This window comes from Vipera ursinii (assembly GCF_947247035.1).
Source record: "Vipera ursinii genome assembly, chromosome: Z".
Taxonomy (NCBI): Eukaryota; Metazoa; Chordata; class Lepidosauria; order Squamata; family Viperidae; genus Vipera; species Vipera ursinii.
This window is the reverse complement of record NC_139517.1, coordinates 29,527,148-29,599,236: the sequence shown is the minus strand read 5'-3', so window position 1 is coordinate 29,599,236 and position 72,089 is coordinate 29,527,148. Positions and strand designations below refer to the sequence as shown.

Genomic DNA, 72,089 nt, shown 5'->3' with positions numbered 1-72,089 from the left:
AGCCCCCCCTTCCTGCCCCCCTTACCACCAAAACTGCTCTATTCTGGACAAGCTGAAGATCAAATGGTTTTCAAGGATACCTTTATGTAGAGCACACTGTAGTAGCTGAACCTTGAGGTTGTTGTCTGAAGGGCTTCCCAATCTAGGAAAGTGTACAACTGATGTATGAGAGGAGCTGAGGAAAGTTCCCCAGGGCCACAGCTGCTGCCTGCTTTTCAAGAAGTGCGTATCCAGGAAATTTCCAGATTGCACGTACTCTTGGAACAGGAAAGTGCCCTCCTATCCGGTAAGAGTATGTATGGAAAGTCCTAGGACTTTTCCCAACCTTTCCAGTTTGGCAGCCTGGCATGGGAGGATGATGGTTTTGTGTGAGGTGCAAGCGCGCACAGCTTTACTTCTGTAAAGTGAAGCTGTGAGCACCCACCACTCACACGGCCCGGTTGCAAATAGGCCACAGCCCGATAGTGGGCCATGGCCCATAGACTGGGAACCCCTGCTCTAATATCTCTAATATCCATAGGCTTGGTAGAATCAGAATAGAGCTGGAAGGGACCTTGGAGGACTTCTAGTCAAGCCCCCTGCTCAAGCAAGAGCCCGTATACCATTTCAGACAAGTGGCTGTCCAGTCTCTTCTTAAAAACCTCCACTGATGAAGCACCCACAATGTTTGAAGGCAAGCTGTTCCCCTGGGTTAATTGTTCTCGTGTTGCTTCTCTCCTTGATTAAGTTCCATCCATTGTTTCTTGTCTTGCCTTCTGGTGCTTTGGAAAATAAATTGAGCCCCTCCTCCTTGTGGCTACCTCTCAAATACTGGAATACTGCTATCACATTCCCTCCCTAGTCCTTCTTTCTCTAGACTGGCCAAACCCAAATCCTGCAGCCATTCTTCATATGTTTTAATCTCCAGGCCTTTAATCATTGATTAAACTGAATCATAGTTTAATATGATCATCCAGATATTGGACTCAATAGGGCGAGATCCTTAAGCCGCCAAATATTGTCAGAGGAAAAGTTATGTGTTCATTTTTTTCACTGATTGATAGAGAGAGGTAATCCAATTTGAGATGTTTTCACCTCTATAAAATGAAAAATTATTCCAGCATAAAATATATGCTGTCTGTCTCTATCTAGCTATCTAGGTATCTATCGAATTTAGAAACCACCAACCATACTTACAGAGCAACTTAACTACACAGTTATATTTTTGAAGATCCTCTTTTGCTAACACTGAAAGGTGCTAGACATAAAACATCAGAATCTAATTAAAGGAAAAAATGCCAATATAGACAAACCATTCAACTTGAGCCCAAGTTAATTTTGTGATAAAGCAGATCTATGACCAGACTTTGAATGCCAAAAATGGAGCAGATAATTTTTTCACCTTCAGCCAGTCTCCATAATGTGCATAGCCTCCAACATATGCTGCATAGGTGCTGATAGCCAACTGGAGAGCAGCCCCCAGAGCAAACCATCGGCGTTTCACACCAAAGGACATAAAGCTGGCACATAAAACTGCTGCACCCATGTCAAAGTAGAGAAATGGGACAGGGATGTCTGGTTTCCTATATAAGGAAATAAAAGTAAAAAATTATTCCATGAAAACTGAAAGAAATGAACACGGCACAAGAGAGGGTGGTACACACATACATGCACAACTTGGCCTTAATTTCCAAAGAATACAACCCCATTTGGAATTTACAACATTTCTGTACTTTTTTCTTAAAAGCCAAAAGCTTTTAAGCTAATAGTCACTAGACCCTAAATATGTTTGAAAACTACAGTACTGGAAATTCAGCATTAAGCCTTGGAGAGCACAGGCAATTACAAAGGTTAAGAAATTCATTATTAAAAACTACTACCATGAACCCCTTGACATGAACTTTAAGAAGAGAGAAAATAATATTCTAACCATGAGCTGAATATTTCTGAACCACATACCTCATCTTTCTTTTACATAACTTTTCTTTGATATTATTTTATCAACATTCTATCATTCCTTGCTTTCTTTTCAATTTTATTTCATATTCCTCTGTAATTCAGTGGAATACTGATAAGAGATGCATATATTTAGCAGTATATTTTGGGAGCTACTTAATTGTTTAAGGATGCCTCATGTAGGCATGTAAACAAATGCAGGTGTGATCACCTGTGGCAACCAGGAATCATCTCTAAGCAACCTAAGGTAAGTACTAATACCACTTTACAATGCTTTGGTAAGGCCACACCTGGAATACTGCATCCAGTTTTGGTCACCACGATGTAAAAAAAGATGTTGAGACTCTAGAAAGGGTACAGAGAAGAGCAACAAAGTTGATTAGGGGGCTGGAGGCTAAAACATATAGGGAACAGTTGCTGGAATTGGGTATGTGTAGTTTAACGAAGAGAAGAGTGAGGGGTGACATGATAGCAGTGTTCCAATATCTAAGGGGCTGCCACAAAGAAAAGGGAGTCAAGCTATTCTCCAAAGCACCTGAAAGCAGGACAAGAAGCAATGGATGGAAACTAGTCAAGGAGAGAAGCAACCTAGAACTAAGAAGAAACTTCCTGACAGTTAGAACAATTAACCAGTGGAACAACCTGCCTCCAGAGGTGGTGAATGCTCCAACACTGGAGGTTTTTAAGAAGAGACTGGACAGCCATTTGCCTGAAATGGTATAAGGTTTCCTGCCTGAGCAGGAGGTTGGACTAGATGACCTCCAAGGTCCCTTCCAAATAATAATAATAATAATAATAATAATAATAATTATTATTATTATTATTATTATTATTATTATTATTATTATTATTATTATTATTATTATTAACTTTGGAAGTACAAGAAACAAAGTGCCCTTTTTCCCTTCTGACTAGCAAATATAAGTTGATATAATTTATATTTATTTTTGTTTATACTGCTTCGCATTTCACCTATTCTCACAAGGCAGCTGAAGTACAGATAACCAGCCTTTGTAAGTCAATCTGCAAGGCTACCATGAAAGACAGATTACAATGAGCATTAATTACAAAGGCATTAATAATCTATTCAAAACAATAGTCTACCCCAAAACATAGTTGGCAGGAAATTTACTATAAAGCTGAGAGAACAAAGTAGCCTTCAGATGGCAGTTAACAGATAACAAAAGTGGCATCATGATTTGTAGAGCCACTAAAAAGATCCATTTATATTATTATGATTAGTCGAACAGTTAGCCAAATGTTTACACTAGATATGGCATTTTGGTCCACCTATTGAGTTGTTCCCAAGGACCTGGGGTAGGTCGTTTGGTGTTAAAAGTAATATCACAACATATAAGCTGTTCCAAGTAATGCTGCCTTTGCAATTGGCTGATGGTGGATTTGTCAATACAAATGATGTTCAAATCATTTTCCTGTTAGGCACCGAAGGTGCCTATTACTATTGCTATTATCTTTATTTTCTATATCATCATCACCATCAGCACCACCACCATGCCCCATTCCTGATGGGCTAGATCAGGTACAGCAAAGTCAAAAGATAATAAAACTAAATACAAATTGTTACAATAATATTAATAATTATCTACACAGCATCATGAGTGTGCAGTAAAACTCATTTAACTATAGAAATGTGTCCTGGAATGCAACTCATTTACAAAAATGCCAGGAAAGTGAAAGCCATTCACAGCTCCATGGGAAAGGTATTCTATAAAATAGCAGCTATCACTGAAGTGGTCTGATACTTGGTCACATTCTACATATTACTCAAGAAGCAAGACCTGCAACAGAATCCCCTCATGGCAATCAGTCCAAACAATTTTAGCCAGTTGTTGACTGATTTATGGATGTCTCCAGCCTCACTTCCAAAACAACAGGCTCTCCACTGATCAGTGCTCACAACAAATTTAGGGGACATGGTGGCTCAGTGGGTTAGGACGCTGAGCTTGTCGATCAGAAGGTCAGCATTTTGGTGGGTCGAATCCCGAGTGCCATGTAACAGAGTGAGCGCCTGTTACTCGTCCCAGCTTTTGCCAACCTAGCAGTTCGAAAGCACATAAAAATGCAAGTAGAAAAATAGGGACCACTACGGTGGGAAGGTAACAGTGTTCCGTGTGCCTTTGGCGTCTAGTCATGCCGGCCACATAACCACGGAGACGTCCTCGGACAAGCGCTGGCTCTTTGGCTTTGAAACGGAGATGAGCACCGGCCCCTAGAGTCAGAAACGACTAGCACGCATGTGCGGGGGAACCTTTACCTAGCTGGATAAAGTTGTTCTAGATCAATTTTCTCAAAGCAAGCTCTGAGAACTCTCAAGAGTCCCTCAAGAATCTCAGGAGTCTGTGAAATCAAAATTATTTGATAGCTTATGTTGAAAATAATACAATATTAAAATCCCATCAAACAATTGTGAGATGCAGTAGCACCAACAAATGCATCAAGGTTAATTGTTAATACTGTTATGTATAACCCATACTAACAGAAGTTCTTTTAGGGTCCTCCCAGAAAGGAAGGAGAGTCCTGAGAGAAAAACGTCTAAGAAATACTATTCTAAACTTGTAATTGCCTCCGTTTTCCTCTCCAGCGCTCAGATCCAATCATTCCCCTGCGTGATCCACCGATGCCCATCATGAAATCCCGCCACCATTTCCGGCTACCGTCCTGATCCCCTTCTATCCCAGCATACACTCAGCTTTATTTAACGATGCCCACTCTGTCACTGTCCGCCAGAGACTTCCACCCCTCCGTTTCCCCCCCCGCCCCAGTATGAAAGCCCAAGCCACTCTCCCACTCCATTCATTCTCACGAACACCTTCTCGCCCACCTGAGCATTATTTTTCTTTCCCATGTTACATCCATAGACTCCCACCACTTCTCCACGTGAGATGATTCGGGACTCCTGACTTCCCCGACCTTAGAATTTGCCTCTTGATTGTAAATGGACGGAGACGGCTGGCATCAATTACCCTCTGCACACGCTCAGAGGCATAGTAACTTTCAAGAAGAGTTTTACTCACCGGCGAACCTCGGCGCGCTCGGCATTGAGGAGAAGGCCGCTGAGACAGTGCCAGAACGGGAAACGCGTGAGCAGTACCGACCCGATCCGCATCAGCAGCCGCAGCACTCCCCGCCGCCTCCCGCTACCCGCCGCCATCTTGCGATAGGGCGGAATTACTGGCGTATCCCGTTCCTACCAGAAGGTCCTCCTTGGTCCGTTAGAGCATCGCTTTAAAGTCCCTGTACAAAACGTTCCGTACAGGAACTGATGCCACAGTTCAAAGGTTCCCCTCTTCCTGCTATAAAGATTAAAAGTCGTTCGCTTAGATTTTGTGATTGCCACTTCACCTGTGCTATTTAATCTGCTTCTTCTGGGCAAATTAGAAACAGAAATAGCACACAATAGTTCCGACTAGGGAAGCTGCGCTATATTATTTTATTTCTATGTCACCATCAGCCTTGTTCTCATCTCACCAACAACTTGCGATTTGCTGTAGTGTATCAGATTACAAAATTCTGGGGCTATGCCTCGAGAAACTCGTGAGGCAATAGTGAAGACAGATGATATGAAAATCGGTTAAAGAGAGGGAACGAATGCGAAATAAGGATTGTGACACGTTTTATAAAACTATAGGAGACTTCTGCACGAAGTGGAAGTTTGGGAATGCGTCCAGTTTGGTCTATAGTTATATTCTATATTCTATAGTTATATTCTATATTCTATAGTTATATTCCCGGATTATGCATGAAAGAAAACTAGGTGACCTTGGGTCGGTTACTCTCAGTCCAACTCACCTCACAGAGTTGTTGTGAGGAAAACAGGAGGAGAAAGGAATATTACGTATGTTCACCACCTTGAGATATTCATAAAAATAATAAATGGGGAGAGTGAAGAGAACAGGAGGGATGAATAACCTCAAAGACAATTATGGGCCAACATCCCAATAAGACTGTGATTAAAACATGAATTTCTCTTCAGATTTAAGACAAAAACAGATCATAGAGACAACCATGGAGCACACTTCCCAAAACTATGTTTTCTATATTGGTTAATATGGGTTGCTTACTATACTTGCTCAGCTTGAGCTAATTTATATCAATAAATAGTGATTTTCAGTTAGCATAAAAATAAACATTAAGCATAATGTTAAGTCATGGGCTCTGGTGAGCAGGAATGAAGACACAAAGCTGAGTACACAGAAACTCATTCTTTTATTCTTGCTGGAACTGTACTTGAGCTTGGGCCGCACCCAGCCACAATATATAGCCTAGCCCTAGCCCTAAGGTAGCAGCCAGTAGGATTGAACCTGCACTTGCCGCCTGGGGCTGACCAATTGCAGGACCAGAGACTGCTTGTCTAAGGCTCTCTAGCAACGCACGTGGTTTAGTACCACAAGCCCAATACATAACACCCCTCCCTCCTAAGATCAGGCTATAATTCCCTTAATAAGCTTGACAACAGTCAAGACTTATGAATCACTCCCAACAGCCATAATAACATAATAACAAAATAATAAATAATAATGCTTATAAATTCAAGGTAGCTAGAATGACATTATATAGCCTAGCCCTAAGGTAGCAGCCAATAGGATTGAACCCGCGCTTGCCGCCTGGGGCTGACCAATTGCAGGACCAGAGACAGCCTGTCTGGGTTGCTGGAGAGCCATTAGCTCTCCAGCAACACACGTGGTGAAGTACCACAAGCCCAATACATAACACATAAATAATGAGCTTTACTTGCAGGAACATTTAACATTTCAGGATCTTTAGAATTTATTTCATTTATGTCTTACACTGAATATTCTGTTTTGTTGCCTAAGTAGAATATCAAATTAAAAGCTCTAACTCAGAGTATGAGGGTTGCATACAGCAGAGGATGTCAAGCGTTTTGGTCTAAGGACCCTTTTATATTCTTAAAAATCAGGATCTCAAAAAGCTTTGTTTAGGTGGGTTATAGCTACTGATAATTTATGAATTAAAACTAAGACATTTAAAAATACTTGTCTTCGCAGACCCATGAAAGGCTCTGAACTCTCAGGAGTTTGCAGGCCACACTTTGAAAACCATTGGTATAGAAAAGCTAATCATCATAAAACAGGGACCAAATTGTCCATTTTAATTCCAAGGGCCAATTATTATATTTGACAGCCTTCCCATTTTGCAATCTTCCAGAAATGCTGGAGTATAATTTGCATGTTTTCCAATCAGCAAGTATATTATCTGCATTGACAGGAAATTAGAAGAACCATAAACTGCCACAATTGGAGAGAAGAATTAGATTTCATTCTCTTTTCCTTTCTTTGAGTTGATTATCTGTATTTATTTGCCACAAAATATTCCATATGGTACTCATTTGGGTTAATAAACTCATAAATAATAAATGAAAATTAAGGCCACACACAGAAAGTAAAATACAGATCATGTAATAATGTAATGTTCACATTCCAGATCAATTCTCTAAATTACTTACACATTATGTTTGCTATTTCCTGATATCACCCGATTAAATTATCTTGTGGAACTATTCAAAATAAATGATAGGATTACCAAAGACTTTGTATTTTTATCTTCTTTCAATAAACAGATAAGAAAAGGAATTCAAAATGCTTCCAAATAAGGCATCTGCATTATTTATATTGATGTATCTCACCAAAGCCAAAGAAAAGTCATGCAGTTAAGGATGAATGTCTACCACATATGTTATGTATTGGGCTTAATTGTAACACTATGTGGTAAGCTGGAGCTAGCTAACTCAGACACCCCGTCTCCGGTGCTGCTATTGGCTGCCCCTAGGCAGCAATGGGTTGCTTTAAACCTATTGGCTGCCGCCTAGGGGCCAGGCTATAAATTGCTGCAGGCTGCAGCTCAGTTCCTCAGTTCAGATCCTGCAAGCAAATAAACATGACCATTGCTGAACTCACTCGCCTCGTCTTCATTCCTGTGCAATGAACTCAATACACAACACTGGCGACGAAGGTGGGATCCTGCTTCTCTGAGAGGCAGCGCACACCTGGTGGGATAGGCATTTCACCCCCGCTAGGGTTGGCTAGCCAGAGACACTAGCGACCACGCGCTCAGTGGATCAGTCCCTGGACATCGGAGAAGCAGGATCAGAAGACACAGGAATCAACCCAGAAGACCAGAAGAATGCCCAAGGTTGGGTGGCTGCGAGAGTTCGACATCAAGCGACCAGAAGGATGGCCATCATACCTGTCCCAGGTTGAAAACTACCTCCGGGTGAACCAGGTTGCAGTAGATGGACTGAAGGCCGCCATGCTGCTCTGTGTGTGCAGCCCAGCAACATTCGATCTGGCTGAAAACCTGTTTGCGCCAACGCCGCTGGAATCACTCTCCTACGCTGATCTAAAGAAGCAGCTCAGAGAACATTTCCAACTGAAGATGTCGGTGATTGCCTGGCGCTACGCCTTGGAACAACGAATACAGCAGCCCGGTGAGACCGCGTCAGAGTACATTGTAGCCTTGAGGCAGGCCGCATGCCTGTGTAAATTTTCTGATGTCGAAGAGCGACTAGCAAAACTGAAGCCCAGGATGAAGTCATGGCAGATGAAGCCGCTGGGGGAGCCGTCCGAACAATCCGACCTTGCAAAACAACGTAGCGCAAAGAAACCATCCACCACGAGGATGCCAAACGCACCAAAGAATCAGATGAAGAAGATGCCAAAGTCAACAAGCTGCACAAACAACCCGACACTCAACACCGCAGCAGCAAGCAACAAGAGACTCCTTACAAGGTAGATCTCTTACCTAGATATAAAGGTTGTGGCAGCCACCACCAATGCGCAGACTGCAGATTCTGGTCAGCCACGTGCCGGGCCTGTGGCAAAACCGACCACATTGCAGCAGTATGCAGAGCTTGCCAGAGGGACCGACCATCGAAGCGCCAGTCGGAAGATCCGATCAGGAGAGGTACTGGGGTCCAGGGGCAGTTTAGCATGGGGTTTTGTGCAAGCCACAGAAGTGTATGCTGCACCGGGGCCCGACACCCCCTCAGACCCAAATTTAAACTTCAGGTGGAGCTACAAGGCGTCCCCTGTAAAATGGAGTTGGACACAGGCTCAGCCGTTTCCATCATTTTTCTGGACACATTTAATTTTGTGTGCAGTCGCAGTAGAAAATGGGCCAAGCTAAGGCCCTCTGACATGATTTTAACAGATTTTCAAAACGCGAAAGTCACAGTCAAGGGTGAAGCTACCTTGGCCGTTAAATTTAAGGGATTTTTTGGGCACCTGGATGTCGTAGTAGTAGGGGGCCAGAGAACGACACAAGCCACGAATCTAACGTCAGTTTGCGAGGACTTTGCAGACGTATTTGATTCAGCCCTAGGAACATACATAGGCCCGGCTATATCATTCAAGCTACATCCCAATGTGGTCCCCATTAGGATTAAGCCTCAAAGGGTTCCCTTTGCCCTCAAACATAAAATTGACACAGAAATAGACAAGCTTGTAGAACAGGGCATTTTGCAACCAGTTGATGGTGGGGAGTGGGAAACTCCTATAGTAACACCGCTTAAGGCCAATGGAGAAATTAGAATATGTGCAGACTACAAATGCACAATTAACAAAGCCCTTAAGCAACACGCATACCCTGTCCCAGTGGAGAACCACATCTTGGCATCTTTGCAAGGGGGCACCAATTTTGCAAAGTTAGATTTGGCAGAGGCCTATCAGCAACTGCCAGTTGATGAGGCCACAGCCACAGCTCAGATGATCGTGACTCACAGGGGGGCTTTTAAAGTGAACCATTTACAATTTGGGGTTAGTGTTGCACCAGGCATTTTCCAGGGAATCATGGAACGCATGCTTAAAGGCATTTAGGGTGTTTGCCCTTATTTTGATGATGTGCTTATTGCAGGGGAATCCACAGAGGTGTTAGCCAGCAGGCTCAGAGCCGTCCTACAGAGGCTGCTTGAAGCAGGCCTCAAATTAAAAAGAGTAAATGAAGTATTGGGGTTTGTTCAACTGAATTTTTGGGATTTCGCATTGATGCTAACAGCTGAGTCCAAAGTGAAGGCCATTCAAATGGCACCTAGACCTAGATCAAAAGGAGAGCTACAAGCATTCTTGGGCCTCCTCAACTTCTACCATGCATTCCTGCCTAACAAGGCCACATTGGCAGAGCCACTTCAAAGGCTTTTAGATAAAAATGCTTCATGGAAATGAACCAGCATTCACGAGAAAAGTTTCCAACTCCTAAAGGCACTTTTGTCGGTTAAATCTACTGTCACTCATTTTAGGGAGTATAAACCAGTCTGTTTAGCATGTGATATCCCCTTATGGGGTGGGGGCAGTCTTGAGTCATTTAGAGAAGAATGGAACACAAGTTCCTATTGCATTTTATTCAAGGACACTGTCCTCTGCTGAGCGTAAGTACACTCAAATTGACAAAGAGGCCTTAGCCATTGTAGCAGGAATTTAAAAATTCCATGAGTATTTATATGGCAGGGACTTCACGGTCTTCACAGACCACAAACCACTACTGGGACTCTTTACAACAGACAAACAAACACTCCACATACTTTCCCCAAGAATGTTGAGATGGTCTATTTTTCTATCAGCCTACATGTTTAAACTGGTTCACAAACCCAGCAAAGAAATGGGCCATGTTGATCGCCTGAGCGGACTCCCACTGCCACTAATTGAACCAGATCTGGCCCCAGCGGCCAGAATCCTGTCCATTCAGGATTTGCCAGAATTTCCCCTCCACACAGGCGACATAGCTGCAGAAACAGCTACTGATAAAACACTTAGTAGAGTGCTTTCATGGGTGCACACAGGGTGGCTAGATAAAAGCCCATGCTCTGAATTCCAGAGTTATTTTGTTAGAAGACATGAGCTATCAGCTCACAAGGGTTGTATCCTATGGGGAAACAGGGTCAAAGTTCCCACTTCACTGAGAGATAGAGTTTTACAGTCACTACATGAAGGCATTGTCCATATGAAAGCTTTAGCAAGAAGCTACCTATGGTGGCCAGGCCTAGTCAAGGCCATCGAGGCACAGGTGCATGGATGTTATACATGCCAACAATCAAGGCCTGAAATGCCACAGGCTCCAGTTCACAGGTGGGAGGAAACGCACACTCCCTGGTCTAGAATTCACATAGACTTCACTGGGCCCTTTCAGGGACAGCTCTTCCTCATAGTGGTAGACAGCCATTCTAAATGGCTTGAAGTAATCCCGGTTGCAAACATAACTATTGCTAGGACCATCCAGGTGCTGAGAAAACTTTGCCACACATGGGTTGCCAGATGTCTTAGTATCAAACAATGGGGCCCAATTCACTGCTGCTGAATTTCAGGCTTTCCTGAGAGCAAATCTCATCAGACACAATGTTGTCACTAAAATGCATAGTAACTGGGTACTGGCATCACAGATTGGCAGATTTTTTACTTTGCCAGCATTCCACGCCCTGCACTGCTACTGGGAAAAGCCCAGCAGAACTACGTTGGGGAAGACGCCTGATCACAAAACTGGACAGGTTGCATCCAGATAGAGTGGCAGCAGAAGCCTCTTGACCAAAACCCCTGAGGGGGCTGCAAGTGGGTGATGGGGTGTGGGCTAGAAGCTATGGGCATGGGAATCTGTGGGTTCCTAGAAAAATCACTAAATCATCTGGTCCCCTCTCTTACGAAGTGGGGCTGGAGGGAGGGCGAGTTGTCAGATGCCACATTGACCAACTCAGAAAGCAGTTTCCAGAACTGCCACTAAGGGAGGACAGCGTCATAAGTCCCTCCCAAGGTCCCCAAACTGGCAACCAAGCCAGCCCTTGCATAGACTCTGAAGACTCTCACAGCACAAGCAATGAGGAGTTGGCCATAGAGGAGGGGAGTCCGGAAGTGCAACATGGATCCCCTGATGGAGCAAGCCAACCTGACTTTCACAACTGCTGTGCCAACTCTGCTGAACAGTCTGACTCTGGGGTGGGCCAACCTGGAGAGGCCAGCTAGAGAGCACCAAATCCTTCTGGCTCAAGTGCATCAAAGGACCCTGGTCTGCCCGGCCTGGTGGGTAAGCTGGTAGACCAGAAAGTGACTGAACCCCTGAGGCATTCCACAAGGGTACGCAATCCTCCTGCTTATTTAGCAGATTATATAGTAAAATAAAGGAACTATAATGTTGTATGTATTTGTGATAATTGTTGACTATGAGACTGTAATAAAACAATGATGGAGCTATAAGGTCATTAACTGTCTTATTGTATTGTTAATGGAAACCTATTCATACTATTGTTAAATCTTGTAATTTGTTATTTTCACGCTTATTGTTGCTATGATGTTGTTCATTCTAAGAGGGGAGGGGTGTTATGTATTGGCCTTAATTGTAACACTATGTGGTAAGCTGGAGCTAGCTAACAGCTCCCAGCAACTCAGACACCCCATCTCTGGTGCTGCTATTGGCTGCCCCTAGGCGGCAATGGGTTGCTTTAAATGTATTGGCTGCCTAGGGGCCAGGCTATAAATTGCTGCAGGCTGCAGCTCAGTTCCTCAGTTCAGATCCTGCAAGCAAATAAACATGACCATTGCTAAACTCACTCGCCTTGTCTCCATTCCTGCGCAACGAACTCACTACACAACAACATACAATTTCAAGGCCCTGTAGTAATTTAAGCTACTTTTTGCAGTAGGCTAAAGGAGGGGAAACCATCTTAAATGTTCTAGGAATTTTCTGAACATCTGTTAAAAGATCTGAAAAACTCCAGAGAGGCAAATAAACTCTCTTTCCTCAGGATTTCAAAACAAAATCAGAGGAATCTTTAAAAAAAAAGAAGTCAGAGAGAAGGTTGTAAATTTACTAGATTTATTATTCCAGGAAACTCTGGCTTCATTGAACTTGGTATGCACACCAATTAACATGCAAGACAAAAATCTCTTTAAAAGCTTTATTTAAAAGCTTTATTTATTTATTTAGAAGAGGGCACTTGTGATTAAAGTTTTCAAAGGATTTGTTGTAAGGCATTGGATTTTAAAAGGTTACAATCAGAAGAATCATGACTCCATTAATAATTAGTTTCATTGGCAAACAATTCCAAAGGTGCCAGGCACTATTGGTCAAAAGTTGGGCACTATTGTTGCTAGGGTAATATGAACTGGTTGATGGATGGTCCATCCATTGCTAGCATAGGTAATGGCTGCATCATTCCATTCTGAGGGAAATTTCTAAGGCTTTCTACAGTCCAAACTTGTTTTGCTTATAATTTTAATTTGATAAGATATGCTGTTTTCATAACAGATCCTTTGTTTTAATTTTACATCCCCATTCCTTCAAATTCAGGATTCCTCTAAAGCCCAGATACATTCCATATTATTGGAAGACTTTAGTTAGACTTGGAGCTCTGCAAATAATATCCTTCCTGATAAGAGTGAAAAGGAAATTTCAGAAATCTTGGAAAAAATAACCCAAATAAATGTTCCACATAACTAATGTAAAGGAATTTTTAAACACGACTAAAGCACGTAAATGAGAAAATTCTGTAAATGATTATATTGTTGGCTGGAAATGTTTAATTACCTACTAAGCCCCCCCTTTTTTGCTGAGACAATTTAGTGTCAATATCTTGTTTTTATGTGATGGCAGCTTGATACTGCAACCATATTTATAGTTAGCAATATTTGCTGAAATGAAATAGGTTTCTGTTTGCTTCAGTGCGCTAATTTGTGACCTCTTGGCCAATGCAAACAAGCTGTTCTGAGTTCCAGCAAGACAAAAAAAATCAAATATTAACTCTGTATACATTCTATATCCTGTTGCTATAAAACAAGTGCTATAAAACAAGTTTATCTAAATTCCTGTGAGCTATGGGAGAGAAATAACAGCTATAGGTCATAGGTTCCCTGGGCCAAAAAGATGTTCCCCTCCAAATAGAAATGTGTGTCTTCAATCACAACTGCAGAAACAATATATATACATACCAATATAGTCCTAAATTCTAGGGCTTTCAGATCTTTGCAGGCCAGAGGATGGGATGGAGAAGTCCACATGACAATGTGGGGCTGATAGTTGTGAAAATCTATCTCCTTGTCACCTTTTTTTACAGTAACAAAGCAACGTTTCCCCATTTTCCACACTTCCTTGGATTTTGTGAAACCAGGCAGATTAGTCCAGCCCATCTTTATTCTGAGGTCAAACTGACTCTTAGATGGAAAAATTATTTATATCCAGGGATATCCTGTCTTCCCATGGTTTTCCCTGTCCCGGCATTGCATGAGTATTGGTGTACATAATAATTAGAGAGAAAACAAGGTAGAATATACGTTTTCCAAATATGTTGAATCTAACTATATGCTGGAAATTTGAAATAATTAAATTGAGCTTTAGCTCTAGTTCATAGATAACATAGAAATAAGGAAAATTAAGAGTCATTTCATGTACCATTATGGCCATCAAATAATTTAAATAATTGAAGCACTTTTTGTCTTTCACATTCTAAAACAATTCAAACAATGCTTGTTAGCCTAAACATACAAAAACCAGATTGCATGGACAGAGATCAAAGACAGGTTATCCAGAGCAGCCAACATGAGTGAAAACAAGTTGCCATTAAAAAAAATCAGATCTGAATATTCAGCTGTATGCACACACAAAAAATAATCTATAGTCAATTGAATACATCATCTTGAATTCTTACAAGAAATTTGACTGATGGTGGTTTTTTGGGACAAAAGTCCTGGAAATGTTCAGAGAGCCTACAATAACTTTTCACTTAAAATTCATCCTGAGGACAAGGGAGCTGCTAGTTTCTTGATAGAGACTGGAATTTGTATCCTTGCAGAATTATTCAGGCATAGTAGATTCCAGTAGGGCTTCTTCCCAATTCTGCCTTGTTCTTGGCTGACACAAGTGTTCAGGTGGGCAGCAAGCAGAACATTCTTGACCACTTTCACATCAACAGTGGTTTAGTACATAATCTTTCTGAGCTTGACATTTATAAATAGGCATCATTTTTCCCACATTACTGATCAAATTCATTCATTTTACATTGTCATGATATAGTGTAGTTTGTTTTAGTTTTGGCTTTGCTTTTTTTATGACCCCAGTCACTTTGATTAGTAATTCATTCTCCACTTATAGTTTATATAAATCGTGGTTAAAGAAAGCATGGATTAGCACATGACACCAGGCATCAGATGAGCAGGATGGCATCAATACTAACATGTCTTGGAAACCATTAGACAGAGATGGAAGTGCTAGAACAGAAATGTAAAGCAAATTCAAGAAAATAAATCTGCAGGGAGGCCTCAAGAAAATCTAGTTGCATGCGAGGCTTACATACTTCCTGTCTCAGTGGATATTCTGCACAAATTAACCATTCAGAACAATAAGACACAATACCTAGGGTCTACTCTTTTAAAAAAAAGAAAAGAAAAATAATAGTAAAATTAAAATATATTATAAAATTAATTTAAGCCATTATTACTATGATAGCCATAGCAATAGTACTTAGACTTGTATACCACTTCATAGTGCTTTACAGCCCTCCAGCTTATTGACCCCGACATTTACCAACCTTGGAAGGATGGAAGGCTGAGTCAACCTTGAACCAGTCAGGATTGAACTGCTGAATTAGCAGAATTACCCTGCAATACTGCATTCTAACCACTGCACCACCATAGCTCAGGCACTATGATCCTTATTTACTTACTCACTTACCTTATAAGACTTATGGTGGCCACTATCTTATATAGCACAATTCTGGGTTATTCACAACAAATAATAAAAACAGAAAAGTGCCCTGTAAATCAAAACCTAATATCTCAACCACACTCTCCAGTGCATCTACAATGCCCAGTCTTCAGTCTCATCCTACCTATCCCAAACGTTTGTGGGGAGAACCAGCTCTTTTGGCTATTGAAAAGGCTAAAAGGTTGGGGCCTTGCTGGATCCCGGGGGGGGGGGGGAAGGATATTCCCCAGGGCAGAGGCTTCTATGGAAAAGGCATGCTTGTCTAGATCTCACTAGAGGGCAAGTGGAGTGAGCAGCAATGTTAAATCTAAATAACAAGAACAACAGCATTTGAAGGACCTTCCCTGTATTACTTAGCATTGCATGAAGCAGCAGTGAATTTTCTTTTTCTGAGCTGTTAGTGATGGTAAACTGGAGTTAGTACTTCTGAAGGCTATGAAGTCGCAGGAGGCTGATCTAGATAAAAATCTCTCTTGACTCGAATCAATTATGTTATAGATAGTATTCCTTTCTGTTGGAATGAGGCTACACAAGCTAAGCTGCAGCAATTGTTTTATGGTTCTTGCAGGACATTAAAAGCTTAACTTCTTTGCTAACTCTTCTCTCTTGAGCTCTTGGCATCATGATGGGTAAGGCTCTCTCTCTCTGTTGCATATATTATTTATCCTCTGCAAGAATAGAACAATCAATCATCCAGCTGCCAAGAAATTATTTTGAGCTTGGAGTATACATACTCCATCTCCCCCAAACAAGGGAAAAACTATTTAAAACTAGAAAGACCTTGCCTTTCCTTGTTTAGGTTTCGTTTAATTATTTTTGAACCAAGATATCCCTTAAAATAAAAAGGCAAATATACAAAGCACTTCACAATTTTTATCTTATTTGTCCTCACAACATCCCTGTGAGGTAGGTTGCCCCTCCTTGAGAAAAAGCCTGAAAGAATTACCCCACATTCATTTAAGGAGTCTATGACTAAGTCAGGATTTGAACCCAAATCCAAACTTTGCTCTCGAAGTGGCAGACCCCGCTGCCTTTCTTCCAAGGTTTCTGATTTTGTTTCCAAGAGCCAAGGCAACATTCTATATTGGTAACTGAGAAAAAAAATCTGTAATCCCTTAATTCAGGGTAGTGTCAAGGCAACTGGATGGAGCTAAGCATTTACTGTCCGGATGCCTTTCTTGACGCCATGCAGAGTTCACAGCAGATTTTATATATATATATATATATACAGATACACACATACAACTCGCCCCTATGTGATTTGTCCATTCTACTGTCGTCTAGTATGTGCAGCTTTTCCCATAAGGTTGGGCACCTCCCAGATCTGGCAGGTAGGCAGCATTTTCATCCAAGTGGGACAGAGGCACTGTGTCTTCCTCGCTGACATGCCACTCCAATTCAACCTTCAGAGATGGACGCTGATTGTCAGGAAAAGCAAGGGAGAACAGCACTTCAGGCTCACAGACAAACTTGTACACGTAACGCTCACCTGCCACCTATGTCAAAGGAGGGAGAAAAACACAAGCACTACAGTAGTTGTTCTTGGCAAGTCTTTTCCCCACTCCCCACCCCTGCACACAGATGTCCCCAGAAGTGATAAGCATCCCGTGTTGCTTCTTTGTTTAACCTCTATTGTGCCATTTCCCAGAAGCTTAATTTGGCTTGATAGCAATCCAGGTGTTTTCCAAAACAGTGGCCTGAAATCCTGGGAAGAAATGCTGAAAATACACATTTAAAATATGTGGGTTTTTTTTTACTTTGACTTTCTATATACATTTTAATATTCATCTTACAGGACCTGTAAGTCATTCCAGTCAATTTTTCCCCCAACTCTGAAACTTTGATTAAAACAGAAGAAAAACACTGAAACTATTTATGTTCATAAAATAACATATAAGAACTGTGAATACACAGTCACTTCAATTAAAATCAAAATATGCATGTACTGGAGGTTCAGCGTACTAGGCATGAAGCCAACTGGATTACTTCACTCCAGTTACACTCTCTCAGCTCTAGGAAGAAAGCAATGGCAAACCAGTTCTGAAATCTTGTCGGAAAAACTGTAGCAACTTGTACCGCCAATTCTAAGAATCAACATTGACTCAAAGATGCATGTGCATTTATAATTAATATAATAATATTATAATATAATATAATATAATATAATATAATATAATATAATATAATATAATATAATATAATATAATATAATATAATATAATATAATATAATATAATATAATAATATAATATAATATAATAATATTATAATATAATATAATATAATATAATATAATATAATAATATAATATAATATAATATAATATAATATAATATAATATAATATAATATAATATAATATAATATAATATAATATAATATAATATAATATAATATAATATAATATACATAATTACTGTCAGCATTTGTAATAATTAAAGAAATAATCAAGATGGGAAGATCTCAACCAAGTTTTTTTAAGGCAGATTTATAACCTTCATTAAACAAAAAATTTTTAATGGAACAAAATTCAAGAGCATTAAGTGCTCAACAAAATTATTAAAACAAATACCCCAATATAAAAAAGGGCAATGCATTATATCTTCCTGTACCCTTGAGACAATTATTGATGGAGCCCCAGTTCATGGTGCTACTTGAGACAGATATCTTGACCTTACTACATATCAAGACCTAGCATAATTGTTATTAAAGTGTTAGAATTCTGCACTGCCAGTGGCCCTTCCCTTCAGATTACAAAGCTTATGTCAAACTAGATTGTAAGATGTGCCATTCTCACTTTCTCTTATACTTTTAATCCAACTAATAGCCAGTGTTGTTCTCTTGGCACAAAATACATAGCCCTACCCAAAATATTGAATAAAAATGGTGAATAGATGCTTAACCTAAGATCATCTGTGTTCAAAGTGCCCCAGATATTGTTAGAAATTGTTAATGAGAATTAACAATTCTGTCAGCTCTTTATCAGATGAGTGCCCACCTTCCCAAGTTTAAATGGCATGTGCCAAGCAATCAAACTCCAGACCAACCTTTTGCATAATGCCTTTTTCATAATAGTAGCGAAGAGAGCGACTCAACTTGTCATAGTTCATAGCTGGACGATTCTTCTGAATGCCCCAAAGTCGCGCCACCTGCAGGGCCAATTCAGAGTGAGGAAATCAGATTTACATGCAAAGCAATTGGGACCAGGTCTTGGAGAGACAAACTAAAACTTTCTATTCACAATTGGGCACTTTCTCTTAAAAAATCCAAATGACAATTGATAGACAATCCAATATATCCACTTTTTATATACTTTCCCCAATATTAGCACTTTTGTCTATGGAGATTTTTAATTATCCAGGTCATGGTTGTCCCAAAGGTGTTTTTTTCCAAAAGCCAACTGGATTTTCTTGGTGTTTTCTTTGAAAACATTTTGCTTCTCATCCAAGAATCTTCTCCAATATAATGATTTTTGGTTATATACTTTGATCCCATATAAAGACTTGACTTGTGAACTGAAGTTTGAGAAAATATAGGTTCATTGGTTTATAACTGGCTTCGTATTTATATATACATTTGGAAAGAACATTTGCACTAAAGGGTTAAAAAAATCTACTTTTTTAGTACATAAAACACTCCCCTTTTCAACAATGGAAACTGCATTTTTGTGGTGGTCTGAAGCTGGTTTTGTTCAGTTATTAAAAAGTTAGATATGTGCAACTTTTTCTGAGACTATAGCCCATATGTGGCCATTGACCACGTATTGGGCATTCTTTCCTAAAGGAAAGTGGGGCACGGATAAAGAAGTAAGTTGGCCAGCACAAAAGCTCCATTTAACTTATGGATTATCAATATAAATTGAGAGTGCTGATTGATATTGCAATCAGCAAATAAAACTATACTCTTTTTCCATAGCAGTATAATTTGACAATTTTAGGAGGACACCCGCTCAATATTCCAATATCAGATATGGTTTTAACTAGATTCCTGTAATCCAGAATCAATGAAGGGTAATATAAGATGGCTTTCAGTTAAAAGAAGTAACAGAAAATCTCACCTCTTCTGGTTCAATGAGTTTGAATTCCATCCCTCGACCTGTCCAGGCAATAAAATGGGAGTTGCTTGGATCATCCAGCAAAGTCACCAGGAACTGCCAAAGCTGCAGAGATCCACGCCGTTGATATGGTGGGCCCTCACGGTATCCACTTCCTTCTTGCTTAATATCCCCTATCAAAGACAACATATACAATACAATAAAAGGGAAGAAAAAAATGATTTTAAAAACTCTGAATTTTTGGGAGAAAGTTCATGGGGACGACCCATGCCATATCTTGAAATCAAACTTCTATACTTTGCTTCCCCTACAGGCAAAAGACAGAGGGAACGTATTGTATCTACCAGCTTTCTCCAGCCTCTTGCTCTCCAGGAATACTGAGAGATGACAATTCCCAAATTTCCTAACAAACCTGGGCAGAGGATGGCTGGAAATTTGGAAATTAAAAGTCCAGGTCATTTAGGAAGGCTGCTTATTTCAAAATATTTCTCCTTATCACACCATCTATGGGGAAACTCAGGTTGGATTACAAATAGATATAGAGGCACTGAGAAGCAAGAGGGAAATATCAGCAAACCTGTGTGAATTCCAAAGTTTTCCAAAAATACAAAATTAAACGTGGATTGTACATTTTGATATTTAGAAGTCTGTTTCTCAAATAGTATGCAAAAGTGGATTTCATATTGGATAGCCACCCTCTGGAAGGCGAGAACATAATCCAAATATCTACCTATAAAATATCACAGACCACATATTCCCTGGGACTAATATGTGGATATTCTGTTCAAGTTCAGATTTAAAAGATAACTTGGCCAACTTGATACCAGCCAAATATATAAAGCATGAGGTAAGTTGAAGGACAGCACCTGTAAACTTTGCAAAATTGGAGAGGTCTGTTATAAGTGGAGGAATAATGTTTCAGGTCATCGTTCTCAACCTTTTCTTCACCACAGACTGCCTTTAAATATCTTTTGCGGCCACAAACCATTGGCTTAAGGAAATACTGCATTTATGAAAGATGTACTCTTAGTTCAAATATTCATCTGGAGGATTGGGTAGCTTGACTATTAAGGGAATTAAAGCCAAATGCTTTTCTGACCTTCAAACCTCTCAGGGACAACACAAGCATCTTCTGCAAATGGTCGCATTTGCCTCTCATAACCATAGCCTGCAAAAAAACAACCCAAACAACAACAGGTAAATATCAAGAATCTGATCTGCATTTCTTCTAGATATATGTAAGTCATTAACATTCGGAAATTAACTACCAAAACTCTTGCCAAGATTGATAGGATTGATCACACAACAACTGCTGCTCCTTAGGCTTTCAATTAGCTAGACTCAGCCATGTGAGACTTCCTTATCATCACGAAACCTTCCATTGTTAATGGTATTAATTCTACTGAGCATTCTCCCAGAAGTTAAGATAGCTGTATATTCAGTAGTAGGTATGATTTTTTTTGTTTCATTGTTTAGTTGTGGGTGGAGAGGCGGGGTAATGCTTTATAGGTACTATGGCTGAAACCAGACTGGGGAGAATTTTCTCTTTCCTGAAAGTATGAATCTGTCTCTTATAAAACACATCCCAAGTCCATCTTGGTATTGTTCATTCTAACTAGAAATAAGTAAATAAGCAACAAACACCAACTCAATATTTCTTCAAGAATAAATGTCTACCTACAAGTCAGCATTGCTGTTGAATGTACTTTACTATAATTGATGCAATCTTATTGTGTGAATATTTGAACCCTCTTGGATAAAGTCCAAAGGAAACCCAATGCTAAAAATCATGTAATCCATGTGCTCTTGTAACTGATTGTTTAGTTGCTTGCCTTGCATCCTAGAACTGAGTCCTAGGATCAAATGCAATTCAAACCCTGACTTTTTATGAACGCTTCAGGGTGGAATTTTTTTTAGACTGACTACCTCTGCTGTATCTTCTACTTACTTGTTGTAGGGTAAAAGGAAGGCTTAAGCCTACCAAATCATTTCTGCCTGCACTCCACAGATTTTTCTATGGGAATAATCAAAGCGGTATCTGCTAAGAATTTTTGAAAACTTCTGTACACAGAGCAATTTTGCTATGAAAAATACTGGACTTTTTTCTGGGAAATGATACAAGGTGGAATTTGTCCCCACTAATTTCTGCCCAATTATGGATCCAAACCTATTCTCAGAACAATCCATGGAAAATTGGTTGCACTGTCAGCCAGATGTTTACATTGGATTTGGCATTTTTGTTCACTAATCAGGTCCTTCCCGAAGACTTGGGACAGGCAGATGTTGTTTATTATTATCATCGTCTTAAGGAGAAAATTGTATCAAATCTACCAGAATCCCAAGATTATTTTTCTCACCTAATATGCCTTCAGAACTGGAACAATTTGGTAACCCTTCTGCATTCATATACACTGAATGGCAGCTTGCCACATCTGTAACTCAAACAGAAAAAGTACAGCATGGAATAAATAGATTTGCTGGCTTTGTATAGCTACTAAAGATGCCAGCGCTATCTTTGGATACCATTTTTGGGAAACAAATAAGATATGAATTAAATCCAAAATGAATTAATTTGGGGAATTCTCTTGTTGGAGCATATAGTCACTTCCATCCATACTTTTATACCCATTAAGATATTTAAGACCAATTTTGCTATGATTTTTCTTCAGAGGACTCTTTTTTTTTGGCTCTAGCTTTTTATTTTGCAGGAATTGTATGACATCTATATGATTCTAATGAATGAATGAATAATATTACTGTAAGCAAGTTTAAGTGGAGCTTTTATAGAAAAAGTGGGATATAAAAATGATTAAAATAAATTACAGTGTACATCATGCCTCCCTTATAAGATCTGGAGATCTTCTGATCTTTCAATTGCCGTTGAACCATTACTCTCAGAAACTCCAACTAAACTAGCCTGCTATAAGGGATGCTGGGAATTGCAGTCTATCAACATCTGGAGGGCCTTAGGTTATCCATACCTACAAAAACACCTTTCAATAGCCAAATCCATGACTCACTGGGCACTTTCATTCCCACCTAACAGTTTTATCTCCCCATCTACCCACATATAATTACACTCAGCAAAGAAAAATGAAAGCAAGTAAACATTTATTCAGTATTAATGGGTTAAATCCTGAAAAGACAACTATCATGGATAATGCAATCTTTTTTTTTAATCACTGACACTTTAAGAAGTTTATAGTGGCGGAAAAAGCAAGTGAGGAAAGGCACTAATAGCTGTCCCCTGGGAAATGTGGAGTTGTAAAAAGGGTCAGGAAGGGTGTGCCTTTCTCTTGGATAGCCAAAGGCTTTCCTACTTCAAACGCCAGTTGGAAGCTTTCCTCTCCCCCACCCTGCCCCAGGTTTGCAGGTGTCATTTTCTATTCCTGCTCCCACTTTCTCTGGGCAGTCAGCCAAGCTTTGGCTTGTGTTACCAGCCTGCCTGCTGATTTGAGTTGCACCACCAGGAGAGCATGAGCAGTGAAACCCAACACTCTCTATCCGGAGCTCAGTTCCTGTGCATCCATTTTGTGAATGAAATTCCTTTCCATTCCAGCCAGCAACACAGACAGGCTCTGGGCCAAACCAGCAGGGAGGTAGAGACTCAAGGTTATGCAACGCTTTGCCAGCCCTGGGGGACAGAATAGTTTTTTCCTCTATCTCGCCTAACATTTAAAGGTCAGGAAATCCATAAAAATCCCTCTTCTATAGGCAAGTGTGGTAGTAAAAGAAAAGAAAAAGGAACACACTTGAAGTTTAATGGGTATAAGGGGAAAAAGGCAGCTTAAAACATTTTAACATGCAGAAGAATTTCTCATGAGCTAAAGAAGTGTTGGCATTTTTTCCCCCTGCCAAGCCATAGCATAACTAATTAAATGGATTGGGCAGTTGCCACTGGAGGAAAGTAAGAGTGAAGATGCCCATGAATCAAGCTCAACTCCATACAGTTTTCTTGGCAACCTTATGGATGAGATTTCCCATTGTAATCTTCTGGTGTTTTTTTTTTAATGGCCAGTTATGCCACAGACCTGATGGTTCCCCAACCAACTATAACCCAATTCAACCTACTGAGCTTTTCAGATCGGGCTAGTCTCAACCTAGTGCTCTGCCCTGTGCGCCACAATGGCAAGGGAGCATTAACACCAGAAACAAACACCCCTCTGCAGGATTTTTGTTCTTTTATTTATGTATAAAACTTTTATAAGAAAATCAAGTGTGTATGAAAGAGAATCTGAATATAATGTAGTGAGTGTATTGGGAATCCATAAAAATAGTAATACTGAGTGGAAGAAAGGGGTACCTTCTAGATAACTTCCAGATACACCGAATTAGGACTATCCTCATCCCCTACCAGAATATGGGAGTGCTGGGAATTATAGACCACCACCTCTGGCATACATGAGGTTGGGGAAAGCTGGTTTAAACCCACAATCCCAGGGTTCCTGGATGGATGTATCATTGGGAAATATACTTACATACAGATATCAGTCTTGTTCTGTGTGCTCAGTTTTGATATGTTCTATATGCTCAATTTTGTGAAATCAACAAATGGCATATTTCAATACTAACAAGGATGCAAGATTTTGGCAGGAACAGTACTGAGGCCTCCCCACTTCTCTTTCTCTTTGGGGGGGGCATAGTATTACATGCAATGCAGTAAGCCCAAATGCTTTGACTGCTAATCAGCATAGCTAGACCCAGAAAATTTCAGATTGTTTCTGTAGTAAGAAAAAGATAGATCAGGTCCAAAGAACTGACACTAGTCCTATTATACACACATATATGTGTAATACACTTCCACTTTCTTGCACTCTACCTGTATCAAAAGCATAGTCCATCTGCTCCTGTTTTATCACCACGCCAGTTGCATACCGGGAACTGTCTACGTCTCCCAGTGTGTTCACTTGCTCATACATGGGGTCGTGGAATTCCTGCTTGAAGCCCTGAGAGGGATACGGCAGACATGGGGCAGACCATGAGCGCTGATAAATGGAAGGACTGTCTGATACCAAGGCCTGAGAGACAGAGAAGCACTTGCTGGCCTCAGCATGCAGCTGGTACAAGGAACTAGAAGGAATGCAGAAGAAACCAAGAACAGGCATTTAATAATCTGATCATCTTTTAAAGTGTACAAAGAGCATGGGAACCCATCATTCCTTTGAATAGAGTCCAAGATTAGGAAATGGAACACTTATGCTCAACAAAGTTTATCAAAGCAAAAGTAAGCCATATAGTATTCTTTGGGTGTTTGAGCCAAACAATTCCCATCATCCCCTTTCAACATGCCGCTTGAGATGATGGGATCCTGTTGAACTATTAATCAGAGTAGCTTATTTAATATCCTCCACTGGATATGTTTAATTGGGTAAAGAGACAGCATGTCTTGTAAATTGCTAAATACAATTGAGATTGTTAGGTTCTTAGTTCTGTTTGAGCTAAACAAACTTCCCCCCATCAGCTGTGTCATCTGAATAATGTTAGTTCTTTTGTCTAGTAGCTGCTATTGAGGAAAATTTCTAGAGGTGGAGGCTGTCAAAGTAGGGCTTTGAGCAGGAGCTCCATTTCTCTATTTTGCTTCACTGTCACCATCTATTATATTTGAGGCAAGGGTGGAACAGGACAGGAAGAGTGGAAATTGTCTCCATCTGTGGTAGAACCAGCTCCTCACTTGGATCACTGTGTATTTCATAAAGTTTAAAAAATGGCAAAGTGTGATGGCAGTGGCGTAGCGTGGGTTGTCAGCACCCGGGGCAAGGCAAGTAATTTGCGCCCCCTAACCCGGTGACGTCATGGCACCGCCGAAAAGACGCGCCCCGCAGCGGCGTAGACTTTCCAAGAAGAGTCGTGCGCATGCGGGATGCTTCCGGGTCCCTCTCGAGGGCAGCTGGGCGGGGCTCCGACCTGCAAGAGCCGCTGCATTCAAGCTCACACGTGAGCCCCGCTAAATAAAGCCACACATGCGCACGAAGCTAGGCCAGCCGGCCGGCGGGTCCGTCTTCGCTCGGCCAAGCCTGCCGGGGCGCCTGCGGGGCACTTGCGGTTGGCCTGAGCCTGGGCGAAGAGTTGGGCGCTTCTATTTATTTTATTCAGTTTATGTGGCCGCCCATCTCACCTGCCGGACTCGTTTCGCTTTGCAAGAAAGAGCAGCTCGAGAGCGGAGCCAAGCCGACTCTGTGCAGCCCTTGGGGCTCCCTGAGCAGCTCAGTGCGAGCGCGCCCCCCCAGATGTTGCGCCCGGTGCGGCCGGGGCCCCCTGCACCCCCCACGCTACGCCACTGAGTGATGGTCTCCCAACCAACTCTGGAGTAGCTTGAACTCCTATTTTACCAGCCCCCAGGAATGAGTATTTACAATTTGTGCTGATTCAACCAACCCTGTGGTGCCCAACAAAAACCACACCACCAAAAAAGAAATGATATTTTAGCCTAACCCATGGTATGAACCCAGGCAGCAGCTTGAATATAATGCCTGAAAGGTAATTTTTGAAAGAGCAACAGAGTTCTTATAATGTATTAAGCTGCCTTTATGCTTTCAGGTAGAGTGAGAGATATTAGAAATTTTATCCACCCAGTGCATTGGCTTACCTGTGTTCCATACAGTATGCCTGGCCAGGGGCTGTCTGGAATGGGCCATGGTGGCTCACGTTGTTTGAATCTTGCCTAGACAAAAGTGCAAGCATCAGGTTCAGCAAGATATATCCCTCTCCCTCTGCTGGTATTTCCCATTTCCCCCAGCAAAACCAGATACATCACAATAGATAGGCTCTGAACAGGTTATTTATTCAGAACTCGACTCAGACCTGATTTTTTATTTTGCAGTCAGACAAATGCACCAACACTGATGACCTATGTTTTTCAGAAGGAACTGGGCTTTCTTTCTGGTCTCCTATCTTTCTTTTTTCCCTTGCTACACGTACTAAATTAGACTGAGGACTCCACACGATTCTTAAGCCACAGACTGCCATGCTGATGCTCTTAAAGCAGAGCTGCACATGTGTGACTACTGAAAGCTTTGGATGTCAACACAACCACAGGGGAAGGAATCATATTCATTCTATGAAATGTAAATTAAACTGAAAATTGCCTTTAAATAACTTCTGATCTCACCTATTTTTAGAAATAGGCTTCTAATATGCAACTCATCCAAAGAACAAATTCAGCTGTTGGTCACTCCTGCTTTAAAGGAGGTGAAACAGAAAAGAGAGCAGAGGAAATTGGATGGCACCATTTAAATATGATGAGGACTTCAGGAGGGGGCAAAACTGAAGGAGAGAAGTGAAAAGAGCTCTATAGGTAAGAACATATCAAGGAACAGGGATAGGAAGACAAGTGAGAGGGACCTAAGAGAGCTTGAAGGATAAATAAGGGCTAGAAAATGGCACTTGAATCCAAGACCCTGCATGTGGAAGTGGGGAGTGGAGGGAAGGGAAGGGGAGAGGAGAGGAGAGGAGAGGAGAGGAGAGGAGAGGAGAGGAGAGGAGAGGAGAGGAGAGGAGACACTGAAATGTGGCAAATAAAGGCTGGAAAATAGAAAGCTGCAAAAAGCAGGACAAGGAATGTCAGGACCATTGAGAAGAGTTTATGAATGGTGAGGCAGAAAGGGTTGGATTTTTTTTTTTAAACAATGCCATGCATAAAGAAATACAGCATGACTCAGTGACAGATTTTTTTCCCCTGGTTCATGGGAAATCTACACTAAAACTGTGTATTTGGCCTAAAGGGCAAGTAGAGGATGTCAATGGAACAAAGAATCAACAAGGATTTTAAGACTGGAGAGATAATGAGAGAGGCTGAAGCAATCATCTCCACCCACCATCAACTTAACACAAACATTAGAAATCATCCACAATACTATTTCAAAGAGGAAACACTTGATTGGACAGGAACAACAACATTTGGGGCTGTTTTTCAAATTTTATTTATTTATTTTAGGCACCTCCACTATCATACACAACATTGAGATACTGCCTGGTACTTAATAAGGAGTATGACCTTTGAAGATTCACCCTACATCTGTTTCTTTTGCATTCCTACACAGAAGATCTGTCCAAATAAATGTTTAACCAAATTAAATAAATACCTGTGTTTTAAGCTAGGCGTGACACCTTAAGTCATGCTTTTTTAAGGTTTGTGTCAATCTATTTTGGTGGCTTATTGCGTTTTTTCCAGTCCAGTTGATAATTTATGATTCAATATGGCAAATTCAGAAAATGGGTTAATTTAGGAAACTGGTCAAGCATGTCGGATGAAAACAACCAGGCCAGCTAACCCACTCAGCTACCCCCACAGCTGAATTCAGAGGTGGAGAAAGGAAGTTGTAAGGATGAGACTTGCTCATTTCTGGCTATGGGTTGTCACATACTGTATACTCCCTGAATCTGGAAAGCTCCATCTAAAGTTTTGGTCCAGCTGGATCAAAAAGAGAGAACCAACCCAAAAAAAGAAGGCCTTGCAGCAGATAAATCAAAGTGTGAATCAGGGAGGTGTGGATGCTGGAGAATTTGTCACAGTGGACAACAAAACAGTTGGCGTTGAGAATTCTTGGGCCACAATTATTCAGGGTCCCTCCATTCTTCCAGCCCAATGTTATCATATGTTAACCTCTCTGGTTTTCTTGCTGAATGAAGGCAACTAGTATTCAACATTTTTTGCCTATTAACAAGCTACTTTTAATTATTTTCATAGAATCATAAGATTGGAATGCATTTTGGAGTTTATCTAGCCATCTCCTATGCTCAGTGCCACTGCCAGATGGACATTTGACCTCTACTTCAATACTTCCAAGCCAAAGAATGTTCATCACCTCTCCTAGGCAGCTTTGTTTTCCTACTGACTAGCTCATGCTTCTCCCAACAGTGTGTCAAGATTCCCAGTTCCCATCCCCTGCACCCCTTCTGGCAGCAGATAAATTTGCTCTATCATTTAAAACTCTCAGGATAAAATGAATCATTATCATATGTCTTTTTCAATCATCTCTCCAAATTAAACTTACTCAATGATTTCAGCAGTAACTCCCCATCTGCATAGGTTTTGTATGTGCGTTTTAAAGTGTTCAGAATTGAACATATGCTCCAGAGGCAGCCTGCCCAGTTTAGAATAAGAATGCAAATTAAAACTCTGCAGGTTGTGAAAATGATAAAGGGCTTCAGACCTTGCATAAACTCCTAGCACCCTTTGGCTATACATCACTACATACTGATTCTTGTTCAAGATTCCCTGCAATCCAGAAAAAAGAATTTAAGAATCCAAATCACTGATGCCTTAAAATTAGTGGCGTGGGTTTTTTTTCAAGTTCATACAGATGTTTGAGAAAATTCAGGATGCTTTAATTATTAGTCAAGAGGTGCTATGCATTTGTGAGGTCCAAAGCACTTCTTTTGAATTGGTTCTAAAACATGCAGAGTATTTATGCATTCTATTCTATCAACCTGCAAACTGAAGAATAAAAGATTGTGTACTGTCCAGCCGAGAACTGATAGCAAATACTACCTACAACATGTCCAAGAGCCCCTTTTTTATTTTACTTTTCTGAATTGCCAAACATCCAGTTCGTTACTTTTACACCACTGATTCCTTTTCAATAACTGCATTTATATGATCAGACTTAATTTGATGGTTAATTGATAAATTCCTACATTTAGGTGATATGATATTCTCTGGTGGGAGGGCGGGATAGACTTGGATATTATTTATCAAGCAATCAGCACTCCCAACATATTAAGTGGCCAACCAGGTTTTCTTAGCTTCAAAATATGGAAGATAGTGGTGAGTTATTGGATAATACAGTGTTGTAAGGCTTGATGTTTGGCTACAGTTGACGTCTGCATGCCTTGGCCTTTTTCTCAAACTTGCTTGAACCAGCCATATCTGCAGGGAACCTCTACTTAGCTTTCTTGGCAATTCCTAACAGAAGACAAATACTCATGACTGCAGGAACACAAGGTGATCAGGACAACATTTGCTCACTAGCGGCATTACCTGGCATATAAGCATTGCTCCCTGGGTTGGTAAGGAAAAGGCTGTCTGTGTCTGCAGGAACTGGAAGCATCCACACATGGGCTTTGTGTTTCCTTTTTTATCTTAGCTGGAGGACTGTGAAGGGCTACTGTGGGGGGTGGGGTGGGGGGAAAAGGAGAGTAAGGACATCAGGATACTCATCAGTCTGAGTTTGCATCAGCCAAGCATAACAAGGGGACAAGGACTTCCCTCTCCTCCCAATCCCTAAGAGGCAACTGAGAACTAGATGTTCCCTCTGATTTGAAAAGAGGGGGGGGAGGGAAGAGGTGTTTTAACCTGCATCGGAATTATATTTGCAGAGCCTAGCTACAAAGGAATCTGAGGTAGGACTTTGTACAAAAGGACATTCTTAGCATGCAAAAGTCCCAGATTTAAACTTCTTGCTTGAGAGTCCATAAATTATGAAAATAGCCTAACAGTCAGGTTCCAGTCCAGATAAGCAACAATTTGCTAAATTGTCCTATATGAAATAAGGCAGTTTCTATATTTCATGCAGCTCCATCCCTCTGTTTTAACAATTATTTACATTAGATCATCTCATTCCATCTGAGAAAATCCTTGGAAAGTTGCGCTTGTTCATTACATTTAGATTTACAACCTGACCTTTCAAAAGGAGCTACACACAACTATCTGTCTTCCAATTTTCGCTCACAGAATTAACCCTGTAAAGGACAGGTTATGAGATGGTGAATGACCCAGAATCAATCATCTAACAAACTTTCATGCCTCTTTCTTCTAATGCTCACTTTGGTTGGATGCATATTGAGTCAACCATTAGGTTCTTTTCCATGAATTTCTATGATGTCCTAGGAGTTTCTATTAGAAACTATGAGAGGAATATTCTTTTCTATGACTTTTACATATTTTGTCATTTACTTCCTATCAAGAACATTTTAATCAAGGAAGAACTACCATATCATAGAAATCCAATTCTCTTTTAGTGCATCAAGCACAAGTTAAATAAAAAAGGGGGTGGGTTAATTATAGGCTCATGATCTTCATCTTGATTATTTTTCTTCCTCCCCACAGATGCCCTTGCCTTACCTATACTTACATCTCCTCAAAATTAGAACATTTCTTTCATTTAATAAAAAACAGCAGAATCTGCCCAGATCTTGGATTGAGGCAGCTAAAATTTCATAAGATCTGGGTGTTTTTATCAGTGTAGTTGGCCTTTCAAATCAGATTATGTAATAGCATCTAAAGGCCTGCAAAGGTGACTAAGTGCTGCCATAATGTATTTACTTTGTATTTGATTGGATTTGGATCATTACAATTTGATAGTTAAAAATTCTGCTTAGTCTCCTGTGTTCATAAAACCCTTAGAGTCTTAAGGCTTAGACTATACTCACTGAACTGAATCATAATTTACAGGTAGTCAGTCAGACCTAATTGCAGTCACATATTCCCAAATCTGGATTCAATCTAATCTACAAGTCTAAGAAATACTTATAAATAAAATTGGGATTATGGCATTATGGCATTATTATTTATTTTATTTATTTTATTTTAATTCCATTTATATCCCGCCCTTCTCCGAAGGCTCAGGGCGGCTTACAAGCTTAGCAGTAGCCTTCATTAAGTATATGCCTGCTTATTAGGGCTTTCATACACCCCCCAAGCAGCATTATTACAAAGTCAGCTTATTGCCCCCAACAATCTGGGCCCTCATTTTACCTACCTCGGATGGATGGAAGGCTGAGTCAACCTTGAGCCTGGTGGGATGCGAACCTGCACTAATTGCAGGCAGCTGGTGTTACTTAAGGAGGCATTAGCCCACTGCTCCACCAAGGCCCACCATTACCAACAACAGTACTGCAAACATAACAGAAGAGAACTGTAACCTAAGCCTAATATGGAATGCAGGCCTAGGGCCACAAAGGGTTTGCAGTGAAAATATGCTAGGCTAGAGGTAAGGGAGAATCAGTTTGGGGCAGTGATTTAGGCATCAGATTAGGAACCAGGAGGCCATGAGTTCTAGGCCTGCCATGAACCATGAAGCCAGTGTGGGGATCTTCAGCCAGTCACACTCTCTCAGTCCAAGAAAGACTTCAAAATCTAGCCAAGATTTTTAGTTACATCCCATATTTTCTGGTCTTTGGAATAAAAATTCTCTTAAGAGAATTTTATTGTTCGTGAATGTTGTTCATAATATAACCTTACATTTCCAAAAGCAAAAGGACTAGAAATGTTCGTTTTGATTTATAAGTACAAAGGAAGGTTATCTAGGCAGGAAGAGGCCTCTAAGATGAATAAAACACTGCCCCCCAAAATTGTCCTCCAGCTTTTTAAAAACAATTAAAATGATCATATTATTGAGTTTGCAAGTAAATATACTGCTCAAAAAAATAAAGGGAACACAAGATAAGACATCCTATTATTAAATACACTACATTGTGTTGTTTAAGCGTTCCCTTTATTTTTTTGAGCAGTATAGTTTTCAGGATATAAAAACTATCCTGCAAGGGAAATTGATGGCAGTGAATGGCCTCTACTTAAGGTTTGTTATCTCACAAAGGGCAGAGTGTAGAAAGGACATTTATTTTGTGTTTCACTCCTACTGAAAACAACAGAAGAAAAATAAATCATGCCAAGTATCACTTTTGTCTCATGTTTTAGACATATAGAGAAATGTCAGTGCCCAGATTCCATGCTGTGCTCCAAAATATTCCCACAACACCCCCTTCCTAGATCCATTAATGGAGCAATTTGAAAGCAGAAATCAGAGGCTTTTAGCTATGGAGTGTGGCCCCTCATTTAACCTCCCAAAAGGGAACCGAGCTCTTAAGGACTTCCAACTATCACAGATATGCTTCCAAAAAACAAAAATTTAAAGTATTCAGCAGGAATAAATCAAGAGTAGGAATATAAAAATGAGCAATGTCCAACAAGCAGATTAAGTAGAATCTTAAGTATCACAGGGAGAATCAAAAAATGTGGCCAGGGTGGTTTTTTTCAACCCTATCTAGCATCCAGAGAACTCAACTCAAACTCAACTCTGGCTCTTTTAGCATGAAGGATCAGATGGTGGAATTTCAGACATTGGGATCATGTTTGTGTACTTTTCATCTTCTTCCCCATCAAAGCATGACCTTCCCACCTCTCCATCTGCCCATTTGAAAGACTCACAGTTCTCTGAATGGAAGTCAGGCACAAATTGCTCGTCACTGTCTGGAACCTGTGCTGCAAATTGTAATGGAGGAAGATAAGTAACATTTGGCATCCTGCAAAAGGTTTGCTTAAAACACACATATGCACGTACAAATGAAAGAAAGAATAATGGAGGAAAAATGCTGCCTTTGTATGAGATGGGAATAAATCACTGCCAAGAAACAGGAGGGAGTTTCTCTCTTGGGACTGCAACCTTGTCTGCGTAATCTCTCCCCCAGTAGAGTTGCCATTAGCAAATGAGCAGACTTAGCTTTTTATTTCATGAGTATTTTCCTCTTTTCATGGTGCAATACTGGCCTCTTAACACTTAAGATCACTTAACACTTAAAATAGGCACATCACCACAGCTCAAGAGAGATTCCCTAATTCCCTAGTCCTCATAAATCACACCAAATGATCTGGATCACAATGAAATCCTAACAAAGGAAACTCAGAGAAGGATGGCAGATTAAGCAATACCAAAGAGATCAAAGGTTTTATTTTTCTTATTCATCCAAAGGACCATATATCCAGCTAAGCTGTGAAGTGCCTTAATTGTAGTTTATTGGCAAAGACCACAAAAGCAGCATTCAGCATAACTATATAAACCATAGTTTACAACACCCAGTGATAGGTTATGAACCATGCCAATCAGAATCATACTGACCATTTTATAATTTAGCATGATCTGTAAAATCAGCCCATTTATATACCTAGAATATTTATCATCATTATAACTTCTTTCTGGATACTTTTTCAGATCTGCAGCAAAACTATTATCTGCATGGAATGTGTTGGAACTACATTTACTTAATGTTGATTGCACAGACATTTGTTAGAAAGGCAACTCATCAAGAAAAAGTACAAAGTAATTGCATGTATTTACATTTTAAAGAAAATTCTACTGAACATACCTATTTATTTCCAAATAAATATGCCAGAATGGCAATAACTGCAAATATAAGTAGCTCAAAGAAATTATTGGTTTCCTAATGTTCTCATCACTTTTGTTATCTTGCCTAGTAATAAAATGTTTGCAAGAAAAAAAACTGGCCAAGAAAACACACCAAGAACCCAATAAATATCTTAAGAGTTGCATTGTTTATTAAATCAATCACAGCGTACACAGATATAGAAATCAATTATCTTGAAGCAAAAAATTGCATTTTATTCCTATACTAACATTTTCCCTCTGCTTGAAAGAAAAATGCAATTCCATTTTCTTATCAGGGAATTTGTGATTCATAACTTCTTGTTTGGTCTTTTTGGACTAAGATCAACAGCAGCTGTTGACTTGTACTAACCATACCAACCATTTCCTCAAATTTAGGTCAGCATAACTCTAGAGTTAACCCTACTGCATTTTTGGGATAAATTTGATAAGTTAGCAAGGCCTCACATATTTGTGGCATTCTTCCATTAGACATCAGCCCCTTTACTGCAGGCATAGAAAAAATTCTCAAGGACTATGTCTTATTTTTTTTCTTAATAGATTTTTAAAGCCTACGGTTTATTTAAAATATGTTACGTATGGTTGCATGCAAAAATTTATACACACTGGGTCAATTTGCACGTACCAATAAATCTATAAGCAAACAAAAGCTGACACAGTCTCCATGTAAAGTTAAGTGATGAATCTTTCTGCAAATTTGGGTGCATGCTTATTTTTTATGTGCAGTTGTTTTGCATATTCAGAATAAATGAAGAATGAATACAGATGGGTGCAAAAGTTTGGACATCCTTCCAATCACTACATATTATATGTCTCTTGGCAAAAAATAATACTTCAAACATTTTCTTTAATCAGCTACAACTTTTTATTTTTGCTTCTGATCATTTTTTCCATTCTTCATTGCAGAACTCTTCCAGGTAAGAAATCTTAAGTCTCCTGCATGTCTGGGATCTCCACCCAGATCTTCAATAATATTCAAGTTTGGGGACTTTTGAAGATCATTCTAAAACCATTATTTTTCTTTCCCATAGTTATTTCATAGTTGATGGAGGTATATTTTAGATCACTGTGTTGCTGGAAGACACTGTTCAAACTTGTGATTTTTGCTTTTTGGTCAGTTTCTTCATTCCCTCTGCATCCTTAAGCTTCTATGATATGTTTACATTTAATTGAATCCACTCCCATCTCCATAAGATTCCTGAGCCACTGATTGCCACTCAATTCCAAAGCACATCCCACATTTAATAATTGGTAAAGTATTTTTTATTTTAAATGGTTCGCCCGTTTCACTTTCTGTTACATAAGTCTAAAGTATTTCATTCCAAATCATTTCATTTTTTTATTGAAAAGTTTTAAAATACATTTTGAATACCAAAAAAACCCCTCTCCCCCCTCTCCCCGACCCCCCCTACCCTACCCTCACCCTCCCCGACTTCCCAGAGCTGAATACACGGTATAAAAATACAAATAAACATAATCTAAAATATGCTAACAACAATAAAACATTAAATTCTATCGCACTTTAACTCTCCATCGTCCGAATAATAATAAAATAACTGCAAACTAATTATACATCATATAGATCCACTACTTATTCAAATGCTAAATGAAACTTTTTAGTCCCATATTTGTTCTGGATATAATCAATCCATCTCCTCCATTCCACAATGTATCTCTGTTGCGATTGGTCTTTCAAATACGCTGAAATCTTCGCCATTTCTGCCAAGTTACTAAAAGTCTCGCTGCCGACTCATGGAGATTTTTATTTTTGCATATTTTAGCATACTAGTATTATTAGCTACAGAAAAAATAACTGCTTTTTAAAAAGAATTTTGTGTGTATATATATTCCAGCATTTATATTTTGGAAATCATATTGGGAATGTGCAGGACAACCTACAAAGATCCGTTTGTTTTTTTTGTAAAATAGGTGATATAATAAGGCACACAAAAGAGCTAAATTGTTTGGTCTCGTAATAACAAAATGTCATGAAAAGGATAATCTGAAATCTTTTTACAAGCAAATGGACAGGTGCATGTGTGTGCCTTCTGGAGAAAGCTCTTCATGTTAGGAAAGGTGGAAGGAAACAGGAGGACAACCAACAGCAAGATGGATGACTCAGCTACAGGTGATGATGGATATATTATTGGAAGACCCAAAAAATCAAGTGAGGGGCAGATTATCATGGAGAAAATCTATGTTTATAGTAGTTCTGCTGGTTACTGGAATATTAAAATCAGTTAACTGACTCAATGTTAATTAAATATTGAAATTTATTACTTCACTATTTGCAGTGCTGTTTTTGTAAGAAAAAAGGTGCCAGAGCTCACATCTCATTAATCTTTTATTTTAAAAATTATATATTCAGTTCTTAACATAAATTTAATTTATTGTATTTAAGGCAAATGTTCATAGTAAATTTTACACTAAAAAAAGATTTTCAATTCACCAATGATTTTTTAAAATAAAGAAATTATTTACCTTTCGCATGTAGTCAACCACACACATCCACACGTCAGTTGTGTAACAAAACAACGGTTGCCACCCGCAGTAAGCACAGCGCACACAACCACATGACCAATCACAAGCCGAGCAGTGCCACAAGCCGAGCAGCACCATCACAACCAGCACGGACAAAGTACGGATGCATCGGACTTGACACACAAGCAGTCTGCATGCACCGTTTTAATGATTTTGCCACCAACCTGCTACACTCGATAGGGCAATTCAAGTCCATGTGGACCAAACATCAAATTTTCAAAAGTTACTTTTAAAAATTGGAAAATCCATCGAAAAAAGGTTCTATGACCAAAAAAAGCACTATTTGAATAGTTTCACCACTTCCCAAAGCTCCTGACCACCACCACACATGTCCCCATGACAGTATAAAACATTTGGGAATAACTCAGATCTGCAACTCACTTTCCAGAGTTTACCCCACTGCATCAATCTTTCCTTGTCTGTTATTTATCCATACTAGAGAAAACATTCTGATGAATAAAAAAATTTCCATCAAGGGATTTTTGCTCTTTGGAAGTGCCAAAAAGCTTAACAGAGCAAAAATAAGTTTAAAACAATGCTTTAGCACTTGGATTCTTTCTTCAAGGCCGGTGCAGAATGAATAAGAAAGTCATTTTGAGGAAAATCTGGGCACCCATCTACTCCAACAACTTGATTGCCACTATTAATCAATCTATTGTTTAAAGTTAAGACTGAAATTAAAGATTATAGGATCAAATTAAAGCAGTGTTTCTCAGCTTTGGCAGTTTGAAGATGTGTGGACTTCCAGAATTCCCCAGCCAGGGCAATATGGACCAAACCTATTACCATATGTATAATCCCATTCAGTGATTTTTATGATGACAATGATTCCCAATTCTCAATATTATTTCAGGTTTAATAGTGACTTAAGTCTTTTGATGTGACAGAATATATACAATATATTTGCCTATGTATGATTAATTAGCAACATAGTGGGTAATATACCCTCCAGAACATTTTTTAATTCCAGGAAGAAATATTCTGCAAGAAAACAATTAAGTTCAGAGAGCACCAAAGACTCCACAGAATTAAGGGAGCATGGCATGTCACAAAATGATTCCCACTGTGAGCATGGGTGGGCACATGGGGTCTTAATGGGACCCATGTGGGACCCAGAAGCATATTTGGAAATCACAATGAAGCTAAAACCTGATGTTTCATAATATGACAGTTTCTCATTAAAAAAAACCCTATGGAAAAAATAGTAAGGTAAATCAACAGCCACATGCAGTACTAATACTAGGGGATAAGACATCTATCCAAAGCACTGCAGTTCACAACAGATTGTATGTACCGGTATACTGTATAAACATCTATCCAAAGCACTGCAGCTCACAACAGAGTGTGTGTGTGTGTGTGTGTGTGTGTGTGTGTGTGTGTGTGTGTAAATTACCATACTACACCCATAATCCCAACCAATCTATTGTAATTTAACCCATAATGGATGTTGGGTAAAGTTATATGTAACATTACTTTGAAACAATATGTTTTATTTAAAAAAGAATCACCACTTGCTAAGTTTTGCTTGCCCTTTAAATCCTCAATAGTCTCTGTCTGGCTGTCTCCCTCCTTCAGTCATTACACTCTCAGACTGTCTACTCTTTATTTCCTGCCGGCATAATATAAATAGAACCCTCAAATTTTCCAAGACGTTGGCACTTGCTAATGTCTTCCACATGGCACTAAGCTAAAAGTGATACACTTGCCCATTCCAACCTGGCTCTGAATTTTGTGGAGGAAAAATGGTTTCCTAGAAACTAAAGCAGCAGAAGGTATGAAAGCCATAGCAGATGTGGCACAGGAGATCTGAAATGTGTCCATTAAGTAAGCCTTCCCAAAATAGCCATTTTGTTCCATTTTTATCTTGTCCTTGTTCCATTAACATCAGGGAATATTTCCCTTTAGATTTTATTCAACATCATTTCATCACCTTTTTTTCCCCCTCATGTCCTGCCCTCCCAGGAGTGGGGACTGGTTAAACTGAACTCTACAATTTCCATCTCATTCATAGTATCTAGCAGGTAGGTAGCTATTAAGCTGAGGTAACAATACAGAAGGCCTAGCACTCCTCATTCTAACATCTCAGGAATCTCTCCTACCTCTGTTTGTTGACATTAGTGCTTATCTTGATTTTTAGAGTCAAGATATGGCTACCCTACTTTTAACTAAATGGGTGGGGGGAGTGCTGGACTAAGAGGGGGGGAAACTGAGGGTCAAATCATGCCATCCTTCAGTTCATTAGTTGATCTTGGGTAAGATTTAAGAGACAGATGTTCTCAGCTACAACTCCCTTGGAAGTACCGTATAAGATGACTTTTTAACCCATGGAAATCTTCTCAAAAGTCGGGGGTCGTCTTATACGCCCAGTTGATACGCCGGAAAATACGGGTACATAAATCAATCAAGTGCCCCCGTTCTTGCAAAGCAACTTCCTTAGTCCAGTCCCCCCTCCAACGTGACCCTCCCTTCCCACCCCCAAGAGCTTCTAAGCCCCTTCCCCTCCCCCTTGCAAACGCCAGACCCCGGGAGCGGCAGGAAGCCCCTCCCCCTCACCCAAGCTGCATCTGAGCATAAGCAGAGCACGCCCTGCTACCCACTATCTCTCCCAGCAGCCCTCACCAGCCAGCCTCAGCATCGCTGCCCCAAGCCCGGCTCTCCAGCACGTCTTCCGGGCCTGCCTGGCCGACCATCTCCCGGGTGGGGCTTGGCTCCAGACACGGCAGCTGCTCCGTCTGCAAATGCGCTCTCAAAGCCGGCCATGCAGGCTGCTGAAAGGCAGGGACCTGGAGTTCCCGCGGTGGTTGCGGCTTCTAGCGTGCCGTTTGTAGAGTCTGGCCTGGAAGAGCACGTCGTGTGAACGCAGCTCTTGTGTGTATTCCAAAGGGTGGGTGGAAGGAAAAGCCCCTTTGGGCTTCAAAAGGGTGGCTTTGCACCATCTGCATCAGACGGGGCTGAATCGGGCTTGTGTTGCAGCCGGATTTAGCCGGAGGATAAAACATACAAAGAACAGTTGCTGGAATTGGGTATGTCTAGTCAAGGGGTAGGCAACCTTGGTTCTTTTATGGATCGTGGACTTCAACTCCCAGAATTCCTGAGCCAACCAGGAATTCTGAGAGTTGATGTCCACATAGCCGTGTTCCAATATCTCAGGGGCTTCCCCAAAGAAGAGGGAGTCAAGCTATTCTCCAAAGGACCACAAGGCTGGACAAGAAGCAACGGATGGAAACTAACCAAAGAGAGAAGCAACCTGGAACTAAGGAGAAACTTCCTGACAGTGAGGACAATTAAACAGTGGAACAACCTTCCTCCACAAGTGGTGAATGCTGCAGCACTGGAAGTTTTTAAGAAGAGACTGGACAGTCATTTATCTGAAATGGTATAGGGTTTCCGGCGTATAAGACGACTTTTTAACACATGAAAATCTTCTCAAAATTCAGGGGTTGTCTTATACGCCCAGTCGTCTTATACGCCAGAAAATACGGTAGTGCCCAATAGTGATGGGTGCTGGGAGTATTCTAGTAGCTAGCAACATTTGGAATGCCACAGTTACTTGCTACTGAAAATAACTATCCCTCAAGCCTCACAGAACAAAGAGAGGACTGAAATAAGTAAATTAACTCAGGAAGTTTATTTCCCATTTAACATCATTTATGCAAACCTAGCTCCTGTGACTCCACTATTGTTTAAAACTAATGCCTCAGTCAAAGAAAACTATGATGGCTTGCAGAAGGTGAGTTAGATAAAAGTGTTCTAAATAAATGGAGAGAAAAAATAGAAGTACTGCTCAAGTATGAGTGAGGAAGCACAATTTAGAAGTTAAACAAATGGGAGGGGAGGGACTAAAAAGGAGAAAATAACAGAACAGTAAATCACAGCCTTTTGTTACAGCCTTTAACGAAACAAAGGAGGTGGTAATAGACATTCTAAGTATGTTTTAATAGGTGCTGGAAATTATTCAGGTTATACAAAAGACTGCCCGCTAAACTGGCTAAGATGAATCAGAAAATGGTAATCTCTGTTTTGAAATTACACCATCCAATTGTTGCTCAGATGTGGGCCCCCTCAGCAAAAGATTCTTTAGAAACACCTTGAAACAAAATATCATTATTCTTAATAAAAGAAATGAGAAAAATATAGTTTACTAAATCCAAAGTTTTCCTTAGAAGCAATCTTTTTCTCTGCAGAATCTGCTTTTGGAAGAAGTCCTAAGAAGGAAAAAAAATAGTGGACAAGATCTGCACTAGATACCAAAATCAAGAGTAGAGACAAAGATATTTGTAATAGCATATTTATGTGATTGCTTACCAATCCTATCCAAACTTCTAATTCAGGTCTTTCCATGGTACTGTTTTTCATCATAGCAGTTTCAAATGTCAGCCTTTTCCCCAGACAGAATGGCTGGGGGCTGAGCTATAGCACTGTTTGTTTTGGGTTTGGCATGGTGTACTCATTGTAGATTAATGTACAGGTAGTCCTGGACTTACTACAGGTCAACGTTATGATGGACCTTCCCAGAGTCAACAGTCACCCAATGATCACATGATTACATTTTAGGCACTTTTGATAACTGGTCTGCATTTGTAGATATTTGTAGCATTCCACGTCCACATGACTGCAGTTTATCATATTTTTTGCAAGAAACCAATGTTTTTTTCTGGTTTCTGGCAAAAGATGTCCAGTGGGTATGGGTTTGCTTAATGACCATTGTGCTTACTTAACAACCACCCTGTTCACTTTATGATCAATGCCCTCCCCAAAAAATATCATAAAATGATCAGTGCATTTTTATTAATTCCATTCTCAATTATGGTTTTATGTCCAGGACTCCTGGGCCACTAATCCTAAATGTTCTGACATGTGGCAGTAAGTGAATGTAACCAAAGCTCTTATTTTGTGGAAGAAATATCTCTAGCTGAGATTTTAAAATATTTTTATGCCTTGTTGCAACCAGGTTTGGAGAAAACATTCCAAATAAGCCAAGCAAACACTCATCAGATCTTCCTTGAAATTTTTTTTTCTATTAGCAGGTATTTCATAGATTTACACATAGGCCATAAAATGATTTGCTTGATTTGGGTTTAGTGTATTGTATAAAACCAGTTTCACTTGTAAACCATGATGTATGCCTTATATGTTATTTGAAAACAGCCAAATAGTGTATTCAATTAACATGGATAAATAAATCATAACTTGGTACCCATTGATTGATAATCAGTCAGGACTTCTACTCCAGAATTCCCCAGCCACTTCTACAAAAACCCTGAGAAAGCAGCGAAATCACTAACAATGATTTTATAAATTGAATCCTTTCCCAGTTAAGTTTCATCATCCACCTCATTAAATTTCTAGTTTCTTTCCAGCTTACAGTACATTAATTGCATTTGAATCTTACTTGCAATTAACAAAGCTGACTTAAAACAATGGCTGCAAAGCTGTAATATAGGTTATTTTGCTTGGTTTTAAGATTCTGTGAGCGCATCCATTATTATTTATTAATTAAACCATGCTTAAACAACCCATACTTTTAGTGTAATATATGATTTCAACCAATGCTTCAATACATTACTGCTGCACATATTCTCATAATACTGTCATAATTTCTATGGAATATGATCCATTAAGTTTAATTTTCTATATCAAAGAACAACACTGGAATAAAATTTGGTCAGCCTTTTGAATGACATATTGTATTTATTATGTATTCTACTGAATGATTTATTCCTAAATCATTTACTAACCTCAAAGAGACTCTGGATTGGAGCCAATTAAAACTGCAATGCTGAAATACATTTATTAGAGAGCAAAATATAATTTTAAGCACTGAAGAAGTGCAGAACAAGTTTTAAAAATAATCTCAATATTAAGCCCTTTCTGATCCAGGGACAAAATTACCATTGTATTATGGCGAATCCCAGACAGTCTGTCCTCTTTTGCATTATATTCTAGCAGAAAGGGGAAATATTTTTATTTATATAGCACTATTCGTGCACATATCACTTGACCTGCTTTAGGGAAATCTGTACCTCCCAAAACATTAAATTCCCATCACCCAAGATCATTAATCAGTTGGCTGGGGCTGATGGGAGTCATACTCCAAAAAAGCAACATATAAGGAAATCTACAGTAAAGTAGAGGATTAAGAAAAGAAGCCATCGGCTTCGCATAAAAGCTGGATTTTCTAAGAAAAGGAAGTAATGTTTAACTCTTTCCTTCTTGCCAATAGTTCTTTCATTCACAGCTGTTGTTACTCCCATTGGTCTCCAAGATGATTTTTGCAAGATAAATGGGTAAGATACACCAGCAGAATGAAAACACAGCTGGGGGGGGGGGAAGGGAGAAAAACTACATAGATTAAATATCGCCTTCTTTCTTGAAATATTTTCCAATACAGTTATCCTCTTTCTGCTAATGCCATCATGCAAGGAATAAAAAGCTGTCAAGACCTTTTCATAGGAAGTGTAATGCATAGTTTGTTAAACAAATGCAATTTTTTTTCAAAGATAAGAGGATCACAGCTGCATAAACTATTGGTAAAATATTTGTGTTTGGGGCACAGGGATTAGACCAATCATCCCCGTGAGATGACATCAGCCAGTTTGGTCTAGTGCAGGGGTGTCAAACTCAATTTCATTGAGGGCCTCATCAGCATCGCGGTTGCTCTCAAGGGGCCAGGTGGGTATGGCCAGGGTGGGCGTGGCCTACTGGGTGGGCGTGGCTAGAGTGCGTATGGCCTACTGGGTGGGCGTGGCCAGCTCTACATCGTTCGCATCAAGGGTGCCTATAGGTCCTGGGCAGGAGCGGGACAGATCTGAGGGTCTCTGGCAGGAGGAGGGTCTCTGGGCCAGGGCCAAGGCAGTGGGGGCCGTTCCCTCACTGTTTCCAGGATGGCTTCACGGGCCACATGAAACCACTTCGCGGGCCGGATCTGGCCCCCGGGCCTTGTGTTTGACATGTCTGGTCTAGTGATTAAAGCACCAGGCTAGAAACAGGGAGACTGAATTCCAGTCCCATCTTAGCCATGAGATCCAGTCACTCTCTCTCAGCCCAACCCACCTCACAGGGTTGTCGTTGTGGGTAAATAGGAGGAAAGAGGATTATTAGACATGTTTGCCTTCTTGAGTTGTTTATAAAAATAATACAGGTAGGATATAACTAAATGCTTTATCTGTTCAATGAAGGCTCAAATTATTCATGGAATAATTCATGGAAAATATCAGTGGCTCCAGCCCTTTTTACCTTTGATCAAAAACTGGAAGCAAGCAATCTTTCTGTCCATCATGTCCTCCCTGTAAATTTTCAGAGAATTTGACCGTTGCTAGAGGAGCCTTGGATTAGATAATTCTTAATTCCAACCCATTGCAATTTTACATTATGTAAAATTACATAATAAATTTTACACTTATTTTATATAAAATAAAGCCTCAAGCTCATGCAGAGATAATTTCAGAGTCTGTAACACACCCATTTAAATTCAAGTAAAGAATACAACTTCTGCTATGCATGCCTTTTATGAGGCTAAGCAATTATAATCTCAGATAAAACTCCCACACATTCTACCACCCACCCATCCTGGACCACACAATCCACTTCATTAACATGCTTGGCTCAGTTTGGGAAGCCAACAGGACAAGATACATTTAAGAAGTGGCTAGATGGCATCCATTATCCAAGCCACTGCATTCTCCAAAGCAGCTCTCAACATTCTCTTCTATTCAACGTTCTATTAAATGGCTCTGGAAAGAGAGCAACGTTTGTCCATCTCAACAATGTTAAGACTTGTGGACTTCAACTCTCACAATTACCCAGGCAGCATGCTGGTTGGAGAATTCTGGGAGTGGAAGTCTACACACCTTAAACATCTTTTGATGTTGTCAGAGCAGAACAAAAAGACAGATAAAACCACCTCTTTCCAACTTCAAAAGCTAGCACTCACAGCATAGCCATTGCTCAGCGTGGGTTTGGCTCGTGACCAGCAGTCCCACTACCATCACACATACCTCTATTCTTTCAGTGGTCCTCCCTGGCACATTATTCCTAAATAGGTTTCGCAGCCTCTTTCCCAATAGACCAAGAATTTAATTTCTGCAAGATTATTCAAATTGTAAGGCAATCTTCTGAGGATCAGCAACTCCCTTGCAGGTCAGTGCTTTGAATGTCAAAGACAGACTCAACCCCTCCCCTCCGCCCCACCCCCACCATTCTCAGCTTTCTATCTTTCTTTCTTTTTTGGTAATCATATTGTTGCATTCTCATTGTGGTTTTTTTTTTCATTGTTTATTTTATTGTCCTATTATCTTGCTTCTGTTTGCACTCTTTTCATTTCTTCTTTTTATTATTTTAAGCCACTTAGAGTATCCCCACAGTGAGATAGGCAGCAAATTAATTTAACAAAAATAAAATAAAATAAAATGAACAGGCTAGTGAAAAAGGAAAATTCCTCCATGCCTTTGTGTGCTAGTCCATTTCGTCAAAGGGATTTTTTTTTAATGAAGTAGTCTGTATTTTCATGCTAACTGTAGAAAACCTTTCTTCCTGAACTTAAAAATGCAGACAAACATTCTTTTCACAGATTAATTTTTAAGAAAGATTTATATTAAATGGCCTTGGAAAGAGAGCAATGTTTGTTCATCTCAACAATGATATGACATGTAGGCTTCACCTCTCACAATCCCCCAGCCAGTGTGCTGGTTGGAGAATTCTGGAGTTGAAGTCCACACACTTTAAAATGGTTGAGATTGAAAAACACTGGAGTTGAGCAATCTCTTCTCTTCCACTAAATCCTTTTAGAATCTTAGACTGAAGCAATTATGCAAACATATAATTGCTTCAATTTACTTGCAATTGTTTTTACTTATCTAGATCTGAACTCAAGGGATACATCCGTATATCCTGTTTCATTTTACTGGCTCTAAGCTTTGCATATGTGTGGCTAGATAACTCATATGACTATCCTATAGCCACTACAGTTGTAAACCATGTAGCCTGTTTGTTCCACACACTTAAGATAATTCTCCAGCAAGCCACAATGAACAAGATAACGACTTGGTGCAACTTCTGTTTTAGTCTGTGGAAAATTAGCCCTGGTTTTATTTATTTTGAAACTGCTGAGCTACTGAAACAAATTGTTCCAAAGGGTTAATATTCTCATGAAGGGATATAAAAGAACTTGTTACCAACTTGCCTTCTTCCAGATGAGTAGGGTAATCCAGTAATCATGCTGTGGTGGAAGTAAATGGGGAGTTTAAATCCCACACAACTGGGGTTTGAGAATTAACATTATTTTGTTGAACTATCTTTTAACATAAAAGATGAATATGGGGGGGAGGCGGAGTAGCATTTCTAGGAACCTTAGTTTATATTGTTTAAATGGTTGTTTAATGCTGTCAGAGGGACAACCATATAAACAAATCTAAATATATAGTCTCAAAATACAGAGCAAACTGCTCCCACCCCTAATAATATACACCATGAAGTGTAAGAAAAGTCTTGATTTGAAAAAAAAAATGTTTTCCATTTAAGATATTGTAGCCTGAAAGAAACCACAAATAACAATTCATTTTTTTCCTGTCTTTGTTCTTCGATTTCAGAATTCAAATCCAGTTCTAAACATCTAAGTGTTCATTTTTTTTCTCCTTTAAGGAAAAGAGGGAGGAAAGGAAGCATTTAGTCTTTGTGGTTATGTATAAGAAAGAAGTCCTCAACTTACTAGCCGGTCGCTTAGGAATCATTTGAAGTTATGACTGACGTACAGCCTGAATTTGAAATTCTGACAATCACCCAACATTCAGAGCTGTTTGTGGTGTCCTGCACTCATGTAACCATGATTTACAACCTTTTTTTTTGCCAGAAAGTGGCATTTATTCCAGTTTCTGGCAAAAAAGGTATATTGCAGACAATGGGTTTGTTTAATGACCACCACAAAAAAAATTGTAAAATTGGGCATGGTCATATGGTGATCCGTTTAATAACCAATATGACTTATGACCATAATTCCAGTTGAGGACTACCAGTGCCTGTTTCAATTCTAGATCCTGCCTCTTGCTATCAATAGCATTAGCACGGTCTTAAGATTTTATACTAAGATTGGAAAATAAAGTGCTATAATTATGCATTCTTGCTTAAGTTGTCTCAATTTGGAGTTATAGAGATCTTCCAAGTTTTTCATTGAAACCATGTCGTTTACTTTCAAAAAATAATGTGTAAAATAAATGCAGTGTCTCAGGATATTCATTTCCCAATCACAATAGCAAATTCTCAATTTTTAAGCACCAGAACTGCAAGAAAGAGATTTTTAGCAACACTCTGACTAGCCATCACTAAACTGTATTGCAGCATCAATTGTGCTGACAAGTATTTACTTAACTTAAAAAAATACAGGAATATATACATGAATCATTTCAATGGAATTCCTCCTTCCATATTATATACTTTTTAAAACAATCTGACTGCTGATCAGCTGCTCTCTTTTACTCCATTTTTGCTCTGGTTTCAGAGAGCACCACCAATTTCAGATAAGCAGAGGAACAATACATGTTAAGTAAACACACAGATAGCCTCTGTAACCTTTTCAAAATGCCATGTCCCTAGGTCCACACTTGCAAGAACAAAATACAAAATCCATTTCCAAACTGCAATTAACCATGTTTCTTAATTGGGCACTTAGGGAACAAGCAGATTTGAGGTTTCTCATCCCAGGTTAATGTTGATCAAAATGGAAGCAAGAAAGAACAGAAAGTAGTGAAAACCAGCAAGATTCTAAGACATCCCATTTTAAAACCACCCTTTTTCGAAAGCTTTATAGCAGGGAGGGGCTCCATGGGTTTGCAAGAGGGAGCTGAACTCCTCCTGTCAACAGTCATCACTCCAGAGGGCTGGAAACTTTGAAGGTCCTTTGCCAAGTTCCTTTCATAAGCAAATACCAACACAATGATGCCATTCATATTCTTGAATTTACTCAGGCTCAGTTACACTGAAAGCAGATGGAAGCAAAAAGAAAGATACTTAAAAGATGATGATGATGACGGGCATGGCAAGGAAAAAGGCAGCAAACAAAGGAAGATCTTAAGACAGCCTTACCTTCAGTCAGCCATGTTTCTTGGAACTGGTTTAGATCAAGGAAGAGATCTGCAAGAAAATGGAGCAGAGCATGATAACAATGGAGCAGTGAAGAAGGTTGATGTTTGAAAGAAACAGTGTTTCTCAATCTTGGTCACTTGAAGCTGGTGGACTTCGAGTTCCAGAATTCTCTAGCAAGCAAGCTGGAGTTGAGGTCCATCCATCTTCAAGCTGCCAAAGTTGAGGAATACTGGGTTAAAGGGAAATAGCAAGGAGGCCCAAATATATTACAGAAGTCCAATGTAATCTAAGGATGTCATGAAACAAATAAAATAGTTTTCTTCCAAACCTTTAACCAACATAGCCCCATCAGGAACATTCTGAAATTCAGGGCATTTTATTCCAAACTTACACTCCTAAAACATCCCAATATAATCTAAGGATGTCATGAAACAAATGAAATAGTTTTGTTCCAAACCTTTAACCAACATAGCCCCATCAGGAACATTCTGAAATTCAGGGCATTTTATTCCAAACTTACAATCCTAAAACATCCAATTATATCCTGAGTAAAAATGTTGTTTAGGTCTTCTCCTAAAAAGTAATAAAAAGAGAGCTTGCCTCAACTCTTAACAGCTGTTTCTTCACAATTGCATTAAGTCCCACAGGGGAAAAAGGCTGATCAGGTAAAACTGATTTTTCTAAATTGATCCATGCTGTCAGAATAGGCCCACTATAACAGAAAGCAGCTATGCAGCCTGCAAGTATCCAGTGCCTTAGCCACTGCAGAATTATGGAAGATTCATTTGAAAGCTGTTAAGAAGAAACTTTCTCTGATTTAAAAGAAACAAGAAAAAGCATTTCTGTCCCCAGTGAACCCATTAAAAAAAATCTGTTATCCACATTCAGGCTAAAGAATATTAACCTTTTAAATATTTTATGTAGTGCCTAGCAGTGAGAAAGGTAGCTGCTTGACACTAGGTGGGTTCTGTAAAAAAAGATCTATATCCTCAAGCTGTAGCCCTCCCAAGTCAAAGAGATGATTTCAAAAAAAAAAATCCTTATCCTGTTCGTTAGGTAAGCATTGCAGAAATTATGACGCGCTCTCCATCCAGACTGCAGGCAAAGACTATGCAAAGAAAGAAGGTACAGCTTCTGAAACATCATTTTCAATTATTCAGGTGTTTCACAGTTATCCAAAATGAAAGAACCAAAAATGGTCTTTAGTAGATCATGCACTGGGCGTTACATTTTAGGGAATCTGGGTCCATGATAAACTGTTATTCCCTGTTTGCAAAACAGGAAGCATGGTTGCCCTGGGATATCATTACATTCCCAAATCAGGTTGAAGTTTCAAGCTAGAATAAAATCTGGAACAGGATTGCCTCAGATACCCTCCATGTCTGCACCTTTCCCCCTTCCCCACAAACCTTCTGAATCTGGAACATGGGGCACCCCTGGGTCCATGGATTTCCTCCGTGAAGCCATCACAGCTCTGCTGTCCATAGTTCCATTCCCTGTTGGTTTCTATAAGTAGACAAACAGCACTAAAGTTAATATAAGACAGACCACTGGGTACCGGGTGCTCAAACTACTGCTCAGAAAAAACTCGAAGCCTTAAGGGCAAAATCTCCGCTCTCACTCACCTGTGCAGAAGTGTAAGGCACTTGCTGGTCCAAATATCCTTTCATCCTCCCATCAGTCATGGAAGCAAGTTTCCCAAAGGCATGGAAGGCACATGAAAAATCCACCAGGTAGCTGTAAAGAAAGAGGAAAAAATGCACCAACAGATTGAAGATTTTTAAATGCTACTTGTGGTAAGTTCTTTATTGCATGCAATTTGCAGCATCGTCTACAAGAAGGGTCTCTTAAATGGATTCCTAAGGCACTGGTCCTTTTCCCTGGCCAAAAGGTGCTCTTTTTTTTCTCAGCCACCTCCAGAAGGAAAATTCTTTAATCTGATGCTTTCAGATCTGTTGGGATTACAACTCCCAACATTTCCAGTCTTCATGAGCCATGTGCTATCTTGAAGATGAATCCAATGTACTGCAAGGGAATGGCTTAACGAAATGCTTAATGAAGGAGAATGGATGCCATCCTTAACCCAAAATTTACTTTCAAAACTCAGGTCCTCTACAAAACCTTCTCACTCCTCTATGTTCCTGCACCTTCCTTTCCCCTTCTCCTTTTCCTGGGTGCCTGGATATTACTATTATTTTATTTTATTTTATTTTATTTTTGGCTCCTTTAGCCCTGTAATTTCCTCTACACTTTCCTCAACCTCTGCTTTGCCCATTCCACTGGACAGGAGTTAAATCGTACCAACAACTCCTTTCTGGTTTTCTCCACTTGAGAAGTTCAAGAAGCCAGTTGGGAAGTAAGCCCCATTTACTTCAGTGAGACTTCGTTGCAATGCAAACAAGATTAGGTTTAAACATCTCCAGCTTCGGATACCCCTCTTGTTTGTTTCAGCTGCCCCTTCCTCCTAAGCTTCAACCTATAGATCTTCTTATTTGCCCATGTTTGCTACATGATTCTCTCTAAAAAAAGCAGTCCTGCTTCCCCAGCACCCACTAGGCCCCTGGCTCTTTTAGATACATATTTTTTTCCTCCTCGTCTCCCCACTTCCCCCCCCCCCAAAAGTCTATAAAAGTATGTGAAATAAAGGAGTTTCTATGAAAACTTATCTTTTCCTCACCTCACTCCAGAACTGAAACGCGGGGGTCACTTCAGGTCTTTCCTGCTGGCCCCCAGCTCAAGGCAGCTGATTTCAAACAAGAAGAATATACTGCTTCGCGAAAAAAAAAACACAGAGCCGTGTGGAGTTGCTCCCGCCTCTAGCCCGCAGTCGTTTCCTCTTTCACAGAAACAGACTCTTTTCTGTTTCTCTTTGTTTCATTGATTTTGTGAATGAAAGAAAGGAGGGGGGATTCCCTAGGCTCGCTGGGACACGCCCAACCAATCAAGTCTTAAGCAGCAAGAATAAGGCGTGGTTTGAATGCTTTGAGCCAATCAGCTTGAGATGTTCCAAGATTCATTCAACGTTGGAACTCTCATTCATAAAAAAAAAGAAAAAAACAAGAGCGCCCAAAGTTCATTCATAAAGGCTGGCGAGGGAGGGAGTGTGTCACGGGTTGTAGATTCGAAGGCTTGGCTTCGGTCGAATTCGTTTCTAATTGGCCTAACACTGGATGTGTTACGTAAGTAAGGGTGTAAGTATAGTTGTTTACCACCCGTTCTTAAGCCCGCCATCGGCACTGGGGGCCCGGAAGGTCTCTACAGAGAAAAATAAAAGTTGCTAATTTTCACGGATATGTTCGATACTGAGTTTGCCTGAAGATATCAATAAGTTGGGGGTTTTTTTCCCTTTCCCTCCGGGTTTAGAACTCCATATCAGAAAATGGAAGAGGAGGAAAATTAAGTTTTTGTAATAGGTTCAATTTATGCCTTTTTAAAATGTGTATTAAAATAAGAAAATTTAATTTTATGAACGTGGAAAAGGAAGACACCTATTTGCTTAAATGATACAACTGTTGATCTTATAATACTCAGAGCATAAACATTAGGTTGAATCCAGATGTAGCTGATTTTTCACAGCATATAGTACTTCAGCTGCACTGGATTTCATTAGTTTATGCCAAGGAGTGTATCCATCACCCACTTGGCCAAGTGGTTGCATGAGCCACACATTTTTCTGGAGAGTAAGAACAGACAATGTCATCATCAACCAATGCCCAGCACACCAGAAAGGCAATATCTGACCAACTTTTCCTGCTGGGTATTTCCGCCTATCCCACACAATGCAACAGAATGGGCATGGCTCTCTAGATCAGAGGCCACCACCCTTTCCTGGTTGGCGGACAGGAGGGTGATACTAGCCCTACCCTGTTCTTGTGTGGTGCAGCGCCCCATTTCCGTGTGCTGCGGTGTGGTGATGGATGTTTTTGTGCCTTGCGGTGCAGCAGTGCCCCGTTTTTGCACCCCGCAATGTGACAGCGGCCTGTTTTCATGCCCTGAAGCATGGCATTGGTCTGTTTTCACACTCCAAGGAGCAGCAGTGGCCTGTTTTCATGCCCTGCAGTGGCAACTGTTTTTGCACCTTGTAGCGTGGTGGCAGCCCATTTTTGTGTCCTGCAGAGCAGCGACAGCCAGTTTTCACAACCCGAGGCGCCGCAGCGGCCCATTTCCACACCCCGTGGTGTGGCAGTGTCCATTTTTGTCCCTTGCAGCACAGTGGCAGCAGCCTCTTTTTGCACCCTGCAGGGCAGCAGCAGGCCATTTTTGCACCCCAAGGTGTGTTGGTGTCCCATTTTTGCATCCTGAGGCACAGTGGCAGCTGTTTTTGCACCCCGTGGCATGGCATCCTGTTTTCACATCACGGCGCTAAGGCAAATGAGGGGATGTGCGCACACACACGTGCGCATGGTCAGCCTGTCCTGGGGCCTGGTGGCCAGCAGCTCACGGCCCACAACCGGCCACGGCCCACAGGTTGGGACCCCTGCTCTAGTTCCCTGGAACAATGCATCTACTGAGACCTAGGAGGTACAGGCAGTCTTCAACCTATGACCACAATTGGGTCCAGAATCTCTGTTGCTAAATAAGACATTTGTTAAGTAAATTACACCTGGTTTTATGACTGCTTTTGCCACAGCTGTTAAGGAAATCGTGGCAGTTGTTAAGTGAATCGAGCTTCCCCCCTTGACTCTGTTTATCAGAAGCCAGCTGAGAAGCTCAGAAATAGCAATCACATCACCCCAAGATGCTGCAACTGTTGTAAATACATGCTGGCTGCCAAGCATCCAAATTTTGAATGGGGATGTTGCCATGGTCGTAAATGCAAACAAGGATCAGTCATAAGTAAACTTTTTTCAGTACTGTTGAACTTCAAACAGTTGCTAAATGAATGGTTAAGGACTAACTATATGTCTTCTGACAATATCTCACAAGCATGACCTCCCTTCCTTCCTCCTCAGCCCCCCCCCCACCAATTCCTGAGATTCAACTGGCTCTGACCCTCTTAGCTTCCAAGAAGGCTTTGGAGATCCTCAGGCACTGGGGCCAGGATGTCACATGAGTTCACCCTGGGAAGTGGGGCACAGATTGTTATGCCAAGGTTGTGTGTCTGTACTTGTAACAGCGTTTTTGTTGGGATAGTGTGGTTTGTTTTTATAGTGGCATGTTGTCCAGAGTGGCATTTTTGTAAAGCCTTATGAACCTAAAATGAAATAAGCAGATAAATAACTGTGAACTTTTCTGCCTTGCAGCAGCTTGCCATGCCTATTGTGATTCATGAACACCTGTCCATCCTAGATCAGTTCAAATCACCAAGACCAGAGGGATTACATTCCAGAATTCTGAAGGAGCTGGCAAACATTATCTCAGAACCATTGAACCATATCTTTCAAACATCCTGGAGCAGCAGAGAACTACCAGAGGATGGGAAAAGAGCTGATGTGGTTCCCATCTTCAAAAAAAAAAAGAAAGAAATGGATCCAGGAAACTATAGACCACTCAGCCTGACATCAATACCTGGGAATACCCTGCAAAAGATAATCAAGCAACAGATCTGTGAACACCTAGAAAGCAAGCAAAGTTATAAGCCAACATGGGTTTATCAAAAACAGATCATGCCAAACAAATCTTATTTCATTCTTTGACAGAGTAATTAAATTAATGGACCAGTGAAATGTTGTGGACATGGTATACTTGGATTTCAGTAAGACATTTGACAGACAACCTACTGCTTGGTAAATTAGAAAAATGTGATAAGCAGCATCACCACCAGATGGATTCGTAACTGGCTGACAGACCACACTCAATGTGTAGTTCTCAATGGAACTATATTTACATAGAGGCAAGTAAGCAGTGGGGGATTCCAAGGTTCTGTCTTAGGTCCAATACTCTTCAATATTTTCATAAATGATTTAGATGAGGGGATAGAAGGGGAACTCATCAGATTTGCAGACAACATCAAGCTGGCAGGAACAGCCACACCCCAGACATTAGGCTTAAGATCCAGAAGGATCTCAACAGATTTGAACACTGGACCCTAACTAACAAAATTAAATTCAATGTGAGAAAAGTAAGGCTTTATACTTAGGAAGAAAAACCAAATGTATACATATAGAGTAGGTATGAGGTGGAGTTCTAGTGACAATCACTTAAACATGAAACAGCAGTTTGCTGCCTCTGCCAAAACAAACCCAATGCAATCCTAGGCTGCATCAACAAAGGCATAGAATCAAGATAACAGAAAATGTTAGTACTGCTTTATAGTGCCTTGGTGAGAACACACTTGGAATATTGCATCCAAGTTTGGTCACTGAAAGTATAAAAAAGATATTGAGACTCTGAAAAGAGTGCAGAGAAGAGCAAAAAAGATCATTAGTGGGCTGGAGGTTAAAACATATGGAGAATGGGTGCAGAAATTGGGTATGTCTAGTCTAGCAAAAAGAACTAGGGGTGATATGATAGCAGCATTCCAATATTTGAGGTGCTGCCACAAAGAAGAGGAAGTCAGCCTATTTTTCAAAGTAGCAGAAGGCAGGACAAGAAACAGTGGTTGGAAAGTTACCAAGGAGAGAAGCATTGTAGAACTAAGGAGAAATTTTCTGACAGTGAGAACGATTAACCAGTGGAACAGGTCGCCTTCAGAAATTGTGAGTGCTCCATCACTGAAGGTTTTTAAGAAGAGATTTGATAGCCATTTGTCCAGAATGGTATAGGGTCTCCTGCTTGTGCAAGTGTTTTGACTAGAAGACCCTCAAGATCCCTTCCAACTCTGTTATTCTGTTATTTAATTTTAGGCCACTTTCCCTGCAATTACATGATGCCTTCTCCTATTCTGATCACTGGTTGCTGCCATCCAAGGCCTTTTCAGCCTGAGCTCCTGAGCTACATGTATCCATCCACTTACCCTCAAAATACCTCAGCATACTGCAAGGAAGCCACAGTGCAATAGGGCTCCTCTTGGAAGAGCTGCAATCAGTAGCCCTATGGTGAAACTGCCAAGGATGGCAATGCTTTGAACATATAGTGGGCAGCGTCACTGTGGGCTTCTGAAATTTGGCACTAAAGCTGCCCATGACACTCTGGGGGTGGAGCATAATCTTATCAGCAGAGGGGATGATCATGTACATCAGATGTTCACCTGTTCTCCTTGGCAGGACACACAATAGGAGGTAGGAGTATTAGGAACATACATGACATTGAGATGACCAAAAATGAAGGTGGAATAAAAATAAATAAACCTACCGTGTGTGGGAGAGAATAAGATTCAGCAATGGGGGAATCCTATAGTATGCTGACATAACAGCTCTGAGAAATAACTGGTTTGGAAGGCTCACATTTGCAAAATATTTCTGCAGAAATCCAGATGTTTGGTAGCAGGTAGAAAAGCAAGATAAATAACCTTAATTCTGCCATCTAGTAATCAGCCAGGTTTTTGCAGCCTGATTAGAACATCCCCTATAAATACAGTTAGTCCTTGGTTATTGATACTGGAATTTCCATTGCTAAGCAATGCATGATAAAGTGTGGTGTCTGATGGACCTCATTGCTTAGTGACAGAAATCCTTGCAGTCCTCCAAACCATTCCCAGCTTTGTCCCGCCCAACCCTGAACTTCAAAAAGGTCAGGGACTGCCTCCTCTTCAACTCTCCCCAACCAACTATCTCCCCCACCATCTCTGGCCTTTTGGACACCCTATACTCTGCCAGTTCTGCCTCCCTGCACTCTGCTGACCTTACCAGCTTTGCCACCCCCAGCTGACCTTCACTGTCACCTTCTTTCCATTGCTGATAAAGTGATTTCAGGTTCACCCTTTGCAAGGCAGCTGCTAGCCACACCAGGCTTTGTTCCTGAAAAAAAGAAATGTATGCAGCCTTCTTGCAGGACTTTGAAACCTTCAAAAGCCTCACAAGAAGGTTGTATGCAATTTGGATAAAGCCTCATACAAGTGCACACTCAGCCTCAGGAAGAAGGCCTGGTGCAGCCAGCAGCTGCCTTGCAGAGGCCAGGCCAGGCACACCTCATCAGCTGCAGGAGGAAGAAAACAGAAAGTCAGTCAGAAGTGGCAGAGTAGTAAAGCGCAGGGTGGCAGGGTGCAGGCTGGACGGAAGGACAGAGATGGGGAAGAAATGTGGGGAGACTTGAATGGCCTTGCTGCTGTAAGTGTGGATTGGCTGCCAAGACCCCGAATCCTGATCACATGACTGCAGGGATGCTGCAATAGCCGTAACTCTGATATTAACTGCAACTACCATTCATTCACCAGAACCATAACTTTGAACGATCGTTGAACAAATGTTTGTTAACTGAGGACTACAGTACCTAGTAGTAGGGGGAAAGTAGTGGAAATAGTGGGACTTGAGCAAAAGCAGACTGTACTGATTATTTAGTTTTATTATCATTAAGGCTTATTAAGTGCCAGACTGGATGTAACATGCCACCAATCAATTGGATTCAGATATTCAGTCATACTTCAAAAAAAAACCTTTAAATTTATTACATTGATCTTAACTTTCTTACTGTGCTGATTTCAGCGGGATAGTTTTAGGCCTGACTAAGTGTGCATCCAATCATCTAACTGGTTGACGTAGTTTCGTGCCCTGGTTTGCTTTGTCTTGTTCTAGCCCACTCATGGCAAACTAGATGCAGTGGTATTCAAAGGAAGTGAGGGGGGGAAAGGAGTCGGAGAGATGCAGGCAGCATCACAGTGTTGCAATTCAGATTTTGCCTGTTTGTCCAAAACTTGCCACTCCTGCAGACACCATATCTGGACTCCCTGTGGGCCTGGTTCTGCCTTGGTTAAGAACTGGCTGATGACTCCAGTGGGCTCGCCTGCTTTTTAATGTGGGAGCAGCAGGAAAGAAACACACAAAGTGAAATCAGTGAAATCAAGCTAATGTAGCAGCTGTTGTTATAGTTGTGACTCTGCAGCAATCATCAAGCACTAATGCTGACTTTTGTTTATTTCCACAATTTTTCCCAACTTGGTGTCAAATCAATTTCAATCAGAATAGAGCTGGAAGGGACCTTGGAGGTCAAGCAGGAGACTACACAATTTGAGACAGGTGGCTGTCCAGTCTTTTCTTGAAAACCTCCAGTGATTAAGCACCTACAATTTCTGAAGGCAAGTTGTTCCACTAGTTAATTGTCCTCACTGTTAGGAAGTTTCCTCTTAGTTCTAGACTGCTTCTCTCCTTGATTAGTTTCCATCCATTGTTTCTTGTCCTGCCTTCTGGGGCTTTGGAAAATAAGTTGACCCCTCTTCTTGTAGCAGCCTGTCAAATAGTGGAACACTACTATCACATCACCCCTAGTCCTTTTTTTCTGGACTAGCCATACCCAGTTGCGACAATCATTCTTTTATGTTTTAGTCTTCAGGTCTTTAATTATCCTAGTTGCTCTTCTTTGCACTTCACTTTTCCAAAGTCTCAACATCTTTTTTGTAAGGTGGTGACCAAAACTGGATACAGTATTCCAGGTGTGGTCTTACTAAGGTTTTATAAAACGATACTAATACTTCATGTGATTTTGATTCTATGCATCTGTTTATACAACCAAGAATTGCATTAGTTTGTTTTGGCTGCTGCCACCCACTGTTGGCTCATATTTAAGTGATTGTCCACTAGCACTCCAAGGTCCCTTACTCCAGATGAATTCAGCTTTAACCTGTATTAAATCTAAGACAACATGGATTTGTTCTTAGATGATGAAGGTTTTAATTTAAAATATCTGGAAGATATATATTTGGGAGAGAGGGCTACAGATTATTAATAGCTAGAGCAAGAGTTATCTTCTCCAAGTTAACCAGTTGTCAGCCCTTCCAAATAAACTAGACAGGAAATACAACTAGATGAGTTAATTCTACTTTACTGTAAAGTTACATCAACAGAATATTGCAAGTGTGAAAGTACAAATGTTCCACCATCTCTTTTTACAGCCTGATCAATTTAGGATGAATAGTTTCTAAGTGTCTTTCTCTGAAATTTAAGTGGCTTTAGGCTTCTCCCCCATTTTATCTTATTGTTCCCTAGGCAGCATCTCTCACTTTGTCCCTCAAGATCATTCCATCCATCCATCTATCCATTCATCCAGTTAACCCATAAATCCATCTCAAGGTTAAGCCATAGATCCATCTGCAAGTTACTCTATATATTCATCTCAAAATACACAGTTTCAAAATGTCCTAACAGCTATTCTGGCAATGGGTTTTCCCAAGTGTACCTGACATTTCTTGGAGTTCTTGGAAATTTTGGCAGTTGTGGGCTGGACTAATTTTTCAGTATTATTTTAGCCAACAGTCTATTTGCTTGGTGGTGCAGCAATATCACTGTGACATCATACAAATGGCACTTTGCACGCAGGAAGGAAGCCATTAAACACTTAACCACTTTGAGAAATTAAATGCCATAACTTTACAGCGCTGAAGTCTCTCTGCAAAATGTTAGAATGCAGGAAAGCAATTAAAAAGACCCATCTAAGGGTGGGTGATAGTTTTACTGTGATAGAGCAGGCTGTTAATTGATGCTATCTTGTAAGGTAGAACTGGGGGCTCTGGCTGGGGGGGCACTAAAGACAATGGCCCAGGAAGCACTAAAAGTGCAGAATCTTTGCAGTGGGAGAGAATGGTCAGAAAATAATTTACAGCTTCAGATGAGCATGGAACACCTTTAAAAATGTGCTCTCAAGTAAATTAGGCAGAAACAGGTCAAAACTTCCCATAGCAAATTCCTGTATCTTTAAAAGATTTACACCCAAGGTAACATTCAAACCTTTCCTCCATACATGGTTCAAATGAAGTAATACCAATATCTCTATACATGTACAAAAAATGCAGTGCATCACAAATATATCCCAACTTCTCCCATCTGCTGTGTATTTTAAATGTGTTTTGCCTCTACTTTGAATAGAGTTTTTAATGATTCCTTTTAAATTGGACATGCTAATTATTTTTAACAATGCATTCTACTTTTGCAAATCTTGGCTTTTTGTTATTAATATTATGACTTGATTTATTGCTTTTTGTTGTTATAAAAACAACAGTTACAATGTACACTCATGGTGCCAGAGATAAACAATAACCCACAATCATGAACTACAGAATTCATCTAATGTCCTGGCCAATAGGCCTAGGAAACAGCCCACAACCTATTGAAAAGCTTACTAGGCTGACTTTGTAATAATGCCGCTTGGGGTGTGTGTGAAAGCCCTAACAAGCAGGCATATACATAGAATGAAGGCTACTGCTAAGCTTGTAAGCCGCCCTGAGTCTTCGGAGAAGGGCGGGATATAAATGTAATCAAAATAAATAAATAAAATAAATAAATTTGGATCACCAAGGAGATACTGTCCCACAAAGCAAGTGTACATTGATTCTTTTTCAGTTTGTGTCAGGCTCCTCATACACAGTCAAACAGAAAGTAAGATTTGGATAGAATTTTCTTTGTCAAAATTTAAAGTTATATTTTTAAAACTAAGGTTTAGATTTAGTTATTAAAATCTCAGCAACCAGGTCACTTCAAGACCAAATTTGTCTTTCGTCCTTCTTTTAAATTCTCCAAATGTGTCAAAAATGGCCTTTTTATAATGAGATGATCTAAAATAATATGAGAGGCCTGTGTATTTCCCAAAACCAGTTTTTAGATTCTGTTTTTAATCTGGGTTTCTCCCAGAATTAAAAATTAAATTCTAATTTACTGTAATGGCTAAGTCAGTCAAATGTATATTTATAATATAATATTTGCATACATATTCCATACAGCATTAAGTGCAGAAATAATTAAAATGGTTCAAAAATCATAATTCAGTATATAGTACACACATTGCATCTACTTCTAAATACTAAAGTACAGGTGAAACTCGAAAAATTAGAATATCGTGCAAAAGTTCATTTATTTCAGTAATGCAACTTAAAAGGGGAAACTAGTATATGAGATAGACTCATTACATGCAAAGCAAGATAGTTCAAGCTGTGATTTGTCATAATTGTGATGATTATGGCATACAGCTCATGAAAACCCCAAATCCACAATCTCAGAAAATTAAAATATTACATGCAATCAATAAAACAAGGAGTGTACATACTGTAGAACAATATCGGACCTCTGAAAAGTATAAGCATGCATATGTACTCAGTACTTGGTTTGGGCCCCTTTTGCAGCAATTACTGCCTCAATGTGGCCTGGTATGGAAGCTATCAGCCTGTGGCACGGCTGAGGTGTTATGGAAGACCAGGATGCTTCAATAGCGGCATTCAGCTCTTCTGCATTGTTCAATCTCATGTCTCTCATCTTTCTCTTGGCAATGCCCCAAAGATTCTCTATGGGGTTCAGGTCAGGTGAGTTTGCTGGCCAATCAAGCACAGTAATCCCACGATCATTGAACCAGGTTTTGGTGCTTTTGGCAGTGTGGGCAGGTTCCAAGTCCTGCTGGAAAATGAAGTCAGCATCCCCATAAAGCTCGTCTGCGGAAGGAAGCATGAAGTGCTCCAAAATCTTCTGGTAGACGGCTGTGTTGACCCTGGACTTAATGAAGCACAGTGGACCAACACCAGCAGATGACATGGCTCCCCAAATTAACACAGACTTCACACTGGACTTCAAGCATCTTGCAGTGTGTGCCTCTCCATTCTTCCTCCAGACTCTGGGTCCTTGGTTTCCAAATGAGATGCAAAAGTTGCTCTCATCAGAAAAGAGGACTTTGGACCACTGAGCAACAGACCAGGTCTGTTTTTCTTTAGCCCAGGTAAGACGCTTCTGACATTGTTTGTTGTTCAGGAGCGGCTTGACAAGAGGAATACGACATTTGAAGCCCATGTCCAGGATCCATCTGCGTGTGGTGGCTCTTGATGCACTGACTCCAGCCTCAGTCCACTCCTTGTGAAAGTCCCCAACACTTTTGAATGGCCTTTTCCTGACAATCCTCTCCAGGCTGCGGTCATCCCTGCTGCTGGTGCACCTTTTTCTTCCACACTTTTCCCTTCCACATAACTTTCTATTAATGTGCTTTGATACAACACTTTGGGAACATCCAACTTCTTTTGCAATTACCTTTTGAGGCTTTCCCTTCTTATGGAAGGTGTCAATGATGGTTTTCTGCACAACTGTCAGGTCAGCAGTCTTCCCCATGATTGTGATTCCTACTGAACCAGACTGAGAGACCATTTAAGGGCTCAGGTACCCTTTGCAGGTGTTATGGCTTAATTAGCTGATTAGAGTGGGACACTTTGAGCCTAGAATATTGCACCTTTTCACAATATTCTAATTTTCTGAGATTGTGGATTTGGAGTTTTCATGAGCTGTAAGCCATAATCATCACAATTATGACAAATCACGGCTTGAACTATCTTGCTTTGCATGTAATGAGTTTTTCTCATATATTAGTTTGCCCTTTTAAGTTGTATTACTGAAAGAAATGAACTTTTGCACGATATTCTAATTTTCCAAATTTCACATTAAGAAAAATTATTAATTTGAATAACAGTATTTTTTAAAATAGTATTTCTTACATAGACAAATGTATATATTTTTTCATTCCCTCACATTTTCATTAAGATGAAAAGCTACAATTTATTTACAACAAACTTGCATGTTTAACTCATACATAATAACTCTTTTGATCACCAATAATCTATAGTTTGAAACGTAATAAGATTTATCTGACATGGATTCTTACTAACTTGTCTTTATAAATCCAGATCAACACTTATCATTCATACAATGCACAAGTCTAACGAAGATGGATATTTGCATAGATTTTGCAAACAATATATAAATAGAATCCAAGATCATATCACCTTTATTCAGTTCAAAGGTTGGGGCTGTGTTCCAATAAATAAATAAATAAATGGAAGCAAGGAAGGGTCAAGACACATATTTAAAATTGTTCCAATTGAATTTGAGTTTAAACAATAAATGAAATTACATTAAGCAAATTAAGGTTATGACTATAACCCACATATGCAATAATTTTCTCTTTCGGTCATAAATTATTCAGACGCACCTTTATGAGGGCTGTGGGGAAGTATCCAATGCTTTATGGGGGACTGTCAGCCCTTCAAAATACAGAAACACCAAGGATTTCAATAAAAGGGTTTTTTTATTATTGTAGGAATGTTGTTTGTATAGAATGACAAAATCATTCCTGCCAGAGTTTCTCTCTACTTCTATTCCAAACTTAGTAGGGACGCAGTGGCTCAGTGGGTTAGGACACTGAGCTTGTCGATCTGAAGGTTGGCAGTTTGGCGGGTCGAATCCCAAGTGCCGTGTAACAGAGTGAGCGCCTGTTACTCGTCCCAGCTTCTGCCAACCTAGCAGTTCGAAAGCACGTAAAAATGCAAGTAGAAAAATAGGGACCACTACGGTGGGAAGGTAACAGCGTTCCGTGCGCCTTTGGCGTCTAGTCATGCCGGCCACATGACCATGGAGACATCCTCGGACAAGCGCTGGCTCTTCGGCTTTGAAACAGAGATGAGCACCGGCCCCTAGAGTCGGAAACGACTAGCATGCATGTGTGGGGGAACCTTTACCTTTACCTTTATTCCAAACGTATACACCAAGCAAAAGCTTATGTCAAACTAAATTTTAAGGGGTAATTCTAAGTTTCTTTCTTATACTTGCCTCTTTCTCGGGACTAAATAATATTATCTGCAAGTCCTCCTTTAATAGCTCCCTCATCCCTTCCACATTCTCAAGACCAAGACCCTATTCCTTAATAGGGGCACATGCAGTTCTGCTGCCATTGGTTGGCCATTCCAATATAGATCATACAAACACAAATGCAGTGCAGTGATCCCACTCCTATTGCAAGGTTTTTGACCAGCTGGTCTGTATTCCCAATCAATCCGCTGCCCAAGTGCTAACCCAGGGATAGGCAATCTTGGCTCTTTTATGACTCATGGACTTCAACTCCCAGACTTCTTGAGCCAGCTATTCTGGCTCAGGAATTCTGGGAGTTGAAGTCCATGAGTCATAAAAGAGCCAAAGTTGCCTACCCCTGTGCTAACCAGCAGCTCCTACTGTACACCTTCCTATTATCCTTTGCTTTGTAGCTTTAAACTGGACAGTCCAGCAGAGAACCTTTTTGAAAAGTGGATCTTCATCTATGAAATATGAGTCATGCTATGGAAAATAGATCTCTGGCAGGTGTAAGAAGAACCTGTCCTCTAATACTTCTACCATCACCATTTAGAGGAACCCCCTATTAAAACATAATGAATCACCCTTTAGGTTTCATTGGAAAAGTGACCCAGTTAATAGCTCTCTTGCAGAAAGAGGAAGTGATAGCCAATAAAGAGAAAAATCGATGGGGGATGAAGATAACCATTATGATAAGCAGTGAAAGACCTTTCATTTAACAGCCACTTCTGTTTGGAAAAGAGCCATCAAACTTTGCAAAGGCATTTAAGAGCCCAAAGGGTTCCATTAGAGATGGATATACTCTGGATTACTTCTTTCCTCTTTCTCTTTACTTAAAAGAGCAATGTCCAGGTAACATTCACCTGTAGCCATAGGCTTTACGCTAGGGTGTTGTTGTTGCTTTGTTTTTTTGAGACTGAAAGCCAACTTGACCATTTGCTGAAGGCTGCACATCAAGAAAGCAGGCCAAATAAAGACAAACAACTACATTTGGTTTATTCAAATACCATCAATTCAGTTAGTGTAATCACCCAGATTACAAGCTTTTTCTTCAGGCACAAAAACAATTCAATATGAGAATACTTGTAGAGATTTTGGGGGCTGCTTCCCCCACGTTTTTGCAGTTAGCAAAACATGTTCTGTTCCTCTGTTTTAAAACATGCCCATCCTCTTTCCATAATGTTACCTGAAAAATCCAAATTTAGACCCTCAGAAAGGCCAATCCTGTTGAGTTTGAAAATGGTCCAAACCCAAATTTGTTTTACATTTTCTTGGGTTTTTTTAACTGATATCTCTCAAATGAAATTCAATCCACAGAGAAATCTGTGTGATTCGGAATGAGCTGAAAATGCAGCTTACTAAATGAGGAACTCTATTGAATTTAAAGCAGATAAAAGTTACACTTCCCATTTGAAAATACGTGAGTCTGATTCAGTCATACCTTCTTAATTCCACATACTGAGTGCTACTACACTTCTGAAAACAGTCACTAAAATGTTTATTCATGGAAATGTTAACCTGGAATTCAGATTAAATTGAGGTAGAATTACCATACAGCTCAATATACTGCATGCCAGAAGGCTAAATTATACATTCCATCTAGTTCATATTATGTGCCATTTTGCTTTTTTTATTTTTTTATTTTAATTCCATTTATATCCCGCCCTTCTCCGAAGACTCAGGGCGGCTTACTTGTAAGCAGGTAGCATCCTAATCTAAAAACAGAAGAAAAAGGAAATTTAATCTACATTTTGTTTTAGTCAAACTGCATTTCCTGAAATTTCCTCAGTGCTATGAGGCTGAATAAAATGGAATGGGTGAAGGAAACCTATGATACTCCAAATGTTTCTGGTTTTCAATGGTCATCCTGCCTGATCATTGGCTATGAGGCCAATGACGATTAGATTTCAGAGGCTCCTCACTCTTTTCTGTAAATTCTCTCTTCATGATCTTGCACAAATATGTTCAGTTTTGTTATCTTGATTGCTAATCTTAGCCATGCAATCTACTGCAGAAACAGTAAAAACAGTTTTAGTTCCCTCAGTAATCGAAGTGTAGGCCTATGATTAAACAGGTAAGAAGACTTTGCTGATACATTCGCACTCATGATCCACAAGAGGGCGCTATTTCAATAGCTATGATTTCATCCTGCTTATGGTTACCTCTTGGCTCCCCCCACCGCTTATATTGGAAAAAGGGGAGAAAATTTAGACCACATAGAAATAGGAGATGCTTTTTTGCCCTGATCTCCGCCTAGGCTATGGTAATTGATTATTAATCAGCTGAATGCAGAAGGATCACACAAGCTTGAGTATCTAGCTACCAGAACTTAATCTTGCAAAAATCTGTATACTTTAACCATAATGGAATGACAGAGTGAGTTTGCTTTATCTCTGCTGCTGCTAATGTCATTCAGATATTGACAAGTGAAGGTGAAGGTGAAGGTTTCCCCGCACATGCGTGCTAGTCGTTTCCAACTGTAGGGGCCAGTGCTCATCTCCGTTTCAAAGCCGAAGAGCCAGCGCTTGTCCGAGGACGTCTCCGTGGTCATGTGGCCGGCATGACTAGACGCCAAAGGCACACGGAACGCTGTTACCTTCCCACCGTAGTGGTCTCTATTTTTCTAGTTGCATTTTTACGTGCTTTCAAACTGCTAGGTTGGCAGAAGCTGGGACGAGTAACAGGCGCTCACTCTATTACGCGGCACTTGGGATTCAACCCGCCAAACTGCCAACCTTCTGATCGACAAGCTCAGCATCCTAGTGCAACCTAGTAAATGAAAAACCTGCTTTATAGGATGGTTTCCTTGCAAACAGATAGCTTCAAAAGCCTGTATCCTTAAGCACCTGGTAAAGTTTCAGCTCCCTTGCAGAACTGTTGCTGATGCATGCCTGGGCTCCTTCTTTTAAAAAAATACTTGGTCCAGTAGTCAGATGCCATTTTATTTTCTCTTGAATGTCTCTGAATTTGACATTGGTCTGGGCCGTTGTGGGATTGTGCCAGCTGAAGGGACATGCTGCAGATTTGTCAGTCAAGGAATTTTGGCTAATGGGGCTCAGGAGAAGGGCCATTTTTGCCGTGGCACCTGCTCTTTGGAACATCTTGCTCTTGGAGGTGAGATTTGCCCCCATCCCTTCAGCCTTAAAAGGACCTTAAAACCTGGCTCTGTGGACTGGCTTTGGGCTTGGATGGAGTGGCGAATGAGAGAGAAGATCCCACGTCCATACTGCTCATGTACTTGGTTCCTAGCTTTATTTAATTCCTGTAAATGTTTAAATGATTTAATATGTCTGCTTTTATTATATTGTAAGCTTCCCAGAATTGTATAGGGAGACGGGCAGCAGATAAATTGAATGAATGAATGAATGAATGAATGAATGAATGAATGACTCAATGACTCAATGAATCAATCAATGAAATTTCCACCCTCTCAGTCACATGTTTTCCCACTGCTCCATTTGTATATTGTAACTAATTTTTAATCCGTTTTATCATACATTCTTTCACTTGTTCTTGTTTCAAATTTCAGTAAAAGTTTATACATTTTGATAATTACATATTCAGCATTTATAGAGTTCTGTTTCAAACTCAGTCTTAACAGTGTTGAAAACCGTCAATTCTTTGGTTTGCTTTAAATCTTTCTAATAATTGTAGATAGGGAAACCATTGATAAGTATATCCCTCCACTACTAAATATTCTCTTGATTTTACTTTTCATTCCCTTGGAGGAAATAGATATTTTAAAAGGTAACAGAAGCCAGTGTGAGTCATTCATTATTTATTTCTTAGCTCCTAAAAATAAATTTAACAACTAAAATATAATTGAAATCTAGTTAATGAAAATAAATATTTTGTTTTTTGTTTGCAGGACATTGCTTTTCTATTCTGCATTACACTGAATGATGTAGATTTTAGCTAAGATTGTTTCATCAGTCTGAGCAGGGTCTGACTGATCTAAATGACCTGAGATTCTGCTTTCCATTTTCAGCTATATACTTGAAGGCACTGTAAAGCTTGCTAAACTGGGAAATATTATATTTAATTGTCAGAAGAGAAGCTGTAGCCGTCTGAACAAAATATTTCAGGTGCACACTTCCAAATCTTGCACTGAACAGACAAGTAATATATTCTTGATTGAGTTTTCCTAGCATCAATTTATTTTAAAATAGATTTGTTACCTATTTTTGTGCTATAAAATAGTTACGGTAAACTGCTTTCTATCCTGTCTGATTTATAGTCATAGATGTCTGCTACATTGAAGAGAGATATTCTCACGGTTTTCTTCTTTCAATTGGTCATCATATTATAAAAAAAGAGGTAAAGACCATGGAAAGAGTGTAGAAAAGAGCAACAAACATAATTAGAGGGCTGGAGGCTAAAACACATGAAGAACAGTTGCAGGAATTGGTATGTCTAGTCTAGTAAAAAGAACTAGGGGTGACATAATAGCAGTGTTTCAATATTTCAGGAACTGCCACAAAGAAGAGGGGATCAATCTATTCTCTGAAGCACCAGAAGGCAAGACAAGAAGCAATGGATTGAAACTAATCAAGGAGAGAAGCAATCTAGAACACGGGTGTCAAATTTGCCACGTCACATGATGTGTCGCAATGTATCACGACTCTTTTTGCATTGCCAGCAATGGGGTGGGCACGGCTTTGGTATGATGAAACCGGCCCATGGGCCGGCAGTTTGACACCCCTCATCTAGAACTAAGGAGAAATTCTGTAACAGTGATAATAATTAACCAGTGGTTGTTAATTAGAAGTTGGGGGTGCTCCATTACTGGAGGCTTTTAAGAGGAGACTGAACAGCCACCTGTCCAAAATGGTATAGGCCAGGGGTAGGCAACCTTGGCTCTTTTATGACTCGTGGACTTCAACTCTCAGAATTCCTGAGCCAGCCGTGCTGGTATAGGCTCTCCTGCTTGAGCAGGGGGTTGGACTAGAAGACCTCCAAAGTGCCTTCCAACTCTGTTAATTTTATGTAGAGAAGTTCTAGGCTTTGACAATTTCTGCTGTTCTTTGTGCCTGCAAAGGCATAGACCAGACATGTCAAACACAAGGCCCAGGGGCCGGATCCGGCCCGCGAAGTGGTTTCATGTGGCCCACGAGGGAATGAGGGAATGGCCTCCACTGCCTTGGCCCTGGCCCAGAGACCCTCCTTCTGCCAGAGACCCTCAGATCTGTCCCACTCCTGCCCAGGCCCCCATAGGCACCCTTGATGCGAATGATGTAGAGCTGGCCACGCCCACCCAGTAGGCCATACGCACTCTAGCCACGCCCACCCAGTAGGCCACACCCACCCTGGCCATACCCACCCAGCCCCTTGAGGGCAACCGCAATGCTGATGTGGCCCTCAATGAAATTGAGTTTGACACCCCTGGCGTAGACCCTTTTTTGTCCTTACCTATCCAATCTTTTGCCTAATGGTAGTTGGTATTGGATTGGATGATGAAATAGTTCAAATCCTTGCTTGATCCCAGGATGAGTTTAGGTTTATCTCTAATACTCAGCTGTCACAGGCTTGTTGTTATGAGGAAAAGGTGAGAGAAAGGCTCAATAATTATATCTATATTGAAGGGGGTTGGAGATAATGTTATTTTTGTTTTATTTTGTGTGTGTGCCATTTTTTAAATTTTCCCTGTTGTCCCCTTTCCATATTTTCCATTTTTGTTGTAATTTTATAGTTTAACTTTCTATTTTTGAAAAGCAATAACAATTTAAAAGATTCATCAGTGCAACCCAAATTCTGTGAGCAAAAGGGAATACAAAAATAATAAGGATTAATGGGAAAAAAAATAGAGGAAATTGATCTATGAGAAGAAGATTGGGATATAAACAATTGATAGACAGTTGTTCAGTACAGAAATTAACCTACACAAGGACGAGTTCATAAAGTACAGATTAGTTACTAACCTCATTCAGGTTTTCTTTCCCCTGTTGGTAATTTTGAGTATTGAGTGAACCATTCAAATCCCCTAAATAGTTTAATCCAGACACCAAGTTATGCATGAGTAGAGCCACAAAGAAAATAAAGCCAAAGAAAATAGGAGAGCAATGGAACTGGTTAGAAAAGGCTTTTTCTCAAAAGATTTCATATACAGGTGCTGGCCAGATTAGTGCTGGCTAATTTCAACAAAATGACTGAACCATTTACCATTAGAAGATGCAACACAGAAGGGATGTGTGGGAAAGGGGGAAGAAAAGGTGTTGGGAGATGGATAGAGACCAGAATCACGACTTAGAAAACAATTTAATTTGATTTTCCATCACATATTGCTGCTCCAAAGTTCCAGCTCCAAGCACTAAAGCTGTTATTTGGCTTGCAAGAAAAGAATCTTTTGTGAAAAACAATAAATTTTACAAACATAATTGAGCCTGGTATTTCTGACATGTGTCATGATGGTCATAAATTGAGGCACCACATGACTGGCCTGATTTTATGACATTTTTTGTGATGATAAATGAATGTGACTGTTGAAAGTGAACACCATGGTCATTAAGTGAATGCCATGGTCATTAAGTGAATGCTATGGTTTGTTAAGCAAACTTGTGTGTGATGTCCCCACAGACACTTCCCCAGATATCTTTCCAGATGTCAGCTCAAAAGAGTTCCAGGCATATCTGGAGGGGAGTTTGTCAATGGTTCCAAACTGCCACCTGAGAGGGATTTGGCTGAAGCACAGCTGCAGCAGGACAGCCCTGAGGCTTCAGGTGGGGAAAGCAGTCATGAGGAACTGCCTTCTCCACCTGATCCAAGAACATGGAGGGCAGAGAAAAGGCAGGAGCAGCAAAGGTCAGCCCGATCACTTGTGAGGAGGCAGCCTCACTATTCTTGATGGGCTGCACCAGAAGCTGGCTATTTAGCACAGAAGACAGATGGAGGCAATGCTGGGAACAACACGTTCATTTCCTAGGTGCATGGTTTGTGTGTATGTGATCCCTGCCTTTTTTTTTTTTGACTGACACCATGCCTTGATTTGGATCGTGCCTTCTGAACTCTGGACTTGTCTTGCCTTGTGAATTCTCTTGTATTGTGGATTTAATTTTGCCTGGTGGGTTTGTCCTGTTTGGAAAACTTTCAAGTGCTTTGTGAACTCATTGGCTATTGCTCTGTGGACTAGCATTGGTCTGCTTTTGGCTGGACTTAATAGGGACAATTCTGGGTTTTGGTGAATGGAATTGCTGGGAAATATTAATAAACTTAATAAACCACCACTGTGTTTGCATGTGAGTGAGCAGGACAGCACATTGTCTGCAATGGGCAGGTTTTGCCAGAAAACATTGTAAATCTAATTCACATGACCATAGGAGACTGCAAATGGTTGCAAATGCTGGATGGTTACCGAGCACCCAAAATGCAATCATGTAACCTTTCAGAGGAGGGGGTAGCCATTGTAATTTTGAAGCAGGGGCATAAGTATTTTGGGGAGGGTTCTCATGTAACTTCAAACATTCACTAAGTGACCTTTCCTAAATCAAGGACTACCAGTAAATAGCCACTCACATTTATCCATATATCTACATTCCTTATTGTATTATATGTAAATAAGTTATTACTAATGTTAACGTGTTAAAGTTATGAGGTAAAGCCGTCTGACAGGAGAACATGCGGGAATTTTGACAGCTGTCAAAATTCCCCAGCAAAGCGCAAGCGCAAACCAGTTGACAGCTCGTGGCTGTCAAAACAACGCGGAACCGCCCAGCCATGAGGAGAGAGCTGTCAGAAGACGCGGAGACGATTGGAGGAGAGAACCGCGGCGCGAAAAGACTGGCCTCTGATTGGACCGGCTGGCCGGCTGGCGGCTATAAAAGCCAAGCCCGTCTGTACCTTTTTGCCTTGTTCTAAATAAACCCTGTTAATGAGCCAGCTGTCACTGAGTGGTCTTTCAGCCACTTCACTTATATGGAAAAAAAAGCTGGGGGGGAGGGGGAAGAAGAATAATATGTGTTTAGGGAATAATTCAGGGAAAGAATGAAAACCTTGTGTTTTAATATTATGCCCTCTCACCGGAGTATCACTTTCTGTTTTATATTTTGAAAAATGAAAAAAGAAACAGCATCTTCTGACAGCTGGTTTCAATAACTATGCCCTCTTATCAAAATTATCGTTTTCCTGTTTTATGTTTTGAACAAGCAAAAAACAAAAAGCATCTTCTGACAGCTGGTTTGTCAGAATCTCTCCAAGTGTTTTTGAGTTCGCCTTGTGAGCTCTGCTACTGTGTGTTAGAGGGCAATGATTTATACTGCCTGTAGATGGCAGCTGTTGGAGCAATAGAAAATTAATACTTCAAATATATACTTTTCACACACACACACACACACACACACACACACCTGGCAATATTTCTCCACCTCAATAACTTGATGTGTGGACTTCAACTCCACACACGGCAGGCTGGAGAATTCTGAAAATTTAGTTCACACATTTTAAAGTTTCTCAAGTTGAGAAGCACTGCACTTGAGGATGTATGATGTCAATCAAGACAAAGTATTGTATTATCATGCCAGGCTTCCCAGCATAAAATCATCCAAAAAAACTTAAGATTGAACTTCAAATCCTAGGTTTATGATTAAGGTACCCCTACTGGTTCAGGAGTCCGGCAAGGCAAGGCTGTATACTGTCACCCTGCCTATTTAACTTATATGCAGAGCACATCATGAGAAAGGTAGGGCTAGAATCTAGATGAATCAAAAGTTGGAATTAAGATTGCCGGGAGAAATATCAACAACCTAAGATATGCAGATGATACCACTCTAATGGCAGAAAGTGAAGAAGAACTAAAGAGCCTCTTGTTGCGGGTGAAGGAGAGTGCAAAACTTGGGTTGAAACTTAACATTAAGAAAACCAAGTTCATGGCATCCGGCCCTCTCAATTCCTGGCAAATAGATGGGGAAGAAATGGAGGTAGTGACAGATTTTATTTTCCTGGGCTCCAAGATCACTGCAGATGGAGACTGTAGCTAAGAAATTAAAAGACGCTTGCTCCTTGGGAGGAAAGCCATGGCAAATCTAGTCAGCACTCTAAAAAGCAGACACATCACCCTGTCAACAAAAGTGCGTATAGTCAAGGCTATGGTCTTCCCAGTTGCAATGTATGGCAGTGAAAGTTGGACCATAAGAAAGGCCGAGTGCCAAAGTATTGAAGCCTTTGAACTATGGTGCTGGAGAAGACTCCTGCGAGTTCCTTGGACTGCAAGGCGATCAAACCGGTCAGTCCTAGAGGAGATCAACCCTGACTGCTCTTTAGAAGGCCAGATCCTGAAGCTAAAACTCAAACACTTTGGCCACCTAATGAGAAGGAAAGACTCACTCGAGAAGAGCCTAATGCTGAGAAAGATTGAGGGCAATAGAAGAAGGGGATAACAGAGAATGAGGTGGCTGGATGGAGTCACTGAAGCAGTAGGTGTGAGCTTAAATGCACTCTAGAAGATGGTAGAGGACAGGAAGGCCTGGAGGAACGTTGTCCATAGGGTCGCGATGGGTCGGACACGACTTCACAGCTAACAACAACAACAACTGGTTCAGGTGGAGAAATCTATTGTTGCCAATTCAGTTTTTCATCTGTAAAGTTGGGACAATGTCTTAACTTTCTTGTGAGCAAAATTGAAGTTTCTCTTTCTGATATAAGAAGAATGACTACGGATAGTCCTCAACTTACAATCATTCATTTAACAACCATTTGAAGTTACAGTGGCACTGTTTATGGAGATCCTCAGTTATCCAGGTCATTTATTTATTTTATTTATTTATTTTATTACATTTATATACCGCCCTTTCCCAAAGGACTCAGGGCGGTTTACAGGGTGATTAAAAAATCAAGATACAAAAGTTAAAAACAAATTTAAAAAAAATATATTTGTCCCTGCATAAATAAAACCCCAGTTAAAATAAAATTAATCCTCAGCCTGGGCCAGAGAGCTCGAAGAACCAGGTCTTCAGGTCCCGGCAGAATGAACGGAGGTCGGGGGCAGTCCTCAGCTCCACTGGCAGCTGGTTCCAAAGGGCGGGTGCCCCCACTGAGA

At 40.3% G+C, this 72,089-nt stretch overlaps 2 protein-coding genes across 2 annotated transcripts in view; both read right to left on the bottom strand.

The window, feature by feature from the left end:
• TMEM101 (transmembrane protein 101) overlaps positions 1 to 5,107 on the bottom strand; it is a gene marked incomplete at its 5' end in the record, with an annotated part of 10,801 nt that extends 5,694 nt beyond the window's left edge. Inside the window, 2 exons of the mRNA XM_083378609.1 lie at positions 1,382 to 1,562; positions 4,971 to 5,107. Of these exons, the coding sequence (XP_083234735.1) occupies positions 1,382 to 1,562; positions 4,971 to 5,107 (318 nt within the window). The remainder of the gene's footprint in view (positions 1 to 1,381; positions 1,563 to 4,970) is intronic.
• An 11,824-nt stretch (positions 5,108 to 16,931) lies between these two features.
• On the bottom strand, positions 16,932 to 50,184 carry ETV4 (ETS variant transcription factor 4; the record flags this gene model as incomplete). The annotated part of the gene is made up of 13 exons (XM_083376736.1): positions 50,119 to 50,184; positions 49,067 to 49,178; positions 48,851 to 48,947; positions 47,442 to 47,489; positions 32,852 to 32,905; positions 29,684 to 29,810; positions 26,291 to 26,365; positions 24,524 to 24,774; positions 22,062 to 22,136; positions 20,804 to 20,872; positions 19,708 to 19,877; positions 18,698 to 18,799; positions 16,932 to 17,147 (listed from the first exon to the last, which is right to left on the bottom strand). Exons 2-13 carry the CDS (start codon positions 49,124 to 49,126, stop codon positions 16,932 to 16,934), a joined length of 1,344 nt encoding a protein of 447 aa, XP_083232862.1. The 5' UTR covers positions 49,127 to 49,178; positions 50,119 to 50,184.
• Between the last annotated feature and the right edge of the window lie 21,905 nt (positions 50,185 to 72,089).